The 72,089-nt window shown below is 40.1% G+C and overlaps 2 protein-coding genes across 5 annotated transcripts; one reads left to right on the top strand and one right to left on the bottom strand.

Moving 5' to 3' along the window:
- The first annotated feature begins 16,031 nt into the window (after window positions 1-16,031).
- Window positions 16,032-17,729, top strand: LOC135707809 (uncharacterized). The gene is made up of 2 exons (XM_065229705.1): window positions 16,032-16,174; window positions 16,878-17,729. Exons 1-2 carry the CDS (start codon window positions 16,157-16,159, stop codon window positions 17,709-17,711), a joined length of 852 nt encoding a protein of 283 aa, XP_065085777.1. The 5' UTR covers window positions 16,032-16,156; the 3' UTR covers window positions 17,712-17,729.
- A 14,309-nt stretch (window positions 17,730-32,038) lies between these two features.
- Window positions 32,039-71,750, bottom strand: LOC135707792 (folliculin-interacting protein 2). Of its 4 annotated transcripts, none has more exons than XM_065229679.1 (6): window positions 71,621-71,750; window positions 61,325-62,247; window positions 36,108-36,315; window positions 34,999-36,039; window positions 34,727-34,941; window positions 32,039-34,654 (listed from the first exon to the last, which is right to left on the bottom strand). In XM_065229679.1, the coding sequence occupies exons 2-6, from the start codon at window positions 61,399-61,401 to the stop codon at window positions 32,473-32,475; spliced, it is 3,723 nt and encodes a 1,240-aa protein (XP_065085751.1). In that variant the 5' UTR covers window positions 61,402-62,247; window positions 71,621-71,750; the 3' UTR covers window positions 32,039-32,472. The 4 variants fall into 4 exon arrangements, with proteins under 4 accessions (XP_065085751.1, XP_065085753.1, XP_065085752.1 ...); XM_065229681.1 differs by having other exon boundaries at window positions 61,325-61,748; XM_065229680.1 differs by lacking the exon at window positions 71,621-71,750 and adding an exon at window positions 71,457-71,575 and having other exon boundaries at window positions 61,325-61,748.
- Window positions 71,751-72,089: the final 339 nt, after the last annotated feature.

Genomic DNA, 72,089 nt, shown 5'->3' with positions numbered 1-72,089 from the left:
AAGGAAAAATATCTTCGCCAGTTAATGTTACCTCGGGAGTTCCACAGGGATCTCATTTAGGTCCTTTATTATTTATTTTATTTGTGGATGACGTGAAGTTTGTGTTAAATCGTTTAAATGTGCTCATATATGCTGACGATATGAAACTGTACATGGAAATCTTTGACAATTCTGATTTGCTACATTTTAAAAATGAAATTGATGTTTTCTACAACTGGTGCGTTAAAAGTCTGCTGGATATTAATGTTAAAAAATGCAATATTATATCATATTCCAGAAAAAACACTACTCTAGATTTTACATGTACTCTAGGAAACCAGCTGGTTGTAAGGTGCGATAAAATTAGGGACTTAGGAGTAATTCTTGACTCGAAGTTGACATTTGTAGATCATGTGAATACCACAATTCACAAAGCAAATAATATGTTGGGATTCATAAAAAGATTTAGTTATCATTTTAAAGACCCATATACCATCAAAACACTTTATATAGCTTACGTGAGATCAATTCTCGAATACTGCAGTGTGCTTTGGGCTCCATACCATGAAACTTATATAAATCGTATGGAATCAGTTCAAAAACAGTTTTTGTTATTTGCTCTTAGGAAACTAGGCTGGACCTCTTTTCCCCTTCCTTCTTATGAGTCCCGTTGCATGTTGATAAACATTGAAACACTTAAGAAACGAAGAGAAATTTCCATGATTTCCTTTGTTAATGATATTATCTCACAACGCGTAAATTCAGAAAAAATATTAGCAAGTTTAAATTTTTACGTACCATCACGCATGTTAAGAACTCGAAATGTATTTCAACTGTCACCTCACAGAACGAATTATGGTAAAAATGGACCAATTAATAGAATGATGAGAGTGTATAATAATTATTGTGAGCATATAGATCTAACGATGTCTAAAGATACAGTAAGGAGAACACTAACTGCTAGGATTTCATCTCGTTAAGTTTAAAACAATTTTTATTTTTTAGATATTTGTATATGCAGTCTACACTTGCTGACAATTTCAAATAAAACGTATGTTTTAAAATAGCATGTAAGGCAACAGCACTATTGTAAAACGGTCTACACTGATTGACGACAAATAAATAAATAAATAAAATAAACATACATAGGAGTGTGTGATCCCCTAAATAGAAAGCATTAAGTTAATGTTTTGAGTCGTATTTATCGACTAAAACACATGAATAAAATCAGTGCCAACATTTCAAAGGGGCGTAATTGCTTTTGTAAACAATGACTTTAGCCGTCAATTTCTCGCGAATGAAATCTTACCTCTCCAAAATTACAACTCGAGCTGGTAGAGGAAACATTCCTCTACCTGCTGGTGTCATTATTTTTCATGAGTGAACTTTTATTCGCGGGAAATCGACGGCTAAAGCCATTGTTTACAAATGCAATTACGCCCCTTTGAAATGTTGGCACTGAAATAATTAATTATCATTGCGTGTGTAGACAAACTTCAGCAAAAGCCATGTTCCGATGTAGTAGTAGCTAGGCGATAAAATCGCTCATTCACCAATAATCAAAATGTCTTTTATGTATTTTAATAATTGTTGTTGTCATTTTGAAGATTGTGAATTAATGCTTATTTTTTAATTGTTTTTGAGTGTTCGATAATTGCGGAGGACTGTAAATCCTAAAATTGTACACACGGTTAGAAAAAAGTACCCAAAATTAAGTTCTTTTCACTCATCTCGGCACTATAGTGCAGGAACCCAAAAGTAGGTATAGTGGGTCAAAGTAGTTTTCATTTACTTATGTGCAGTTCGTATGGAATTTACCACTGGCTTTTTAACCAAAAGTAAGTTAATTGTACCCAACAGTAGGTAAATATGATTACACTCAACGTTGGGTTCCCACACTTTAGTACCCCTGTTGGGTGGTTTTGCTCCTCCGTTTTTGACAACATTAAAAGGAGAAAAGGAGACAAACTAGTCAAAAGTAGGTAAAAGTGAACTTTCCGTTGGGTACTTTTTTCTTACCGTGCAGGAACCCACAGTGCACGGACGTTAATTGTAACTCAGAGGCGAGCCAAGATTACTCACTTTCTATTTTCTCCATACAAAATTCACTCACTTTCGTCAAAAGAGGATTTACTCACAGTCTGAGTACTGTAGAGTATTTTTTCGGTGTGTCACGTGCGATCATTCCCTGCCCGCGTAATTGCGATCGTTAAGCGTGCTTACCCTAAGGCCATTGGAGTCAGGGAGTCTCGGAAGTGCTCCTGACTGAGGTGGCTGAGTCTTACATACTCTCACAAAAAACTTTGTCCAAGGGTTCAGATTCATATCTTGTTTACTTTTGAAGATATTTAACGTTTTTGGCTGACAACAGTAGGCATAGCATCCCAGACACAAGCTCGATGATCTCATACACGTCTGTAGGTATACGCAGGCTGCTTGGGTGAAAATATACATTATACGATTTTCTCATACTAACGTTGAGGGTGATAGGCTCCAACTCGGATTAACCGGATTAAGGGCCGTTATACTGGAAGATCTGCCAAATTTTTGTTAAGAATCGTATTGATTAAAATCGCGGGCCGCGCAGGGGTGGGCAGAATATTCATCGCCATAACCACGCAGTGCTTCCCTAATAAAAATTGTATGGTTAATTTGCTTAACGATGTGTTCTGGGTATCATCCAAACCATTTGTGGAATATTTCAATGATTTGGGTTATCGTTCGTTTATGGTTATTTTTTATTAGGGTTGCCATGTCGCTTGTGTTCTTCAATTGTATATGTCACCTGATGAGTGTTGGCTCTAATTTGAAACTGACCAGTCTTTCGGAGGTAGATTTGGATGTATTCAATGTAGTTTTGGGCGCTCTATATGTCCCATTTCGATCAGGATCTTATTTTCGAAATCTGTTGTGATTTTATGTGTTTTGATTCTTGTCACAAACTGGCCACTTCCTCGGGGGTACTCAGAACATGATCGTATGTAACCAATGTGGTCCTGGTCACTTGGTATGTTTTTTTTTTGTTTATTATTAATTTACTTGATTAGGCTCAATCGAATTAACTTAACAGAGCCGAGGATTCTTGTTCACTATACTATAGTAAAAATATACAACCAACAATCAATACGAATCTAACGATTTTAAATTGGCTCACTTCTTGACTAGCCTATTGGTCCCAAGCAAACGATTAACGTACCCCATTAGGTCGAAATTCTAGTACTACGAAATGTTTGTTTTGATTCGCTATGAAAGTTTGACAGGTAAAATGAGGGGTTATTGGTTTTTCCTATGTTTCGAGGGGTGAATCGATTAGCTTGGGACCGAAGAGAGTACCAGAGCTGAGCTAAAAAGTTGAGCACGTTATTTCAGAACCTTCTAGTCTTAAACTCTGTACAGACTGGAGAGTTATAACATGTTATAACGGTTGTCAAATAATTGCAACACAGAAACCACCATCAAGATAGCGCTGTAACATGTAGTCTGAACGTACTATTAGAGTTACCTCTATGGTACAACACAATAAACACTTTATCTTCCGCTATCCAATAAGCCTCCTCCATCAGAACGGGAGCAGCTTCCAGTAGTTTCATTGTATGGCAGTATCGCCAACGGGGGACAGGGAGCTTCTATTGCAGCAATGGACGCAAAACGTGGTCAGCACTCACACACTCATCACTAAACGGTTGCTTTCCAAAGTCGACGACGCATCGACCGAAAAAACTGCTGATAAAAACAATTAGGAGGACCACACAATGGTTGCTGCCGAGTAAACAGATGATCGCGTGACACACATCGAGAGTGGCCTGCTTCTGTTGACAGCCGAGTGAACACTGGCTTGGTATGGCTGTAATTGGTCTACTTTCTGAATTCTGAAGTAATTTGATGTGTCGCATGTTGGGTTTTGGTCCTATTTATGAACTTGGAACTTCCTCGGGGGTGCCCGGAACATAGCCGGATGTGTTCAATGTGACGATAGGCACTGTATTTGTCTTTGAACTTGTTTAGAACATGGTTCTTAGTTCTGATGTAATTTGATATGTCGTAAGATGGGTTTTGGTCCTAGCCATAAACTGGCTACTTCCCTTCGCTTTGGTCAGAGAGCGTATAGGGCGACGTTGTACCAATTTGTTCGTGGCACATTTGAGTATGAGAGAGTGATTGCAGTCAGATCAAAAGTGCCTGAGAAAAATGCCAGTACTTTCGCGGAATACCCGAAGTTGCAATAGTGAAGATAAGATAACAGACAAGCAAATATAACACTCTCAAAATGTTAATCGAAATCACTTTTAACGGTAAATTTAAATGTGTCTTAGTTGGTACAGGCACAGACAAACAGACGTAACACTTTATTGTGTATCTTCGTTCACGCATTTAACTGTTGATTTGAATATTATCAGTTCCGCGAACTACTCGCCACAGCGCTGGCATCGGATCACTTTGACGTTTCTATACATTCTATAGAACTTTTATCCAATATTGTTTGCGAGTTAGCAAGCAATCTTGTTTTCCGCGAGAAGCCAGAGAGATGTCGTTACTGAGTTCCTATGTTTTGAGTTACTATGTTTTCAAGAAAACTTTTTCAAATTGTTACGTCTGTTTGTCTGTGGTACAGGTATACCTCGATATAACGTAACCGTCACTTTTCACTTGCATCACAGACAAACACACATAACACATTGAATATTTTCAATATAAAAAATCGTCGCTTAAACACTACCGCCATCTGTTGCGTATACTGTGATGGGTAGTACGCTGAACAGATACCGGTAGTGTGAAAACGTCAAACGCAAGGGAATTGACTATGCGCGCCACAGGTGTTGGTACAACCAACTAAAAAAACATTTAAATTGACCGTTAAATACGTGTTCGATGAACAATTTGCGAGTGTTATGTCTGTTTGTCTGTGCTTCCATCATTGATTTCTCGCAAACGATCATTCAATCACGTAAACTGACAACACCATCGGAAACATTTTCTAATTCCCCATCCACTGGTGTTGTCGATTTGTGTGATTGAGTTGTTCTTTGCGAGAAATCAGCGATGGAAGTGAAATGTGACAGTTACGTTATATCGAGGTATACCTGTAGTACCGCGCATAATCAGTTCCCTTGTGTTTGATCTTTACACACTACAGACATCTGTTGAGTGCATACGACAGATGGCGGTAGTGTTTACATACCATTGTAATAAATCTTCAACTAATTAGTCTTTTAGCTTTATTTATGGAACGTTATTACAGATCACACTATTCGTTGGGCTCTTCTTCACTCGACTGACGCAGTAACTATTTAGCTGTACACTGGTGTCCCTACGATAATGCATGTATGTGTGTGTTAAAAGAAGCAAGGGAATAAATGAGAGAATGGATTACACACTGGACAAATAATGCATATTTATTACACGCATTCTTTTTTTATTATTATTATTATTATTATTAGGGGACGGGGACGGTAGGGAGAAAAATGCAATTTAGTATTGCCATTGGCCATAACGATTCGGGGGAACAACTACTCTTCCACTGCGGGTAACTTGAGGGGGATCAGAGAGTGGGTTTGATGATTGACTAGAGAATGAGCGGAATGAATCAGTATCAGATTCAGAGGCACTGAACTCTAGAAAGTCTGGTTCGTTTGTATCACTGCCGTAGCCAGTAGTATCATAACTTTGGATAGGACGATGGTTGCTTTCAGGCACAAGGCTAACGTTTTCTATTGGAGGACTTACAACCCGCTTAGACTGGGAACCATCTGCATTTGGAGCAATGTTATCATCGAGTAGCAACTCTCCCGGATTAACTTCGCTATTAAGAGTAGGCGACAAGAACCGACGATTTCGGCGAAAGTGATTTCCAAAGCCATCTTTGACAATATAAGATCGACTATTTACTTTTCGGATTACGGTACCATAGCGCCAATCTTTGGAGTTCTTCCTAAACATAACTTTCTGTCCCTCAGCCAGTGGTGGTAAAGACTTTGCGTTTCTGTCATAGTATCTCTTCTGTGTTTCACGTTTTTGCTCAAGTCTCACACGGATTGAAGGATTGTCAACATCTAGTCTAATCAACAGAGATTCATCAATTGGCATACGCGTTTTGACTTGTCTTCCAAAGAACAGTTGACTGGGTGACATCTGCATACTGGCTATTGGAGTCGTATTGTACTCCAGAATACGATACTGGTATTGTTCAAGGTCATCGGCTTCGTAACATCTTTTCAAGATATTCTTTGCAATGGCCACAGCCTTTTCAGCAAGACCATTACTCTGTGGATAACGTGGGCTCGAAAATTCAAGAGTTATATTATTTCTGTTAGCGTATCTATCACATTCCAAAGAGTTGAACGGTACGTTATCACTGCGTATTTCTGTGGGATAACCGTAGCAGTTGAAGAATTTATCAAATAACTTACATACGCTTGTCATTGTTTTATCTTGTAGTTGATCACAGCAAATGAATCCTGAAAATGCGTCAACTATTACCAGCCAGTCATGTCCACCATACTCGAATATATCTGTGGAAACTTTTTGGAATGCATAGTCAGGAAGTGAGTCCTGAAGAAGAGGTTCCTTTTGATTGCTTCGTTTGAATTTCTCACAGACAATGCAGCTTTCCACTACTTCTTTCAAATCGTTTGTCATACACGGCCAGAATCACGGATGCATCCTAGCCCTAGCAAGCGTTTTCTCGATTCCAAGATGTGGTGCATGTAGCCATTTACAAATAAGGTTCTGCAACTCAGTTGGGATGACTAGCCTATGATTCTTGAATAATAGACCATTTTCATAGTGCAATTCATTGCGATATTTATAAAAGAGCTGACTGAGATCATCTAAAGCGTGATACGAAGGCCACCCACATTGAATATACCTTACGATACGCATGTATCGTTCATCCTTATTGAGAGTTTCTACATAGCGATCATAGTTCTCTTCGGACATACATGCACGTTTAGTCAGACTGTGTACCATACCTGCAAGTTGTGAGTCACTCTCATCCGTTGTTTTTAAAGCAGCACGTGACAAGCAGTCTGCTACCAGCATACTTTTACCCGGCAAATACACCAGTGACAATCCCGGGTACTTAAGCAAGGCCATAAACATTCGTTGCAATCGTGGTGTGACATCATCTATGTCACGCTTTATGAGACTTTCAAGCGGTTTATGATCTGACTCGACCACAAATTCTCTTCCGTACAAGAAATTATGGAACCGTGAACAAGCAAAAACCACAGCAAGTAGTTCCTTCTCTATTTGGGCCCATTTCTGTTCGCTTTGGGTCAAGGTGCGAGATGCGAACGCAACGGGACCATTTTCTTGCAATAGCACACACCCTAGTCCATCCTTTGAACTGTCCGTTTGTACTTTACAGGGCTTTTCGGGATCGAAAATTGCAAGAACCGGAGCTTTTCCTAATGACTCACAGAGATCTCTGAATTCTTCATCATGATCGTTCGTCCATTTCCATTCTACACCATTGTGAGTAAGATTACGTAGATGCGATGTACGCTTGGACAAATTGGGAATAAATTTTGCCAAATACTTCAGCAAACCAAGCAGTCGGGAAACATCAGACACGTTATTTGGCTTGGGCATTTGCGTTACGGCACGAATATCCTTGTCTAATGGATAGATTTCACCTTCTCCGATTGTATGTCCCATGAATTTTACTCGATTTTGACGATACTGCAACTTATCTGAATTGAACTTAACATTGTTCTCCAGGGCTCTTTCAACTACTTTAGATAAAATAAAGTCATGATCTTTCTCATCAACTCCCGCAATCGCTATATCGTCAAAATAGATCTCAACACCCGGTATATCCCCAAATATTTGTACCATCCTTCGTTGAAACATCTCGGGTGCACTATTCAAGCCAAATGGTACCCTGTTCCAACGGAAACGACCAAACGGCGTCATGAAGGTTGTTAATTTTGAACTTTGTTCATCCAATTTCATTTGCCAAAACCCACTACTTAAGTTCAATACCGTGAACACATGTTTTCCCGACAAACGGCTAAAAAGGTCTTCTTGCGTAGGAATCAGATAATGTTCTCGTTTGATACACATATTCAGCGGCTTGGGATCCAAACAAATTCGCAATCTGCCATTGGGTTTCTCAACTACCTGCATATTGCTTACCCAATCAGTGGGATAATCAACCGAAGAGATCACATTTTGCTCTACCATACCATTCAGCTCATCCCTAACCCGATCATACAGCGCAAGAGGAATTCGTTTCTTATAATGCAACGTTGGAATCGAATTGGGTTTGAGAATTATTGAATTCATTCCAGGAAACTCACCCAGACCCTTGAACAGATCACGAAAACGGTTCACAAACTCATTCTTATTATTCGGAATATCAACAAATTTCTTCACATTGCACAAACGTTTGATCAAGCCAAATTCACTACATGTTTGCAATCCAAGAAGGGGTTCAAATCCATCATCAACGACTAAGAACTGGGCAGACTGGGGAATATTTGTTGAGGGGTCGAGACATGTCAATTGTGCTTTCCCATGTATGTTTATTCTGTTACAACTGTAATCGAACACAGGGCCATCCTCAAATGTTCGAATGAGACCACCAACTTTCTTAAAGATATTGAGAGGAACGCAATTCACATCTGAACCAGTGTCCAGTTTAAATGCAACGGGCAAACTATTGATATGGTAAACCTTCTTCCATCTTTGTATCTGACCGCTGTCTTGTAGGTTAGAGCTTACTCTGTAAGAACCGGTAAGGAAGTCATATTTCACACTACATGCATTATCGACCTTGCGTATCTTACCTGCGTCAGTCCAATTAATTGATTGTACAGATTTCTTCCATCCTCCTGATGGGGTCGCCTGGTTGACCCTGCTTTCAATTCCTCCGGATGGGTTCGCCTGGTTGACCCGATTTCCTCTTCCTCCGGATGGGGTCGCCTGGTTAACCCTGTTTCGGTTACCGTTCTCCTTCTTATGGCAACACATTTTAAAATGTCCAACTTCTCCGCAAGTGTGACACACGGCCTTCGATGCTGCACACACTTGACGATGATTGCGATGATACAGCTTTCCACAATTGTAGCAGGTTTTCCGAGTGATTGAATCTATCACCTCTTGCGTTACTGCTTCCGCTTGCTTCTGCTCCACCACCTTCACTTCAAGCGGTCCGGCTTTTCGATCGAGCAGCTGCCTGTTCTCTGATGCCGCCTCAAAAATTTTGCAGATTTCAATAACTTTCGCCAGTGGGTCATCCTTCCCATCCAGCAGTTTCAACTGCAGCTTCTTGTTTTGCACGCCAATAATTATCCTGTCCCGAATCATGCGGTCTGAGTATGACGTTTGGCAACCGGAACACTTGAAATCACAATACTGTACCTGCGTACGTAGCTCCGTCTCAAAGTCACCAAAAGATTGCTTCTCCTTTTGCGTCATTAAGTTGAATTTGAACGCCTCCATTGCCACATTCCTACGCGGCAAACAGTAATTATCAAATGCCAATACCACCTCTGCTAGTGTACGTGCAGCATTCCGATTACGGTCATTCATCTGCTCACCAACACCAACACCACCTCCAGCAACAGCACCCCAAGCAGCAGCACCCTCAGCAGCAGCACCTCCAGCAGCAGCACCTCCTGCAGCAGCACCTCCAGCAGCCGGTTCATCCTGTCCGAACATATCCTCAACGCTTCCATCATTTGGGTAAAGAGTATTATAAATTTCTACTCCCCGCGGTCCAACCAGCCACAAAAACGTTGCAATTTTGTTTGCTTCACTTTCTCCTATTTTATTGTTCGCTCTCAAGTAGATGGCGAACGCTTGCTTCCAGCGGGGCCATTCCTTCGCGAGGTTTGCTGTGTCAAGTGGCTGAGGCAAACGCATGTCGAATCCAGACGCCATCTTACACACCAACGCGTGTGACTATTCCTCCGCTTCCACGTTTCTTCCGGGAGATTTCAGGATCCACTCAGTACACTAGTTAGACATCCGCATCCCACTTCTGACACCATGTAATAAATCTTCAACTAATTAGTCTTTTAGCTTTATTTATGGAACGTTATTACAGATCACACTATTCGTTGGGCTCTTCTTCACTCGACTGACGCAGTAACTATTTAGCTGTACACTGGTGTCCCTACGATAATGCATGTATGTGTGTGTTAAAAGAAGCAAGGGAATAAATGAGAGAATGGATTACACACTGGACAAATAATGCATATTTATTACAACCATAACCATATAGTCGCAATATAGCTTGAGTTTGAGTATGGTTAGTTGGGGGATCCGATGAAACTGTCACTTCTTGAAACTAATCCCTTTCGTATTTCTTTCTTTCAATATGTTTTCACACCTTACATATAACACAATTGCATACTAATCTGTACTTACCGCTCATTGCAAGTGCTCGGTGGACCAGCTACTTTAGACCAGATGACCATGAAATGCAAGAAAATTAGTTTTCGTTGAAGGAAGTATCACAACACAGAAAATTCCTATTAGATATTTTTGCAAACAGTGACAAATGGTGGACATGAAGATCAAGAGGAAGTGCCAAGCAAAGGTGTTATTTCCTAGACAAATAGTAAGTTCCAGCCGTTGACAGCAATTATCCAGCATTTTACGAGCGCTTATGGCCGCCACAATCTGGCTGAGTTTTTGGTAGGGAACATATGATTTGACGTTTGGGTTGTGCCGTTTGACGTGTAAACGTTCAAATTTGATCGTTTGCATGTCAAACGACACAAACCAAACTTAAAATCTTATGTTCCCTACACGGTAAGAAAAAAGTACCCAACGGCCAGTTCACTTTTACTTACTTTTGACTAGTTTGTCTCCTTTTCTCCTGCTAATGTTGTCAAAAACGGAGGAGCAAAACCACCCAATAGGGGTAGTAAAGTGTGGGAACCCAACGTTGAGTATAATCATATTTACCTACTGTTGGGTACAACTAACTTACTTTTGGTTAAAAAGCCGGTGGAAAATTCCATACAAACTGCACATAAGTAAATGAAAATTACTTTGACCCGCTTTACCTACTTTTGGGTTCCTGCACTATAGTGCCGAGATGAGTGAAAAGAACTTAATTTTGGGTACTTTTTTCTAACCGTGTACCACAAACTCAGCCAGATTGTGGCGGCCATAAACGATCGTAAAATACTGGATATTATATTCTTATAGGGTAGAGCGCTATTTCGTCGTAATCGTCCATTTCCGTTCTATCAAGCAGAAAACATCAGTAATATCAATTAAAGAGACTGAATTGGGTAAAGAGGCGTCACTTTATCTATTTGACAGGTCTCCTGCTCGATTGGAATAACTTTTCCTATGACTTTGACAGATAATCGATTGTTCCAATTTATAAATTCAGGCTCTTTAATATCAATGATTTCACCGTTCACAAATCATTAATACGTTTGTATGGATGCGTAAGTTCATAAGCTACAACACAAAGCCTATTAGAACGCATTGTATGAATATTTATACTCATGGTTCTTAAAACAAGAGAAGACGCACTTAGCGGACCCACTTTTTCTACCTTCATCCGTAGGACGAAGAAAATCTAATGGTATTTCAATGCGTTTGGACTATAGATACTATAGATACCATAGATTAGCGGAGACAAAGTAGAATGTAGCCAAACGAACTGTCAGCTAGTGTAGAAAAACGAACATGACGTCATTATGGTGTTGTTTGAGGGAGAAGTATTGTAATATAATGAGCACAAAACGCATTCCACACTTCACATTCCGATTTATTTCGCGGACAACGGAAGAAGGAAAGATAAAGCAAACCATTCCTCGATACATTGTTGCAAAGATCTGCTTTGCACTTCATTTTGAACTTTTACGCACGAAACAAACCAAAACTGCACAACGAAGATCTCTATGATGTCATGAACTTTTTTCACGGATGCCAGTAAGATCATTTATTTTTCATGGTTGCCAAAACAACTTTTTGTGCCTCCGCTTATCTATGGAATCTATAGTATCTATAGTTTGGACGGAATTGAAACTCGTAGGACGAATTAGGGATCAACATATATAAACATTTAATTTATTAATATAACTCGTTCAAAAAAAAAGAGGTAAAGCGTGGGTTGTGCTTAGTAGGACGGAAGTCATCATATCCACATATTTTCATATAAACATATAAATTCATTGGGTAGGGATGGGATCATCAGGGCACTTGATTGAAGCGATTTGGAAGAGTGGAATTGCCAACTCCCTGTTATTAATATTTCTCAATTACTTTTTCGGAGGGACGTATCAGCTTTTGTAAACAATGCATTTGATCGTCGATTTGGCATAACTGGTAGCTCGCCCATGCATACATGCTTACTACAAGTAAATTTTTTTTATCGATTTTTTATACTTTACTTTAATTTTTTTTTTAAATGCTACGAGCACGAGGAAGGAGTGATCTATGGCCCCGGTATTACCGATTAACCGTAAGGTCCAGAAATCATGTTTTTACACAACCCAAAACTTTAAACGCGTTTTTTCGACACGGTGTTGTCCAAATTGGCGGGAAAGATAACTCAAAAAGTTCTCATCCAAATGAAATGGCGCATCTTAAAGGAAATAGATTCTTACTCTATGTGAACCATATCAATAAAATTAAAAATAAATAATTTTCAGGTCTGCCTAAAGTGGAAAAAAAAACAGTGAAAATCAACTTTTTTTTCAGATATTTTTTTTCGAAATTTTTAAACCGTTTTTTTTTTTGGTTTTAGACGTTCACGTAGAACAAAAATCTTTTCTGAATAAGGTTCAATTGATAAAAGTAAGTTTTGTCCAATCCCCACCGGAGGCGAGCTCCTTCCGATGTGACCCCAAGGAGCCACAGAGGTCACACACCAATGATAAAATGGAAGATTTATGCAATTTAATGCAAAAAACCCCAAACGTTTGCGTTGTTTCATTTGCTTACAAAAAAAAATCCGAAAATCGTCGAGTTTTTGACGTGTTACTTGTATTTCTTCCCTTAATAAGACCCTTCTTTTGGTACTGGTCAACATTAGGGTGGCCCTAAAAATAATTGATATTCAAAAACTAACTTTTTTATTTTCTAAAATTAAGGGATATAATCTTTCGCAAACTTGATGCTGGATTAATGTCAAGCAACTTTGCTCAAGAAGCATTTATTTTTCTCTTATCGTTCTCAATTTATAGTAATTTTTATTAATTAAATTAGGGTGTTTCTGAATAATTTAGTTTTTCAGCACTAACTTTTTTAATTAAACGCATGTAGAAACATCATCTGCATTTTATTTTATATAGAAGTTATACCCAACTAGGGTTAACTACCCCATTTCCGGCCTATTAAGCACAACCCGCACTTAGTCTTTCTTAATCTAGTGCAGTTTAGCACCAAACGGAATGTTATTATTACTGATGGCTTCCAAATGTATTAACCTTTCCGTACGTACCGTAAGATTTGATAAAGAGAAACCAATCGTTGAGATATTGTCAAAAGTTTAAAACTGCTTATTGACGCCAAACTCGGCCTACAAATTATAAACTCGGCCTAACGCATTGGAACGCCATTGAAACGCCAATGAATTCACTTCGGCCTATCGAATGAAGATAAAAATTGATTCGGTCGGAGCGCTTCTTTTGTTTTTGGGAATAATTGGTGCAAACCTTCATATCACGCGTTCTCATTGACTTCGTATCGTACCAAACGCATAATTGACTTGTTAACTCTGAAATCATGGATTTATTTGAAGTTTTCTGCTCGATAGGCTCAAAATGGGCGATTAGACCGAAGTAGTTTTCTACCCTATATTTAAACAAAAATGATCATTGTCAAATTCATTTTAATGCAATTTAAAAAATAATATTTTAAGATGCGTTCTTTCAAATGCTGTGATATGTTTTATGTTTGCCCCAACAAGAGATATTAACATTTAAAAAAGGCATATTTCTCGCGTAACTTGAGAAAAGGGCCTATCCTCGATGATCGATTCTCTTCGTCGACTTTCTCTTTGCTTTACCACGGCAACATAAACTAATTTCTCGCTATTGTCGATGGAAAATGCAGTTCAAGTCGCGTTATTCGCTAAAGAGAAAACCGATGAAGAGAATCGATCAACAACGATAGGCCCTTTTTCGTGTTACGCGAGATTTACAAAAGAAAAATGTGAATAACGGCCCACGCACATTAGATCCTGATCGGACGCGTTGCGGCAAATTGAACGCTAAATCTATTGTCTAACTGTCAAATTTACGTCAAAACAACGCAAACGGGTCTAATGTGGGTGGCCCCTCGGGTGGCCCTTAACTCTTTATCAACAAAATATATCGACGAGTTCTGCATGGCAAAAGTTATGTCTTCAGATGTTCTAAAAGTTTTCTCAGGACAACTTTGCTAAGGCATTTCAAATAAAAAAATGAGTAAAAACACTTTTTTTAGAGATACCCTAAGTGAAGCACTAAGTCGGTCATTTCAAGAGATACAAAAAAAGTTTTTTTAAGCTGCTTGAAATTAGCTGGGGGTACCCGGAACATGACCAAATGCGACCAATGTGGTCGTGGTACATACTTCTGAGTTTTGATGTACTTTGATATGTCGCAGGATGGGTTTTAGTCCAAGCCAGAAACTGGCCACGTCTTCGGGAATACGCGGATCGTGGCCGACTGTGATCAATGTGGCCATAGGCTATCATTGATCTTGTTTTTGAATACTGATTTAATTTGATGTGTCGTATGATGGGATTGACACCATTAAGATCCTGCGAGCTGTGGACCCTCCGCAGACTACAAGGCTGGCAACGTGTGTATCGGACAACAGGGGACATCAAGGCTTTAGCAGGATTGAAAAAAAATACAATTCAGATCCCTTCTAGTCTTAAGACCCATACTCACCACAACTTATTCCGGGCATATCTCCGGAACCAGTAAACTGATTTGAAAAATATTCAATAGCGCTCAATGGGACTACAAGACCTTTCATTTGGTGGTTGTTGCGTCCAATTCGGTACAATGGTGGCTGAGAAACACGCCTCGGATGAAAAGTCAGTTTTTCAAGCGATATGTATTAGGGTGGTTCATATTTTGCTCCACCAAGCTCAATTGATTTCAAATCAGGTCCTGATAATTCTCGCAAGATTTGAGCTCATTTGGATGCGAACTCATACTGCACTGGCCCTTCGAAATTTATATGAGAATTACTATGGGAAAAGTAAACCGTCCTTGCACTTCGCTATAATAATTTACGAAAAAAGCTTGCTATCTGTTCTTATGTAAAATTTAATCAGCTACAACTTTGCTTATGACCACGTTTCGATTAGACTTCAAGGTTATTAGTTAATAATTGATTTCGAAGCCGATATCTTTCTGATATGATTACCGACTGCTTTCAGGGCAGCACTGCATCTTGCACTTATGACATAGTAGCCATGATTGTTTGCCCTATTTATCGGCGCAATCACGACAATGTTGGCTGCTGAGAAGTTGATGGAGCATCTCGGAAAAGCATCACATAAGAACATATGGCAAACTTTTCCAGAGATCATTACAGCGAGGGGCTAGAACGAACAGCACAAAAAGTTCACTTTCCCATAGTAATTCCCATATCAACTTCAAAGGGCCAATGCAGTTTAAGATCGCATCCAAATGAGCTCAAATTTTGAAAGAATTATCAGGACCTGTTTTGAAATCGATTGACCTTGGTGGAGCAAAACCGATATTTTGAACCACCCTAATATGTATACCCTTCTCTGTAAGAAGGGTAAAACGAGAAATATATAGAAAATTTCATTCAGAATCACCAATATAAGATGCTACCGAACGCCATTTTATTCTGAGACTATACCAATGTCCTAAGCACAAGCATAAACAAGTTATTATTTTTTTTATATATATCTTTATTAAGGAGACTTTCAGCCGTTGGCTGGCTCGTCTCCGGAATCAAGTTATTGAAATTCGCAACTCTATTCGCATAATTTCGATAACAAGCCTCCGGTGTTTGAGTGCTACATATATCGATTTGTGTGATGAAATCCTGCTCGACCCTCGGCTGCAAATGTGTTTAAAATTTATTACCGATTCTTGGATGATGTTCAGTCTGCTGCCATCCGTCGTACCCGAAAGTTCATACGAAACGTGTCGATGTGTTATGGAGCAGAAGTGTTAAAAAGCTCCGGTATTTGCACTGAGTGACTGTTGAACGGAAAATTCACATCTCCACGATGGATTTATTTGTGAAAGTAAGTAACTGGTTTCCGCAAATACTCATGATTAGGTGTCAATTGAACATTGACACGGTTTATTGGATATTTGATTAGGTTGTAGAAATAATGCTGAAAGTGAAACCAATGTGGGAAACATGTCGTATTTTGTCGCTGATATATTTGCATGATTATCACTTCGATCGAGTTTTGCCAATACCAATTTCAAGAATATTATAGCGCCCCAACTTCTGAGTGAAGCTTGATATATACAGTGCCTTCCTGTTTTTTGGCAACACGGCATCGCATCGTTGATCCCTAAAGAATGGTATAATCACAAATTTATTTTTGCAGTTTAGATGAATTTTATAGAAAGCAGAGAAAACAAAAATCACGTGTTGCCCAAAATGGGAAGGTACTATTGCATTAAACCGAAGTTGTTTTGATAATCTCGTATGCAAATTGGATGCTTGATAGAATCCGAATAACTTGTTATGATGCTGCATCAAAAAAATCAGAGCAATTATGGTTAGCTCAGGAGACTAATACATTTCGAAATGCGCATTGTTCCCCTCATATTTCAAAATATTTATAAACTTAGAGTGACTCATTGTAAACGGCTCTATCTTATACATTCTAATAGAAATATTCGGCGGTTACTGAGCACAATGCAAAACAAATCTCTTATCATTAGAATGGCTATGCTTAATTACGCAATATTAACGTGTTTTATTCGCTACAGTTAATTCTCTTCATTTGCATGATATCTCCGCTATGTGTTCTTGGACAAGGACAAATATATAACAATTCACCGATGTTACAATACCTAGCGCAACAGTACCCTAACGGAGCATTTGATGACAAAAAGCCGGAAGTGGACCCAAACAACCAGCAATTTAAGGAATATGTCAAAGTATTGACACGATTTGATGATTGGGCGACGGGCCACACCCACGTTAGGGGCCCGGAAGAGGTACTTCCTGATGATGAATTTAAAGATCCAACACCGAAAACTGTTGCCAACAATAAAGCTTACAAAGATTACGTTAACAAATTAACTAGGTTTGATTCTTGGGTAACGGGACATAAAGTCCCAATACCATCGGATCCAACAACCGATGCTTTGCATCAAGATCTCGGACAATATGGCATCCAAGCGTTACCTTCGTCGCGAATAGAAGTCAGGCAGTTGCCGGGAGAATTAACTGGATTCAATGATAGAGCTCCAATTGCTCCCCCAAATAAAGCTTTCAATGATTACAAGAACGAACTAACGCGATTTGATTCATGGGTCACAGGTAAAAAAGTGCCAATCCCTGCAGATCCAGCCACGGATGCCCTACATCAAATCTTCCGCCGGTCTGTAATAAGTTCTGAACATAGCTTTGCCGACAAGTTCCATGACCGTACTCCTGTTAATCCAGTCGAGAGTCCATCATACAATGATTTCGTTGGTAAGCTGAAGCGGTTCGATCCATGGATTACCGGGCAAAAGGTGCCGATTCCGCGAGATTCAACATCGGATACGTTGCATCAAATCAGCAAACGGTCAGTGCTACGTGGTAATTATAGTTGAAATGTTTGCAATGATTGCAAAACTAATATACGATTTTTTTTTGTATTCTATTGATTTATAGATAATTGAAAAAAGTACACACGACACACGATGATGTTTGGAAACCAAATAGAAACTAAGGTGATAATCGATATGGCATTGAGATTTGGAGAGTGACAGACATATGACCAGTGGATACTCGTATCGTTCGATTGTTAGCAAATCTTACTCATAGGTAATGTGTGAAATGATGTTTCATAATGGGAACATGATGCCAGTGTATAAAAATGGAAAATATATGCTAATTTTTGAAAGGGGTAGCTAAACTGGGTATTATAGTTTAATGTGAATTTGATGTAATGCGATGACAAACTGTTATGTAAACTCTCATCGACCTACTTAAGGCCAACGCAAATTGCATCTATTAAGGCCCACGCACATTAGATCCGGATCGGACGCATTGCGTGATAGCTAAATCTATTGTCTAACTGTCAAATTTACGTCAACGCTACGCAAACGGATCTAATGTGGATGGTCCTTTATAGTACAGTAACTAATATTTCATCCTATCTCAAGTGACAGAGCCAGTTTTATCCACCCTAACTTTTTGCCTTTCTCGAACACCCATGGGTACCGAAAAACTATGATAAAGTGATCCAAGATACGTTTCTCAGTGGAACTGACAGGTAGAAATCTAGAATGTGTGAGTGATCTGGTGTTAATGGTGCCGACTGTAAACATAAACAAAGCAGAAATACATATGAGAATAAACTGCCAGTTCTACTGTGATTTTTCCGAGGGGGGCGACTCTATCTACGATGCAGAAAAGATTGTGTTTTGCTGTGGCTAGCGTAGGCACGCTGAGTAGATAGAAGGTAGATTTATGTCCATTTTGAAGATTCCCTGCAAAAAGATCAAGCACGATGCAAATAGATGCAAGAAATGAGAGATGATTTTTCGAAGATTGATACGCTACTGTGAGATTTTTTGAGCATCTAGAATTGAGATTTAGATGTGTCGCCCCCCTCGGATTTTTCAAAAGTTCTTGGTAAACAAAAAAGTCAGCTGATCGCAACTGTCTCGTAGACAGCCTTATATCAAATGAAAACACAATTTTGTTCTATGGTCCGGAGAGTCAAGGGTCTTTATACCAATTTACTCAGCTCAACAAGATCGGCCTACGCATGGCGCGGATCCAGTGACGGGAGGAGAGACTCAGGCGGCGGTTCAACACACGCCGAATTGAAGATCCAGCGGTAAAAAAGTCTTTTGTTGAAGAACATGAGACTCGAGCTGCGGACGTTCCAGAAGGTAGTAGCGTAGAAGAACAATGGACGGCCATCAATAATGCCTTTATAAAAACAAGCGAGAACAACTTGGGTGAGCTGCGCACCCAGAGGAAAGAGTGGATCACAGATGAAACCTGGCGGAAGATTGAGGAGCGTAGAGAAGCAAAAGCCGTGATAGAGCGGGCGAGAACCAGAGGAGCCAAGAACGAAGCCCGTCAACGGTACTCGGCTCAAGAGAAGGAAGTCAAGCGCTCTTGCAGACGGGACAAGCACACACCACAGGTGAACTTTCTGGCCGACGAAGGGGAGAAAGCCGCAAACACTGGCGATATCCGCCTCCTCTACGATATCTCACGACGCCTGAGTGGAGCAAAGATGAATCCGAGGATGCCAGTGAAGGACACGACTGGACAATTGCTTACTGACCCCACTGACCAGCTGAAACGCTGTTTTGAGCACTTCGAACAACTTCTTCAAGTTTCGACGGCCAACCAGCCATCAACATCTCGGCATGATCCGCCTAGGGTGCGGCTGCATCAGATTGAAGCAGCTATCCGAAGTATGAAATCCAACAAGGCTCCAGGGGTCGATCGCATATCAGCAGAGATGCTCAAAGCTGACCCCATGCTATCCGCATAAATGTTGCATCAACTATTCTGTAAGATCTGGGACACCGCGACTTTTCCGGCCGACTGGATGCAGGGCATCTTAGTGAAGGTCCCAAAGAAGGGGGATCTGACTGTGTGCAACAATTGGCGAGGCATCATGTTACTGTGTATTGTTGTCAAAGTTCTGTGCAAAGTTATCCTGAATCGGATACAGGAGAAGATCGACGTGACTCTCCGACGGCAGCAGGCAGGATTCCGTGCCGGAAGATCTTGTGTGGACCATATTGTCACGCTCAACATCATCTTGGAGCAAGTCAATGAATTCCAAGAGTCCCTTTATTTGGTATTCATTGACTACGTACAAGCTTTACGAGAATCTGTGGGCGCCCTGAGACGCAAGGGAGTCCCGGATAAAATCGTCAACCTCTTCGAAGCGCAGTATGAGGCTTTCACGTGCAGAGTTCTGCATAACGGAGCCTTGTCCGACCCTATCCGGGTAGTCGCTGGTGTGATACAAAGATGTATACTATCACCGCTACTGTTTCTCATCGTAATCGACGTGCAATTGACCGTGTACCGAACCGTGGGCTGCTTTGGCAGCCTATCACCATGGAGCATCTGAACGACTTCGATTTGGCTGATAATGTTGCTCTACTAGCACAACGCCGCTCTGATATGCAGAGTAAGGGTCTCACCATCAACGTCAACAAGACCAAATCGTTGAATAGGGCCCATGCATTAATTATGTCACGCTAAATCAAGCAAAAATTTACCCCCTCCCCCCTACCGTGACGTTTTTCCTATACCTAATGCATTGCTTGTCACAAAATTTTATACCCCCCTCCCCCCTTAGAGCGTGTCATAATATATGCATCAACCCATATCAACACGGGAAACCCTTCCAACTTTACGGTAGCGGGGCAAACAGTGGAAAAGGTCGAAAGTTTCCCATATCTTGACAGCCAAATAGCGTCGGACGGCGGGACCAAGAGCGACAAAGGTGCACGAATCAAGAAGGCTAGGGCTGCCTTTGCGAGTTTACGAAACGTATGGAGATCCAACCAGATAAGTCAACGCACCAAAATCCAAATTTTCAACTCGAACGTGAAATCTGTGTCGTTATATGCCAGCGAGACGTGGTGTGTATCAGCGGAGAACACTGAAAAGCTGCAGGTCTTCATCAACCGATGCCTGCGGTATATAATTCGTGCTTGGTGGCCTCACAACTGGATCTCGAATGCCGAGCTCCATCGTCGATGTCATCAGAAGCCGATAGCAACAGAAATTCGAGAGCGAAAGTGGAGGTGGGTCGGCCACACACTTCGACAGGGTGGAAACGAAATCTCCAAGCAAGCGCTGGATTGGTATCCTCCAGGACATCGCAGCAGAGGCAGACTAAGAGGCTCATGGCGGCGGAGCCTCAATAAGGAAATTAAGCAAGTCGATAGGAATCTGACCTGGGCCCAGGTCAAGGCAAAAGCGAGCAGCCGCCCAGAATGGAAGTCTTTCACGTTGGCCCTTTGCGCCGCTGGTGGTGCACAGGACCCTTAAGTAAGTAAGTAAGTATGGAGTTGTTTTGCTCCGATGATTGGAATTTACCCAGATTCTGGGTAAATGGTTCTGATATCAATTTAATAATGGCGCATTTTGAAGTTGTGAGCAGGCGATTTTTGCGCATTGAGTCTAAAATTTGTTTTAAGTTCTAAAACAGTGAAAATAAATAGCTACTTAATAGCCTGGATGGTGAAAGCTATCACCAGCTAGGGACTGTTCATAAATTACAAGGGGGGGATCAATACTTCCAAAAAACTGTCTACGTAGTTAATGAACAGCCCCCTAGTTGATGAGGAACAAATGTCATCATCTGAGTAACCAATATCCTGTTTCCCCCATAAGCACGTTTACTCAATTTTGAGTAAAAGCATGTTTACTCATTTTCGGGTAACTTCCCTTTTGGCGGGACTGAGTGATTTTCGACTCAAAATAGCGTGTATAACTCGAGAACACATTGGTGTTGACGGCACCGCCGAAAAGTCATCTCTTTTAGCAAAGAGAGTTTCTTATGAGAATTTTCCGTAGAGTGAAAGGGTATACGAAGTCCGCCATGTTTCACGCACAGTCCGACGTTTGGTTATGGATTTTAACATTGGAGTAAAGAGCTACAGAGTCGCCGTCAACGCCAATTGACGGATTTGCAATATTCTTTTTTTTTTTGTTCTACTTGGGCCCCGACGGGTTTATATCAGGACTGCTTGCTTTTTTTTTTTTTTTTTATTTCTTTATTATCGAGATTTTCAGCCGCAGGCTGGTTCATCTCCCGTTTAATGGTAACATGGAGAGGGCGTTTGAAGGATCCAGTGAGGTCCCCCTTGGCAATTGAATAATAAATAGTTACAGTGGTTCATGCCATATTATACATATTATAAAGATGTAAAACAAAATCGTAATCCGTTAAACGTTGGCAAATGTGGGTTGCTGAGATGATAACAATATTGATGTTAGGAGAATAATCCGTTAGGTGTTTGCAGGATGATCAGTTGTGAAATGGCAAATCTCATGGCGTTAACAGAAGATCAGTTTTTCAAATTTGTGTGTATAGTTCGGTTTCTTTCAGGAAGCACAGTAAGGCAGATTCGTATGAAGGATCGTTACTTAGAACGTCTCGCACTCCAGCGTGGATACCATACAGACGTCGATGATCCTCATACTTGGGACAGTTCACAAGTATGTGTTCTACTGATTGTTCTGTCTGGCATATATCGCACCGTTTGTGCCTGTCTGGTACTATGGAATAATCGTGTGTGACTCGAGTGTGACCCGTTCTTAGACGCGATAGGGTTCGTTGGTCTTTCCAGCGGGGCTGATCAGTCCATTTCTTGATGTCACCTTTCACCTTTCGCAAAAATAGCCATCTTTCTTGTTGCCAGCTTTGGGCCCAAGCATCTTGGATGATCGCTTTAACCCATGTTTTGACGTCATCAGCTGGCGTTTCATTGGTATACAAATTTGACTCCCGACCGACAGACGCCAGATGGTCAGCGGTTTCGTTTCCAGCTATTTCGACGTGTCCGGGTATCCAGGCAAATCGAAGGTTGCTATTAGCCGCATTGTGTATAGCTTGGATCCACGGGTGGCGATTCTTGTAAGACTCGAGCGCCGAAAGTACACTTGCTGAGTCAGTGAGGATTGCCATAGGACACGATGAAGCTCCAGAGGTAGCTAAAAATATGGCGACAGCTTCGGCTGTGAACACGGAACATGTATCAGGTAGGCGATGAAAGTATGTTATATTGGAACCGGTTACCCCAATTCCCACGTGGCCCAGTGCTTTAGAGCCGTCGGTGAATATGAGTTGGTGATTGGCAAGTTTGGTAGAAATTAATTGTAGGTATGCTTTGTGAAGGTGAATAGAGTTTTCTCCAGCTCTGAAGTTCCTTTTTATTGTCCAGTCGATGTTCAATTGAGGAGAGTTCCAATCTCTGTCTCCTACCCAGTGAGCCTCAGAAACTGGAGGGAGCTCTTGATTGGTCAAATATTGAAGGAGTTTGTTCGCCTCCGTGAGGAGGAACACTCCCTCATTCTCACCGGTTTCGATGCAAGCAGCTTTTTCTGGAGTGGATGGGAGTAGCCCTGATACGGTCCTGATACAGCGGTTGTAGATCGGTCCCAGCATTGCGACCATCAAGTCGGCCGCACGGCATGTGATTTCGATCCCGTAGAGAAGCCTGCTTGTTACTACGGCGTTGGAGATTCGAAGTGCAATGTCTCGGTTATTACATTGATGGCGACTGGTGATAACCCGCAGGAGCCGAATCCGGGACTGGCAGTTCTCTCTAACTGCTGTGAAATGTGGCTTAAAACTGAGCCGGCGATCGAGGAGAACACCGAGGACTCGACATTGCTTTTTATAGGGTATTTCCTCCCCGTCAATCGAAATGGGCCACTTCCAGGGATGGTGGTTACTCATGCAGAGGTGGGTTATTGCACTCTTATTGACGGAGAGTTGGAACCCAGCATTTTCGGCCCATTTGGCAACAGCACTTGTTGCCGTCTGAAGTTTTCTTCGGATTTTTTTTGGGTATTTCCCAACAACAACCAGTAGGATGTCGTCCGCATATACAAAAATAAAGACACCGCTTGGAAGGCAGTCAAATACTCCATTCATAGCCACTAAGAATAGTGTGACGGCCAGAACGGAGCCTTGTGGCACACCCGTTTCCTCAGGAACTTTTTTACTTTTCGTGTTTCCTATCGTCACCTGGAACGTTCTATTGATGAGAAAGTTTTGGATGGAGCCAAGAATGTGGCCAGACAGGCCCCATTCTTGCAGCATCTTTAGTACTCCGGGAGTCCAAGCACGATTATATGCTTTGGAGAGATCTAGAATGGCAACGTCGACATGTAGGTTGTCTCTTAGAGCTTCATCGAGAACCTGGCCTAAAGAAGCAAAGTATGTTCCTGTACCAAAGCCTTGTCGGAAAGCATGTTGTCTATGATCCAGGAAATTGTTTTCTCGAAGGTACGCTGTCAGTCTTCTGTTGATGATTCGTTCGTAAATCTTACAGGCACAGCTGGTTAATGCGATTGGACGGAAGTCCTTGGGATCAATTGATGATGATCCGTTTTTCGGTATGGGGATCACCAGGCTGTAACGCCACTGTTCTGGGAAGAAGTCATTTTGCCAGCATTCATTTAATTTTTTAAGAAGCATTTTTTTGCCCCGAATCGAAAGGTGCTTTAGCATAGGGTATCCAATGTCGTCAGGGCCTTCAGATTTTCCACTGCTACAAGCGAGAGCAAATGATAATTCCGCCATTGTAAAAGGTTGGTTGATTGAGGAGTCTTGCTGATCGGATGGTATTACAAATGTTGATACGGAGTTCGTGCATGCTTTGTTGCGGCGAAGGAAAGCTTCACTGTAGTTATTAACAGCTGATAGATTGGCGAAATAATCAGCAAGGGTGTCGGCAACTATCGCAGGGTCCCGGGAGATTCCAGTGTGACAGCGGATTGCCATTCCCCTTGATTTTCTTTTTCCACTCACGGCATTAACTTTACTCCAGAGTTCTGTTGCTGACTGGTTGCTATTGATTGTTTCCAGAAATTTCTCCCAGCTGTGACGTTTAGCGTCTCGTACGGTTTGGCGACATCGGTTCCTCTGAGTGCTGTATTCCTTTAATGCTTCACTTTTTCCTGGATGCCCATCCGGCATTTTTTTAACTGCTCGCATTGCTTTTCTCCTTGCTTTAATTGCTGTTCGTGTTTCAGCAGTCCACCAGTGGAGGGCTCGCCGTCCAGAATTTGGGCTTGTCCTTGGGATAGAGGTTTCTGCGGCCAAGTGGATTGACTCGAGAAAATCCTCGATACTGGAAGGTGAGTTTTCGTCTAAGTATGTATCCATCCAAGTTTCAAAGGTAGCCCAGTCCGCCATATCGTAACGCCAGCGTGGTCGACGTGTAGTTTTTGGAGGGTGATCGTTCGTAGAGATTTCGATTGGTCGGTGGTCGCTGCCCATGGGGTCATCATAGCATGACCAGAGTAGGCGGTTTGCTATACTGCTGGTTGCTAGGGAGATATCAATAGCAGTCTCAGTCCGCCCACGGAGGAAAGTAGGAGATCTATCATTTAGGATGATCATGTCATGCATTTCAGTTGAATTTACAATAGAAGTACCCCGCGTATCTGATGCAGGGGATCCCCAGATCTGATGGTGACCATTGCAATCTCCCATAATGAGCCTAGGTGTAGCAATTTATTCCATGGCTTTATCCAGCAGTAGTTCAAGGTTCGGTATTCCTTGGTTGGGAAAGTAGAGACTGACTACAGAAACAGGAAAAGGAGTTGAAATTCTGGCAGCTACGATCAGAAGCTCAGTAGACACATTTATCGGAGTAAAGGGTACCGAAGAGTGAATACCTAGAGCCACTGATTGATACGTATTTTTCCCTTTTTTAAGCAACCAATTATATTGACCGCTGAGAGTCTTTTCCATGGCATCTATGTTGGCTCTATGGACCTCCTGTATCGCCAGTTTGGGAGGGTTTTCCCGTACCATCATCTCCAAGTCAGGAAGATTATGAAAATATCCGTTCATGTTCCATTGAATGGCGATTCGCGTGCGATGGTGAGCTGGATTTGAGCTTGACACAGATTCTTGAGTAGAATCCGGGAATGTTGGTTGAGATGGATAGGTGATTGTTTCGTGCATGCTGTAGGTGGGGATGATCCTGTTATTAGAGCTAGTAGTACTCGGTTGATTGCCCCTCATAGGTCCGAAGAGATTGCGTTGTAATCGGTCGTATTCGGTTGCGTCCACCAAGGCGTGTAGAGGCAACGCAGATGGGAAATTATTTGCTAACGGTTGAGTTTCACTGGTGGAAGGAACCACACAGGGGTTCATAACTTGTGAACGTGTATCGGCAATACTGTATCTTGTTGCGAAATCCGTGATGTGGTCAGCTCTGGCGGTCGTTTTCGGTCTTGGTAAAGTCCTTCTTTGATCCTCCAATCCAGGGGAATGAGCAAGAGTGCCCTTGTCCGTCCCTCTACTGCCGTCCTCAGGAGGTCGGGGGTTGTCCATAAGTTCCGGTATAGATATGGTGTCCGCACTGATGGGGCCTCGACTGTCCTGGGGAGAAGGCAGGGAAAAATCCGGGGAACGTGCTGTTACACACTTGTGCGTCCCGGAGACGAGCGGAATGTCCAAGTGCTGAGGGTTGTCCATCGGTTCCGGTGGTGGTATGACTTCCGCACCAATGGGGCCCCAGCTACTCAATTCATCCCTCGTCTGCTTCATCCAGTGTCTGCTTTCGGTCCATTTAGAAAAATAGGTACTGATACCCTTGTGCGTTCCTAAAGCTTTCAAGTTGGGTTTTGTTGGGTGTGTTTGTTGGGTTGTTTGTTGGTTTTCTTCGCTTATCTCCTCGTTGCCGACATTGTTCGTTTCGTAGGTTGGTTTTGGGTTAACCATTGTGAGATATTATGGAAAAAACTGGTGTGTAGTGATAGGAGCGAGGAGACGAATCAAGCTGGTGGTTTCTACATATTGAGATCATCGTCCGTCGGGCTAGAATGATAGTCAGGCGGAATGAGTCGATTACTGGTGTCATCTGAAGGTCGTATTTTGTGAGGTTTGTTGGTTTTTGGGTCGACGGGTGAAAGCAGTCGCTTAGACGATCTGCTTCTCGGTTTTTCATTTTTCCTGTTGGTGCGGCTTCGGCTTCTGCTGCGGCTACGGCTACGACTCTTACGAGCCTTGTTTTGTTTTTGTTGTTGTTGTTGTGTTTGTTGTTGTTGTCGTTGGGAGTCTTTGTTGGGTTGGCTGGACTCTCTCGTACCCTGGGAGGCTGGGAGCTTAACTGAGTTAGAATCCCTTCCAGTTTCCTTCAGTAGAGCGATGTATTGTTGGGTAACCTCGTTAAGCTGGTTCTTCGTCGTTCGGTAAAGATTTTTGTACATGTTGAGGTCATGTTGGAGCCGGTCCGTGACCACTTGTTGATCCTGTAATTTTGTGTTCCATTCGTCGTTCTGTTGTTTCATTTGTATATCCTTCTTGTTAAGACGTTCTTCCATTTCTGCTAACCTCTTGAAAATTTCCTGATTTGCTTTGCTGGTATTTTCAACTTGGCCGGGCTGCGAATTATTTTTGGTTCTCTGTAGGTAGTTCTTAGCAGCACCGTATGTTAAACCCAGGTCCACACGTAGTTTAGCTATTTCATTTTCAGCGACGTAAACTGGACATTTTTTACTTGCTACAGGATGCTTATCGGTGTCACACTTTGGGCATTGTGGTGGAAGGTGGCAGTGGATTCCTCGAACCACCTCGTGGTCACCAGCACACGTGCCACAAATTTCGGTTTTCACACAGCGCACTTTGGTATGTCCAAAATCCCAGCATTTATAACACTGCATGGGAGCCGGGTAGTAGGGCCTGGTTTGGACGCGGAGAAAACCGAGATATACGTATTGTGGGATCACAGTACCATATACGGATAGGATTAACATAGGTGTGTTGATCCTATTGTCCTCGTTGCCTTTCCTGGTTATTCTCCGAACGGATGATATGCCTTGCGATGCCACGATGTCTTTCACTACAGTTTCAGTGAGGTCTACAACCTCAGGGCTATTAATCACACACTTCGCATAATTATGAATCGGGTGCTCATCGATGCAGATCGGAGTGTGATCATATAATTCCTTCAATGCTTTCAGTTGTTCTACCTGCTCTGGTTTCCGGACCTTCAACGCATATTGAGTTCCTCGATATTCAGGGAAGGCACCCTCAATGCGTCCGCAACACTCTGTCACGGATATACTAACTACAACCGGATTGGTTGGTAGTTTAGCTGGTGCGACTGGTTTCAAGCGTAGAATCGTCAGTGGGCCATAAACGTTTTCCGGGTCCATCCATTCAGGAACTGTACAGGACAGCTTTTGCTCCACCACCAGGGTCCCCATCGGGGGGTCGGTCCCATCCTGACTTCATGGTCGGGAAAGGATGGTGAGACGGTTTTCACCCGATGAAATCCAGAATGGTACTTTATAACACCCGCAGTGGAGATGCTCTAATGCACAAATGAGCAGCGATACCGTGACAATATAGGTACGAACAGCAGTATCCCAGAAAGATGCGAACGAACAGTAGAATAGTCTTTTTCGTAACTACACAAGCACACACTAATTCGTCGGCAAACAGGGCACTGATAATAGCCGATTGTCTTTTCCGTTGTATCACAACGAAATAACTCTTGCGGATGGTTCTTTTTGGGGTTCAATCACTAGAAACTTCTTTTGATTGCACTCCACGTAATCGAATAGAACGCGTTGGAACGCCTTCCGGCCTGCTCCGAAACAATCCCGGTTAGATGGGAATAACTGTTTACTACTCAAAAAGCGATTTGAAAAACGGTATATAAGTACCTCGCGAAGTAAAATGAGAAACGAATGCGACCGTACGAAACGAGAGCTTTCGATCAACTGAGGACTGCTTGCTGTCAACAATGTCAGTTGACGTAAGAAATTGTTCTAGCATTGAATTTAACTTTCGACACTGATATTCGCAGTAAAGGGCCACTCACATTAGATCCGTTTGCGTTGCGTTGACGTAAATTTGACAGTTAGACAATAGATTTAGCTGTCACTTTGCCGCAACGCGTCCGATCCGGATCTAATGTGCGTGGGCCTTAAGAATTACAGGCGTTATCTCAATCAACTTTTCTGAGAGAGAGAGAAGGATTAGTAATTTCCTCCACAAACCGGGGAATGAAATGCGAGAGATCGTTTCTGCAGTTGGTTCCCCCACCTACAAACTAGCGAAGTGGTTAGTCACAGAGTTCCAGAGTATGCCGAATCAGTTCCAGAGGGAATCAGTTAGTAACACCCAGGAGTTCGCTCAGCAACTACAATCTTCAGGAGACATCAACGAGGACGAGATTATGGTATCTTTCGACGTCACAGCTCTTTTTCCAGCGTACCGGTCAAGGAAGCAATCAACCATTTGGAGGACTGGCTATTAACCCCACCTTTGTATGGAAGAGAACTACTTCTCTTTCCGAAATAACTTCTACCAGCAGACGAAAGGAGCCCCAATGGGAAACCCCCTATCCCCCTTCCTGTGTGAACTTTTCATGAGCAACTTGGAGACAATCCTAAAGGAGAAAGGTCTATTACCAAACCGTTGGTGGAGGTTTGTTGACGATATCTTCAGCGTAGTTAAACGGGAAGCCCTTCCACACATTTTATATGAGATCAACAAAATTCCCAAGGATATCAAATTCACTCACGAGGTAGACAAAGACGGGAAACTCGCATTTATCGATCTTCTAGTCATCAGGGAATCGTCAACATCTTCTTCGCTTGAATACGAACTTTACAGGAAACCAACAAGCTCCAAAAGAGTTATCCCCTATGCTTCCAATCATTCGTTCCAGCAGAAAATGGCCGCATTCAACCACATGATTCATCGGATGCAGACTCTTCCACTCAACGATACAGGAAAGGTTAAGGAATTACAGTACTTCTTCGAAACAGCGAGACTCAACGGATACAAAGAGACCGCAATCCAGGCAATCATCGATAATAAAAAAAAAAAACAAGAATTCTACAAAGGAGATTATTTACAACCCTCATCGCAGCACCTGAACCCTTGAAACGAGTGTCAGTTCCATTTTATCAAGATATTACTTGTAAGCTAAGACCACAGTGAAAACAATTCGGATTAGATTTAGTTTTCACCAGTAGACATAACCAGTTGAAATTATTGTTAGGATCCACTAAAGATCCAATTATTGTTTTAGGTAAAGCAGGTGTATATAAAATAAGCTGTAATCATTGGAACAAACTGTACGTAGGACAAACCAAGAAAACTTTAGCAACTACATCTTCACAGAGGACCACCAACTATCGACTGAGGACATCACGATTTTACGAACCGTATCTACACCATGGAAATTGGATGTTGCAGAGAGCCTCGAGATCAACAAACAATGGAATTCAACTTTACTCAATCAAGGAAACGGACACACATGGCTTTTCAAGTTACTACCTAGGACACATCAACAAGTAAACAGCGGAGTACCTGTTTCTACAGGAATTTAAATTTATGTTTACCTAGCTTCTAAGGCTGTGAACCGTTTGCCGAGTTAAATTTAAGTGACATTTCGAAAGTTATTTTCTATGTTCGAAAATCCCTATGCTGTTGATCGACCGGTTTTCGAGAAGAACTTAGCCAAGGTTGTCAAAATTTTACTTCTTGTCTGTCCGAAGTAACCACGCTCGGATAGCAGGGTTAATCGATAACTTTTCATCTGTCAAATTTTAACCAAAAGTTAAAAAATCCTCGAAATAATCCACCAAATGGTTCAGAGCCTAAGTGAAAATGTACCTCGGTTAATATATATTCGGTAAAATGCGATGTTTTTCTTCAGTCGAGTATTAGTACAAGACACTGAAGAAGTATGCACGTTGTATCTGTCAAGAATAAGCAATTAAGCTATTGGAATTAAATGGAAATTACTAATCCTTCTCTCTCTCTCTCTTTATACAGGTATTCCACAAGGCTGTGAACCATTTGCCGAGTTAAATTTAGGCTCTGAACCATTTGGTGGATTATTTTAACTTTTGGTTAAAATTTGACAGATGGAAAGTTATCGATTAACCCTGCTATCCGAGCGTGGTTATTTCTGACAGACAAGAAGTTAAATTTTGACGACCGTGGCTCGAAAACCGGTCGATCGACAGCACGGGGATTTTCGAACATAAGAAATAACTTTCGAAATGTCACTTTTAACTACGAGTTAAATTTAACTCGGCAAATGGTTCACAGCCTTAACTCGTGGTTAAAAGTGACATTTCGAAAGTAATTATCTATGTTCGAAAATCCCTGTGCTGTCGATCGACCGGTTTTCGATAAGAACTCAGTCACGGTTGTCAAAATTTAGCTTCTTGTCTGTCAGAAATAACCACGCTAGCAGGGTCAATCGATAACTTTCCATATGTCAAATTTCAACCAAAAGTTAAAAAAAAATCCACCAAATGGTTCAGAGCCAGGATTCAACTTTTCTGTATAACTGTTGCATTGTTTAAAAATAAGTAATGAGTTCTGGATTAGCTGGCGCATATAAGAAGCAAATGCGGTCCCTTTACGATGTCAATGTCATTTTGGCACTGACATTGAGGCGAATGACATTGATATACTAACTGCCCGCACGCAGAAAAATGGATTTTTGTTTCAGGGCTTAATGTATTTTGTTATTGATTCAAACATATTGTATCACTATTTCAACAAAACATATTTTTGAATCAACAAAATGGTTTTTAAAATCAACAAACAGATTATTGACTCTACAACCGGTTTGTTGATTCAAAAATATTTTTCTTTATTAGGCCCTGAGCCAAAAATATATCCATTTGAATTTAAAAATCATTTCTCTGCGTGCGCACATGAACAAGCAATTTTTGTGCAGTGAGATTTTTAGAAGTGAAGCAGTGAAAACTAAGCAACTACGTTATAGTCTGGATGACGAAAGCTCAGCTAGTTGGTGAGGCATGCAACTCTAATATAAATGGTTCGTTGGTATCAATAAATACAGAATTATAATTTTCATAGTGTTTTTTTAATATTCTTCCTAACCGAATCTCTGAGTTGTTCTCATTGGCCGTGTAAATTTTGAAACATCGGCATATTGATAGTGTAGCGATAGTATACTACTAGGCGTTTTAGAACAATGATTTGTTAAGGAGTGCGTATGTTTGACTCAAATGAACATGATTTATCTTAATCAGTGCATAAGTTGATAAATTTGGTTTTAAAATAAAATTTCCGCATTAACAACTGACAACTTTCCGGGACCCACTTCCCCAAGTGTAACTTGATTCTACAAGGTTTTTTTTCGCTTAACCCTTGAGATGTGTGGATTTAGGAAATTGTCATCCATGTTAAAAAATATGTCAGTTCAAAACGTCATAGCAACAAACTGCATAATATAGATTTTTATTTTCTTTGCATGGTAATATTCCTACCTACCTATCTAGTTAACTTTCACTGGCTCTCCAATATACGATAAAATACTATTCAATATGTCCTTAGTTACACTTAGCCGCCTACAAAATACTTTCACTTTAAATATTATATGGTCTATCCTGGTAATTTGGATAACTAAATTTTCAGCTATTTTGGAATCACATCTCACAGATAAAGAGAAAGAGAGCTTCATACGCGCCCACTAACTCTAAGATTGGTCATCTCCAGCAAAAAAAAATCATTCCTCGTAACAACTAACTGACTAACTAACAGATCTTCCTGAAGCGTTGATTGCTTTTTGTAGCCTAAATCTAATATCACAAAAGTGCTACTGTCTCTTTCATCAAGACTCCAGAACAGCCATGTTACCGAAACTGCAGGACGTATCGCTTGGTCACTTCCGGGGTATGTATTGATGCCACGGATAAAAGTAAGGGCATATCGTTGGCAGTGATGTTCAGGGCCTTGGTGATTGATTCAATGGAACAAAAATCAGTAGCTAGTAGAAAGCTGGCGATCGATTCTGACTGTAAATACAACTCACGCAGTTTGGACTCTATAAAGGCCATACACTGGAACGCAGATAATCCTGAGCTCCACATGGCGTGTACTGTTTCTAGCATAGAGGAGACAAGTTGGGACATGCCTACCAGTTCGCCGTTGGGATTGCTCGGAGCCAGCGATGATTGGTTGGATGTTATCAGTCGGACATCGTGGGTCTCCAAGTTGCCTACAACTGCCAGATTTTCAGTGGGATACTGCTCCATCAAGGCGAATCTAGATGCGAGGCTGAGGTCCTTCTTCAGGGCCCTTTCCCACTTGTTAGGCGGTGCAGTAGTACCCTGTAGAACCATGTCCGGAATATAATGATCCGCCACTCGAGAGAACAACGAAGGCATAAAACCAGCTTTGCTTGGTAATTTTCTAAATTTATCAGTCTTATCATTGTTGTTCTCGTCGTTTAGATTTGCCACGTTCAGTGCCTTTGATATGGGAATATCCACCAGCTTGAGTATGCTATCCGGATGCTTGGCTTTTAGCTCGGCATTTTCTTCGACCGTAGCCAAGGAGAAAGTGTTTGATATGTCATCGTGACAATGCATTTTATATTCGTCCCTGATGGACGGTTCGTGCATAGAGCTATATATGCTTCCATCGGTCAGATCACTGGAGAACTCCAGCTCCGAGGCATTCGTCGGGGTTTGTAGGTATAGCAGTGAGGTATTGCGACAAACGTCGCATTCCTCCTCATCGGCATCCGTAGATGAGGACAAATCAGCTTCCGGGTGAAACTTTAGCGATAATTTCATACTTTTCTCAAGCAAATCATGCTCGGTCAGTTCTAGGTTTTGACTTTTTAGATAGTTTTCAACCACTTTGGGATACTGATCAAAGTTAAATATGACGGAATGTTTTCTGAGTTTACTGTGCGAACAAGGCCTTTTGCCACCAACCGCTCCCAGTTCGTTGGCTCTGTCTGCTGTGCTGGAATTTTGCGTGTGCTTGATATTGACCAGCTGTTCATTGTCACCAAGAACGAATACAACTTCATCCTTTGGTCGGCTTTGCATCAACATTTCATAATTGCCACGGAGACCGTCGATGTATTTCAGCTGTTCAAATGTAATGCCTTCTTTTATCCGTTCCAAACCCCACAGGAATCTTTTGCCATTTTCCTTGTCACCGATACTGTTTTCAGTGATGAGTCTAGATAATCGGATCGAATCAGTATCACCCGTATCGCTTACGTCCAGCTCAATCGCTTCTTGTCCAGTCTCATCCGGTTGGGTGAGCGTCATCCTTATCTGAGGATTTCCGTTTCCCTCCTTTTTGATATGATAGATCATTTCTAAGAACTGCTTCTGCCTGGCGTTCATCAGCAGCTCCGTGTCCATGCTTTTGTTTCCTATCCGCAGCTCCTGTTGCACGAAACGGGAATCCCGATACACTAGGACGTTGGGTATGTCGTTCATCACTGTTTTCTTTAGTAATGTCGATAGCTCTCCTTCCACAGCGTTTCCTGTATCTTTTCCCATTGCCGTTAGGTCTTTGATCCTCGTAGACGATCGAACCATTCCGGAGCTAGATCTTGCTAATTTCGAAGATTTACAGATACTGTTTAGATCCTCGGTATTAGTGAAACTGTGGCTACTAGCATTATTGATGAGCTTCTGTGCGGCAAAGGCTTCCTTGACTTTACCTTCTTCGAAAACTTCCATATGAACTGTCCTCTTGATTTCGCTGCATCGTATAAAGTATGACAAAACGTTCAAAACCTTGCCGATAGTATTGTCCAACTGAGGGCTGCCGCAGATAATCGTTTTCGTCAACTTGACCGGATGTCCTACCGCTCCGTACAGGTCTCCCAGCTGAGCCCACAGAACATTGTACGGATGGTTTGCTGTTATTTTGGTTATTTTTTCTTTTTCCTGATGGGAATCGCCCGTTCCAGCGGTGGTTGACTCTGGAGGGCTACCAATTGAAGCAATGGTGCTAACCCAGCCTAGATGATGTGTCAGCACAGCCGTCAGCAGAGTGCTGATAAATCTGGGGAAAGAGATAAGGACCATTCATTGAGTGTCAAATAAATTGACAACTGTTTTGTATGTTGGTACTTACAATTTAGTATCCTTGGTATCGGCCAGCGATAACAACGAGGAGAGATCGTGCATGAATCTATTGGCTATGGTAAGAGCCGCTTGATTGTTTTGTGCATTACCCTGTGCTGGATGTGTGCTGCAGCTCAAAGTTGTCCATACTGGATTCGAAAGACGAGGAGCGGTGAAGAAATCCAACAACCATTGCTGAGTCGAATGCCACGCTGTCAACATAATCTGGAAGGATATTCTCTGATTATAGATCATTCAACGCACCGCAACGGAGATACTGACCTGTAGGAACAGTGGCCATCGATGGCACGCATTTTCGGCTGCTACTCGCAGTCGGCATAGCATTGATTCGAATATGCTCATGTGTTCCGAGCAGAATGCTTCCATTTCCTGCAGTACTCCATCGTCCAATTCAATGCAGAACGCAATGCCCAGGCGTGCTTTCTTATTCGGAGCTTTTCCTTGGTAGTTTGTAGATGTTGAAAGCACCTCACCACTGAAGGCTTTTCGTTTATTTAATTCCATGGTTTCACTATTCCTACGATTCCGTCCTCCTACACAACCATCACTCGCAGTCACCTGACTGGTCGTGGAAGTTGATCCTGTTTGGCTCAGTTCATCGACATGGCCGACGTGGTCAGCCAATGAGAGACGATTTTCAAACGATGTAGACACATTTTTCGACACGCGCCGATTAAAGCTTCCATACTGACTGCAATCACTTAAACTAGCTGCCTGAGGTATATCAATGTTGGTATCTGTGCTTAGTCTGCGAATACACTCGAAATCACTGCAGATCGATGCAAGACTGCTTCTATGAGACGATAGCGGATGACGTGAGCTACTCGTCGAGAAAGCCCATGGATCAGTTCCGCCGTACCCTGAATCCATTCCACTGTTGGTGGAAAGCCTAGGATCCGTCAACCGCTCTAAATGACCGAACTCTGGTGGCAAAGGTGGTCTGTGTCGGTGATTGTGAGACGTATCGTGCTGTGTCGAAGTTGAAGACGTAACCGTAAATGAACGCAGTGACGTCGTGTCTATCGAACTAAGATCGCTGCCCGAAGGATATCGATCACGATAGAATCCATTCTGGCCTCCGACTGCAAGATCCGATCCCAGAAAGGATGAGACAGACATTTTCTTACTGCTAGCTCCACTGGCATTTTTCAACACTGGAGCCGGGAATACGTGAGAGCACATCATGGCGGTCGGTGTTTTAAGCCAGTGAACCTTCAGACTACTTCCCTGAAAGGCGATCGGTGCAGAGCCGAAGATCATCTCTGCCAATGATTTGATGTCACTCTTTGGATTAGAACTATGCTGTTGATCAGATGAAAACAAAATCAATAACAATGATCTTTACCCATAAAACTATGTGGATTACAAACCTGGTACAATATTTTGCAGTGATCACATTTCTGGGTTTGAGGTAAAGTTTTGTAGGTTGCAGTCCCACAGAAGGCGGTTGCTGTCGTCGACGCTGGTCCATCGGTGATTTTTTCCACCGCACTCGAGTCAAACAGCAATTTGCGTCCTCTGATGTCGCATTCACGAAAAAGAACCACTCGAACCTTGTCGGCGGCAAATGGAAACTGTCTGCAAACACAAAGAATCATATTTATTTTAGCGCTGTCGGGATCTTGCCGGGCCAGTTCATGAACCGTGCTGATGCCAGTGTGATAAGTGAACTTATGGACTCCCTGTATGCAATGCAGTCACGAAGTCATTTATGTGCAGCAATCTCGAGAATATCCCTACATAAGGCAATAAGATTATCGCCCTCTTAATCAGTTTGTTTGAAAAATTAATGCTAAAAATATATGACCACCCCGATCGATCAATTAGCGTATTTTGCGTAGCTAAAGTCTCGTGAGCGAACGATGACATCGATACCGAGGCGAGGAATTGGCCCACTAATCCCCCTGCAGCTTATCGTTGACGGAAAAACAGGTAAGGAAAACAACATAAAGAAATTGATTTCCATTGTTCGTCGCCTGATGGCGTGGCACATGTAGGGAAGAATGCGGCAAACATTTTGTTTGTAACGTAGGTAGGAACCAACCATTCACCTATCTTATCGGACGGTGACGTCATCGAGCGAAATCAAAATATAATCCTACTCGAACAATTCATAAGCTTTCGGGTATAATTAGCTGTTGTATCAAAACTCAATCACATATTGTGATAAGAGTCCACCCCCAAAAGCACCAGACCCAGTTTAGAATGGCAGACCGAACTATGCACCTTTAGAATTGATAAAATTATCTATAAAAAAAATAAAATTAAAAACGCACCTTTAAAAAACACCCAAATGACCCATGAAAGCCCGGTGAAAATCCTTAAAAAAAATGTTAATGATCCATATTTTGGGTAAAATTTTGCAACACAATTGTAAAAATGCACCGCAAACAACGTTCAACAATGAACCTTAAACTAACGAAATTGATCCATATAAAATCAAGTTTGCGCACTAAAAAATATGGGTAGGATCCATAAATTAAACATATGTTTTTCAGGATTTGGACTATTCTTTTTTTCATTTTAAACCTTTGGAAATTGCTCCTTTACTGCGTAGCTACTGCAGGGCTGGTAGCGATCACTGGTGTCAAAAATAGTGATTTTAGTGACCATGTTGAAGAAATAAGTGACCAAATAGTGACTAAAAAGTGACCTAAGAGAAAATAAATGTTTGATGTTTTAGACTTATTCACCAAGTATCTCATAAACACTTATGTACGATATGAACCTTTAAAATGAAAGATTCAATAGAAAGTGTATGGCCAAACCCACGGTATTAGTAGTCCGGGTGTCTACTAACTGCAAAAACCTGGAAAACCGGGAATCCTCAGGACATTTTAGTTTTCCTTAAAATACCTGGAAGAGAATTTGATAAATTTCTTACTAAAGATATTTAAAGAAAAGAATGAATTTTAAAATACAAGCATTTAATGTTTCTCGTTATTTACATTCACGCTTTTAACTTTATAGATTCACATTGGACTAATATTCAGTAACATATATATTTAAAAAACAGAGGCTTGAACTGTGTACTGCTTTTTTTGAAACATGCATATTTTAAAGAAATTTTAAATTTGAACTAGTTCTGGACTTAAAAGCTATAAAACTTCAAGAAATTTTCAAGAATCTGGAGTAAAAATCCATGCACAGTTTTAAAAGCTCGTGCAATTTTACTTCAATTTCTAAGGACCTTATTTCAAGGAAGTTCTGGGAAAGAATTTTTCAGAAAAACATCAAATGCAATCTGCTTTTAAGGTAGTTCTGAAGAATTTTAGATTTCTTGTGTTGCCTGAAAGTTTTGACAAAAAATTGAAGAAACCCTGAATTGACTTAAAATTAAATTTTAATGAAAACTCTGAAAATTTCTGAGGAGCACAACTCCTTCAGAGAAAAATTCCAAGGGCCTTCTGAGGATAATTTTATAAAGTTGTGGAAGAAAACTAATCCGGAGCATAAGTCCTTGGAATCTTTTTGAAAATACTGAAAGGAGGATTACAATTAAATCTGAGAATAACTCCAAAACATCTTCAAAGGAATTCGGAAAATAAATTCAGGAGGGTTTGCCAAACAAATTATGCGAAGAAATCTAAGGAATTTGTGAGGAGAAATGTCACTGAATTCTTATGAGACTTTCAATGTGAGTAGAATTCTAAGGGAAGGATATCTGAAATGAATTCAATTAATATTCAGGGAGTTTTCCCAGATGGTTTCTTATTGTGGAGAATTTCAAGGTCTTTCCAAGGAAAACTTAAAGAAAATTGAATTAGGAGGATAGCTTTATTGAAATGTTGATAAATATTTCAATGAAAATCAGAATAGACTATTCTGAGGTCTTCCGAACTACTTGAAAGTTCCCAAATTTTAACAAAGTTTATGAAACTTTGTTAAATTCTTTTGTAGTTTGAGAAACTATGCTCACTGATACTCACAATACTTCACATAAAATTCTTAAACTTCGCTTAACTTTATAGGCCTTCCTAAAATTTCCTCAATGTTTCTAACGTTGCCTTGAAGTTTCGACAATTTTGGTTAAGTATCATAACCATTATAAACGCTCACTAATTTTCCCTGAATTAATCTATGGTTACCTGAAGTTCTCTAAATTTGTTTAATAATCCGGCAAATTTTCTGATATTTATTTAACGGAACTCCTTGTAAGTCTCTGCAAATTCGCTTAAATTAGTGGTATAATTCTGAAGCTATCAGATTGGAACTTCGCTGAATATCATGAAACTATCTAAAAGTATCTAAATTTATAACAAGTTCTCTGGAATTTCTTGAAGATATCACTGATTCTAAATGATGCTAAAAGTTCTCGCAAAGCTGTTTCTTTAAAACTGATTGCCATGTCTTTAAAATAGTTTGGGTTAATTGCTGTTGTTTTTGATCTACAAAAAAGAAGCATATTTTAACGCATTTAAAAAATAGATTTTTATTATAAACCTGGAATTTATCCGTTAAAGTACTGGAAAAATTTGGAAAACTCATGTAATTCTATTTAGAAAAATGAGTAGACAACCTGTATATAGAGAAAGACGATTAAACGTCACAAAGCAAAGAATGATCAATCTTGAAATAAATTCACGCTAAAATAGTTGAAAATAGTGATTGATTACAAGAAAAGTGACTTTAGTGACTTGGCCTTAAAAAAGAGACTTTTTAGTGACTGGCTTGAAAAAAGCGACCAAGTCACTAAAAAGTGACTCGCTGCCTGCCCTGCTACTAAGATTTACTGTCTTGCCCGTGTTTTTTTTTTTAGTATGCTTCTTTAAAAGATTCTAAAATAAGCTTTCTTTGGAAGCGTCTCGCTCCCCTCCTGACTAAAAAAAAAAACAAGTGCCGGACGATAAATCTGAGTAGTTACACAGTAAAGACGCAATTTTCCAGAAGTGTCCAAACATTAAAATATATACAGTGTATCGCAAAATTGAGCGTACACCCTAGTGGTTAAGCAGATATTTATTGATTTTTCGCTATACTTCTGAACTTTATTGGATTTATTTCAGTAAAACGTAAAATTCGACGATTTTTAGAAAAAAATAGTGATTTATTATTTATTTTTATTTAACCACCATCTTTGAAATTTAAGCCATACATACTGTTTAAAGTGACTTAATCCTATTCTTGAAGACTGGTCTACTTATATTAAAATCAAAAACATCACACATATCATTAAACAGTCTGCAACATCTATCGAGAGGATTGTTATAACCGTAAGCAGTACGATGTCCGGGAGTCCACAGAAAGTAATAGTTGCGGAGACGGCGAGCTGGAGTGTGGAAATTGATGTAAACAACTGCAGTCAATATGATTACTAATCATGTCAAATATGAACATCCTCTGGAGAAAGACTCGGCGATTTGTTAGTGTGTGCAGTCCAATAAGCGCACATCTATGCTCGTACGGAGGTAACCTATCTGGATTTGAATAAGGCAGACGTCGTAATGCAAACTTTATAAACTGTTTCTGGATTCTCTCGATGCGCAGTACATGGACAGCATGATATGGAGCCCAAATTTGTACTCCATATTCAAGAACACTGCGGACCATAGAGCAGTACAGCGCTTTCAGGGCGTACACGTCGTCGAATTGTGCAGTATTGCGGCGCAAAAATCCTAGCATGGATTAGGCCTTTGCAACTATCATGGATATGTGCTCGTTAAACCGTAGTTTGCTGTCCAAGATGAGCCCAAGATTTATTAACCCTTTCCAGCGGCGATTGATTCATATAGTAATCAAAACTAATCGGAGAGTGAGAGTGGGTAAGGGTAATCACTTTACATTTGGCAGCATTGGCTTGCATTCCATTCATCTGACACCAGGATGACAATCGCTCTATATCAGCTTGTAGTGCGCAACAATCCACGATCGATTTGATCACACGGTACAACTTAAGATCATCCGCATATAGCAACTTACAGGAACTTAGCATATCACACACGTCGTGAAATATTAATGATCTTTATTATGACTAAAAATGAGCTAAATTTCAAGAATTTTAGTTCATTGTATTTTACGATATTAAGGTATTTCAAGAAAAAAGCGTTTTTCTCAAATAGCTCTTATTTTTAACAACCGTAACCAAAAATTGTACCAATAATTGATAAATGTATGATGATTCAGCAATCAAAAATTCAGAAACGTATCTCTTTAAATTGGGCTTTTAATGTATTTTGTCTCTCTTTAATAGTTTTTGTTTGTCTTGTCCCCCGTCTCGATGAGTCTCATCGTCGCCCACTGGTCACCATATCCGGTCGAACCCCAGACGAAACTATAACCGCACTACCGTTAATACTGGCGACAACGCTCTGATGAGACAACGAAACCTTACCCCCAAGCTCCTCCCCTGATTCTATCCTTCGACAATGTACCTCTCTAACCTCGAGTAAGCCGCGAGTATTCGGCCCAACTCCTACTAGACATAGAATTAAGAGAATTTTGTTACAAACAAAGAACAATGAACTATCGGCTCCGTAAAGCTAACGCGATTGAGCCTTCCATATAAACGAACTAGATAAAAAAAATTGGGCTTTTACAGCTATTTTTCTAAAATTTAATCGCTCAATGTTGAGATACACTGTACGTCTAATTTATGGATCATACCTTTGTTTTTAATGCGTGAACTTGATTTTCTATGGATTAATTTCGTTGGTTTAAGGTACAATTTCAATCAGTATCTGTTTTTATCATTTACCGTCACACACAAGAAGTAGCGCATCAACCCAGTGTTGATGAATTGCGTTCGTTTCGAATATCTTCTCTGTGACGTACGAGCGAAACGAACAAATGACTTCATTATACATCAAAATAATCAAATTATGTTAGGGCAAAACGATTATTTTGAATATTGTCGACACCAAAGCCTAAAACCTCGATATTATCATCAATTCAGCATGAGGTAATAACTTTCCATTTCCATTTCCATTTCCAACACAACACGTTCCACAGCGCTAGATTTGTGTAATATGAAAATAATCATTTTGCGTTTGATCCTCAAAATAATCTCCACCAAGATAAAAACGAATATTAAGGCTCTGAACCATTTGGTGGATTTTTTTTGAACTTTTGGTTAAAATTTGACAGATGGAAAGTTATTGATTAACCCTGCTATCCGAGCGTGGTTATTTCTGACAGACAAGAAGTTAAATTTTGACAACCTTGGCTCGAAAACCGGTAGATCGACAACACGGGGATTTTCGAACATAGAAAGTAACTTTCGAAATGTCACTTTTAACCACGAGTTAAATTTAACTCAGAAAATGGTTCACAGCCTAAAACAACACAGGAGATAATGAACATCCAGCCACGAATGAACAAAAACAAATTTTGACTTCGAAACTCAGAGGTTGCCTTGATCAAGAGAATGTTGTTATATCAAAATTCAAATTCATACAGGAAGTTGTTCTATCTGTTTAGGTTGTATCCATGTTCAGCTAAGTTGAGTGTAGAAGGAATGATTTGTATCAGCACTGATTTCAATACTCATTCTTTAGGAATTGTGTGGTACATTTTTGTAATTCTTGATAGAGCTGGAATTAGGGCGTATTAGCTTTTGTAAACAATGACTTCTTTCGATGATTTCTAGAAAGTCAAGTCTCGCCAACGCAAATTAATATTACCACCGGGTAGGGAAGAGTTCCCCTACCTAAATGTCATGTTGGTTTGCGTGAGCGTGCCTTGGATTCCTGGAAATCATCGAGAAAAGTCATTGTTTACAAAAGCTGTTACGCCCTAATTCCAGCTCTATCTAGAATTGTGTTGCTATATTTTACATAAAATATGATGATATCATTGATATTAGTTGCATCTGCTTGTTGATGTGATTGTGTATCGCCGGTAGGGTAGGTGCACATATATACGACCAATTGCACAAACATGTTGATATTTTCCATGGATCATTCACACAGCCACTGAGAATAACTCAATGAGAGAGAGAGAGTAACATCTAGTCAGTTATATGAGGGTTTTCTAAAAACTGCAGGTTCTCAGGATTTTACGAATCATTTAGGCGTGTTTTGAGGCACGTTTTTCATATTTTTTATGAATCTATATGCACAAGAATGTATGCCGTTTACAATGAGAAATTTGCGTAAAATCGTGACCTCACGTAGACCTGTTTTTAACTCACGCGTTTGGATGTCTCCGGCAACGATGATAAATGGCGCGCGACGTATCGCCCAGTCACATGCTTTTCGTACGTCGTCGTCGTCGGTGTTGGTTGGTGTTGTTGTTATTACCGCGATGAATGAGTCCACATCAAACGGCGGTGGCATGTTTACGTTTTTTTTTATTATTATTATTTCTTAGCTAGGCTATGCTCATATGGTACACACGCATTCGGAATGGGAGTCGAAAATATTCCTATATCAATTCAAATCGTTATCGCGCACTGCTGAAATTTGACCCAAGACAGATAGACGACAGTCGAACTGATTGGTGCTGTATTATACAACCCGTTCTGGACTATGTATGAGGAGATGTAGATGAGTCGCCGTAATCTTATAATAGGCGATCGCTTCTTGGGTTATCAAAGCGCTGACAAACTTAACTCATACAATGCACTGTGGTCCTAAATCATTTAGGGTGGGTTGCTACAGCTGCCGCGCAGTTTGTGTTTGGCGCGGATTTTGTGGAATGCTTATTAAAGAATATGATACTATCAAAACGAAGCAATGAATTAATGAGCTTGAGCAGTTCCACGCCAAAATGACGAATTGATCTGACGCGACCTTCTCCGATTTGCATGACACTTTGCATAATTATTTGTAATGGTCAATCATCCACATTTGAACTGAAATTCAGCCATTTCGAATCTTTCTTTCGAAACAAAAATTCAGAATGGCGTATGTGATTTTTTTCAGCAAATTTCAACTCGAAAACTTCACTTCCAATCTAAATGACGTCTGAGATAAAAAAAATGAAAAAACACTGGGGGTAGGTCACTCAGCACAGTGTGTCGAAAGTATATTCGGCACAACTTGGGCACATCCATCGGCACACCTTCGGCACAATCTCGTATGCATTGGATTGTCCATTAATAAATAAAATGGGAGCACTGCTGGATCGCTGTCATTGAAGATGGTCACAACATTACGTGCTGTCTGACTGTATATTTCAGGAACATTCTTTAATTGAATTTACCAGAGGAAGTCAGACTAGCAATTCACTTCTCGGTTCACATTTAAATCCGAAATGTAGGCTCTATAGTGGGCTCTACAGTAAGCGGCAGTTAATCAATATAACCCGTAATTCAAATAATGATGCAACTTACACAAACCAAGCTAGAGAAGTCATATCTCGAAAGACTGGGTATCTGGTCTGCTTTTGAGAGAATTACAAAACCCTAATACACACGACTTTTATTATTTTACAATTCAAATTTAGCACATCGTCCACTTCCCGCGTCATCCTCAAGGGGCTGGCAAACGAATATTACGAATTGATGCATCATTTATAATCGATAAGATAGAAGCAGAATCAGGTCCGATCAGTTTCCACATTTATGGGAGCATTTTTTCTTGTCATACGTCCGACGGAAGTTGCTCTTTCCTGGTATTTTTCGATATTATTTCCTTTTTTTCGATATTGCATACCTTCTTTTATAGTTGTTTATTGAATTTCAAGCGTTTCCTTGAGAGAACTCTCCACAGAATTTCGAGACTGTTATGGAAAAAATTTCAAGAGAATGCTGGAAAGAATCATAAGATTATTGAGGGAAATCCTAAAAGTTATTCTAAGTAAATTTTAGAATGATCCTAAGGAAATCTTTAAGAAAATTCCAAACATATCTTGGGGCAAATTCCAAAGAAATAATTCATTTAATTCAAACATTGAGAATTTTTAAAGATCTCGTGCATAGAAATTCAAGATCCAGAATTAAGTAAATGTTTCAAGATTTTGAGACTTCGATTAAGAATAAATTCCAATATCCTGGTCTAAGATAACTCTTCGAGATTATGGAGCTAAAAATGTTTGAAAAGTGTAGCAGCATATTATGAGATCTAATATTTCAATGGGAAAATCCCATCATAAAGACTGGAACACGCAAAAATTGATCGACAAAAAATCGTTTCTTTCAGTCAAAATTCATATCACAAAAATCTGCTTAGTTTTATTTTGGTAGGTAGTTCAATTCATATATTTAAAGGAAAAAAATGTTCGTTTATTCTTTTGGTTTGCCAAATCCGAACTACCGTGCCTTCCGCTTAAACCCTTCCATTAAATTTTGCACAGTGGTCTCATCGACCTTATTCGCCGTCAGTTAGATTTAAACTGCTGCTCTTTTTCCATGGATTTATTAGTTTTTTTCGAGATTCCGTTTGACCAAGGCCCAATACCGTTCAATAGGGCGGAGTTCTGGGCTGTTGGGAGGGTTGTGGTCTTTGGGTACCACAACCACGTTGTTCGCATCGTACCACTCGATTGCCTTTTTCCCACAGTTGCAGCTCGCCAAGTCCGGCCAGAACTGCACAGGTCTATTATGTTGCTTTAGGAATGGTAGCAGCCGCTTTTCCAGGCACTCCTGGACGTAGATCTCTTGATTGATGGTTCCCGTAGTAATGAAAATTCCGCTTTTCAGACCACACGTGCATATGGCCTGCCAGACGAGATATTTTTTCGGGAACTTCGATAGTTTGATGGTTTTGAAAATTTCAGCCACCTTCCCTTTTCCTGATGCGCTATAAAACTCCTGTCCCGGAAGCTGCTTGAAATCCGCCTTCACATAAGTTTCGTCGTCCATGACGACATAGTCGAACTTTGTGAGCAGATTCGTATACAGCTTTCGGGACCGCTGCTTTGCCGATGTGTTTTGTTTTTGTTTGTAATCTCGGTTCGCCACCTTCACCTTCTTAAACGTCGACAACCCGGCTCGTTTCTTGGCCCGCTGCACAGTAGTACCATAGAGGTAACTCTAAGACTAGAAGGTCCCGAAATAACGTGCTCAACTTTTTAGCTCAGATCTGGTACTCTCTTCGGTCCCAAGCTAATCGATTCACCCCTCGAAACATAGGAAAAACCAATAACCCAAAAACTCCTTAGCCTCTCAAAGAAAGACCTATGTACTTACATAGGACTAATTACAGGGCACTGTCCAGCCAAATATCATCTAAGACTAATTAAAAAAGTTGATGATGATATTTGTCGGTTTTGTAACGAGGAAACAGAAACCTCCGAACATTTATTGTACAACTGTGCAGCACTTCTTAACAGAAGGGAAAAGTTCTTTGATAAGGGACTACTACAGCCCTTTGAAATATGGTGTTCATCTCCTAGTAAGGTAGTGCGTTTCATACGACACATAATTCCTTGCTGGGAATATACCTAAAGTTAGGCGTTGATGGTTACTTCTAATAGTAGTTTTTCACCCTAATAAGGTTAACAAAAAACCGGGGAATATACTACAATAGATCAAATAAATGGTCGCAGTGGTAATGTACCCAACAGAAAAAAAAACCCTCATTTTATCTGTCAAACTTTCATAGCGAATCAAAACAAACATTGCGTAGTACTAGAATTTCGACTAGAATGGGATACGTTAATCGTTTGCTTTGGACCAATAGGCTAGTCAAGTAGTGAGCCAATTTTAAATCGTTAGTTTCGTATTGATTGTTGGTAGTACGGGAGACATCCCCGAACACTTTAAAAACGTTGGTCACGGTCAATTTTACACATCCAGCATTTTTGCCAATTTGGCGTGTGAGAACGTCGGATTCTCTTGCTGCGCGAGCAAAATTTTGACACGCTGCTCCTATTGCTTGGACGTCATTTTGAAATCTGGAGAGCAAACGGTGAAAACTCATTATAGCAATCATTGTATATACACTCAACTTCCAAATGCAGCACTTCAGGTTTATTTTTATGCATTTTAACATAACTACACCAAGTTGAAGTTGACCAATTTTTGCGCGTTCCAGACTTTAATAAGCTAATTGAGGGAAATCCTGAAAGTTATTCTAAGTAAATTTTAGAATGATTCAAAGGAAATCTTCAAGAAAATTGCAAAGATATCCTGGGCAAATTCCAAAGAAATAATTTATTTAATTCAGGCATTGAGAATTTTTAAAGATCTCGTGCATATAAATTCAAGGTCTAGAATTAAGTAAATCTTTCAAGACTTTGAGACTTCGATTAGGAATAAATTTCAATATCCTGGTTTAAGAAAATTGTTCGAGATTATGGAGCTAAAATGTTTTAAAAGTGTTGCAATCATATGTATGAGATCTAATATTTCAATGTGAAAATCCCATCATAAATCAAAATCCCAGACATAAAACAATTTTCTAGATACTGTACAATAAAAAGTTTTAAGGTTCTAAAACTAGCAAAGTTATTCAAACTGCCGGACATCGCACATCGAAAAAGTTTTGAGATAACGGAGTGTCTATGGCAAATATCGCCAAAAACCATGATCACGCTGGATTTTCGTAGACAAAAATCAAAAAGCAAGCAACTGCGGATGATATTACAAGCTGCGATGTCGTATCTCCGAATTTAATATTAACTGATCCCACCAGATACAATTCTTACCAAACTGCGGTGAGTTTGAGTTTCAAGATGTTTGCTTTACACCCGAACGTGGCCCGAAACTTTCATCACTGCTGGCTTCAGTAGTTTCGTGTCTGCCATCGGTGAAGAGTAAAAAGAGATAGAAAACTATACTTTCTCTTTATACGAAAACGATGTACAACGGAATCATTTTAGTGTCGAGCCAACTCTCAGCTACAATTTTACAATATCAAAGAAGCTTATAAAATCAATATCAACCATGATTTGTTCCGTGCTATTGGCTATTGCCGTGATATTGAGAGCGTATGAGAGCGAAAAAATATCACTTTACTAATGATCATGCCATCACTGCATCGAACTGAGAATTCTTATAAATAGCATAAAAACAAATTAATTAATATTCAACAAAACCCCTCCTCTTCCTTTTTTAAGATCTTACAAAGATCTTACATAGATTATTTTAATGATCTGCAAATGCATTTTTAATGCTTACGTAAGTTATATCTGCGACCCCTTCCCTTCCATGTATGAAAACGTAAGAAAAATAACTAACACCCGCTCCCCCTTCGGTTGCTTTCGATTCCCCATTCTGGCCACTCTGATATAGTGCCTGCGGAAGATTTGTTCTTTATGATTATCCCTCCTCATAACAAGAAGCTTGCCGCCCGAAAAAAAATACGCTTTGGTTTTTCTAAAAATATTCGATAAAGATCTCGAAAATCTAAAAAAAAATCTCCGATTCCTAAGCAAATTTACGTGTAAAAAAACACCGTCTCATGGTTTGTTAAAACTGGAAGCCCTATATTAACCTTATATTGCACAAGGGCCCTTGCCGAACTATTAGTGGGCTTCGTGATTCTTTGGGTATAGCTGTATTTTACTAGCAATAGTTGATTCGTTTTTCAATAGAGAAATAATCCACACTTCTTGGCAATTTTCTTGATAACCTTGTCAATGTGAGAGTTGAACTTAAGATTTTCATCAACAATCACGCCACAAGATATATAATCTCCCGAACGCGAACAATAGTCTCATCATTAATTACAACCGAGATGTTCTCATTTGCTCAATTCCGCGAAATTACCATAAATTCCCAAGTAGCACACTTCTGTTCCACAAAGTTGCAGCAACTTGAGTGTGACTCAAATGAGCCCGGTTTGTGACAAATGTGCCGTTAGGGCTTAGTTTTAATTGTGTTCAATTTCAAGGGCTTATACTTTAATCATCTACTTAGAGAACATACATCTTCATTCAAGTGTAAAACGGCATCATTTAAATCCTTAGCTGCAATGAATCGTAAAACATCGTCGCATGTCATTAATATACATATTAAATAAAAGAGGCCCTGATACTTTTCCCTGGGGCACTCCAAGGTTATTTCCCACAGAACTGGAATCATTAAAAATAGTCCGGTGAGCTCTGTCAGACAAATAGCTTTCAACCCATTTATATGCAGTGCTACAAATTTCAAAGCGCTTGATTGTTCTTAACAATAAAGGCCTAGCGGTTCCGGTGATGTAGTGGTAAGCGTGATTGCCTCTCACCCCAGCAGGCCTGGGTTTAATCCCAGTCGGCGCCGCCGGGATATTCTTAAGGGAAGTAAAGCCGTTGGTCCCCGGTTCATGAGTTGATGGGTCGATAGGTATGGTCCAGGTGTGGGAGCTGCCTTCCTGGCGTCGGTAGCATAAGTGCTCAGCACGGAAAACAAGATCGACGGAAAACAAATCAAGGGAAAAAAAACAATAAAGGCCTACAAATGGTTTCAACACCGCGTTTTAGATCCAAAAACAGGAACAATCGTAACTCTACTTTCAAGTTATCTTTCCACTTTCTCAACACCAAATTCAACTCAGTTTCACAAGAATGACCTACCCGATATCCCGATTATACTGGTATCAACAAAGAGTTACTGTTCAAATACTCCAACAGGTGGCCTTTCACAACAAGTTCTCCTTGGGTAACCACCTTCTGGAAATCCCGGAAACGAACCAGCCTTGGATTGCAAGTCTCTTTAATAAAGAAACACTACTACTTTCTAAATAAAAACAACTAAGGATTCCTTTAACACCTGTGGCACGTGCCGACGAACAATCATTCGGTTAGCAAAATGTGATCAATAACATGGAAGCATGAATAACTCCAATGCCGCGGATAGACTTGCATGACACACTATGAGCGTGAGCATTATTTGTATAATAAACTATAAGCACATCCATGGTCACACTTGTATAGTTTGTGTATAGTTGTTGTATATTGCTCATAATTATTATACAAATAATGCTCATGCTCATAGTTTGTCATACAAGTGTATCCGCGGCATAACACTAACAATATCTACTCCAGCTGTTTTTTTTTCCTAGTGAAAAGCAAATATTTATAACTACGTCTACATGATTTTGTGAGAACCTTCAAATGTACAATTTATATTAATCTACGAATTTCATATCGAATATTTCGTTGAAGTCAAGGGGAAATTTAAACTATTTGTGCGATGAATGTATCCCTGTGTACAATAAGTTTGGCAGCTGCAGTCTTTTTCTTTAATCCGCAAAATTAGAATTTATCTCTATTTCGTATCTTTATTAAAGAGACTTTCAACCGGTTCAGCTGGGTGATTCTCATTCGCATCCGAGGAGGACCACCATTCGTCTCCATCAGACCACACCTCTATTAGGCCACGCCTTCATCAGACCCAACCCGGGTTTCAAATCGAACATTTGGTTTTACACTACGTAAATACATACTACTAGCAGTACACATAAGTGTTATGAGAAAGGGGCTGTCCAAATACCATGTGGACATTTTAGGGGGTGGAGGCTGTTAGCAAATGTTCGTACATACAAATTAAAAAAATTGTTATTGATTCTCTACGCTGGTGGAGGGGGGGTGTCTAGAACAACTCAAAAACTTCCACGTGGAATGTGAATAGCTTCAAAGTCAAAATGCTATTTTGATGGTTTAATTTTATTAAAGTCTTAAACATTCCAACCACAACGACGTCAACCAATAGGCATCTGTGCCCTGTCGCACCCTGCACACCATTCGCAATGTCATCTCTTCACAATCCATTAGGTTCGTACGCAGGCCGTCACAACATAACGTACGAAATACACACTTTGACTTGTCAAATCTGCCGTAATTAAAACGGACATCAGTTGCCATTTTCTTCTCACATGACTAATTTTTTTTCCTCAAAAGTTGATTGCACTGCAAAGCAAAGAAATAAACATTAGGCATGCCTCAGTGAAAATATTGTAAATTTTCTCCCACCCACCACTCGTCTCTGAACATTCGTACATCTGTGGTAGATTTCGATCGTCAGCCAAAAAGTCACAAGACTTTTTACCATCATCATACGAGATTTGCGTAATGCCGCGCGCGCCGCCTCGTAGATAGGAAACGAGAACATCCTCACACTCGGCCTCGACCCGATGATCCCGAGCCGAAGAGAGCTCCCAGACGCCCCCGGTAAATGTAATCGAGCGGTAGTTTAATCACTATTTAGCACGTTTTTTTTTCTTCTCTTTCTTTTGTTTGTTTGAGGAAAATATCTTATGGATTTCCCCATAAATGTGACGATCGGAATATCACATGCTTTCTTTGTATACATAATGGGCATTCAAATAGGAATGCAACAATGATTAGCACCAACTGCAACGTGTCGTGAGATATCGCAGTTGCCAGGATTTGAACTATTGAACAATGTTTTCATTAACTGAATCAGATTCGACACGTAATCGACTCGTAGATCGCTAATTATAAAGCGACTACTCTATTTTCAGCGATCTGTGAAATACTGCTAACCGTAGACGGTGATGACGTGAATCTAGTTGGCTACGAGAAACAAGATAAACCAATTCATTCATTCAATTATGGCTACTCCGATTTTACTACTGAAATAGTTGCATGTGCAAGGATACTGTGCTAATGAACGGAACTAATGAATGAGTTTCTGACGGGTGTGTGGTGGGTTGGCGTAAATCTACCGTGGTGACCATTCCCTCTGCGACAACTATTACAATACGTAAATAAATATCAGCAACAACTAGACCGTTGACACCGACCCAAAATATCATGTGCAAAAACTGATCACCAGAGGATAACGTGATGTGAAATTCAACGCATCTACATTTATCCAATTAGCACATATGTTTCACCTTCTGTCAGCTTTTGACGGTCTCAGCGGCAGCTATGTTTACGTCTTTTTTATTTGAGTGAAAAAAACACGGTTCCGCTTTCCGAAATCTCGCCCATGACGATTTTCCGTGTCACGAGCTTCAAGTTGTTGCGATAATGTTTTTGTTTTCTTTCTCAATCGCTTTGCACAAACCGGCGCGCGTTGATGTGATGGGGTGGTGGGGGTGTAGTGGGGGGACACGGAACATACACAAACAGGTTGCCTCTTATGCTCTACACTATTTTGCGCTCACTGCTGTGTAGGAATGTATTGGCGCAGCAGATTAATTTCGTGTGGATGGAAAGCTCCTAGGATGAAGGACGAATTTCACTCTGTGTTACCCGTGCTCCTTTACGGCTACTAGTGCCAGTGGTGCTTGAAGTTTAAGAAAAAAAATGTGGTCGATTAAATCTGTTTGACGTAGGTACGAACAAATTAATCAGGTTGTAATAAAAATAACCGTTTCTGCGTGGAAGTTTCGCAGCTAGTGGAACTGCTTATCTCAATTTTTATGATTTCCCCGATAAACCTGTTTAATCTGCAACAAATTAATCAGATTAATAGCACTATACTATATATTTTAAGAGGAGTTAACTGAAAATTCAATTTGATTTAACGTTATCATTCTTTATTCGAAAGTAATGAAAAAGTCTCAAAAGAGCGATCCACCCCTGCCGTAAAGGCTCAAAATCCAGACACTTAGTCCATAAATTCGGACACTTTTAAAAGTTGATTATCACTGCCTACTATGCTCAAAATAGCACGTAAATTGTATCTTAGTCTGTTCGTATCGTTCAGAATCATTTCACATAGTTATTATGTTTATTTATTTATTTATTTATATATTCATCTGACTGTTGTCTACATGAGATATCTTAAAAAGTATACCATTCAAGCATTTCTAATTCGAGTCAAAAAGCGAGCAGAAGGTTCCGAAAATTCAAACAATGCTTCAACAGCCGTGAACGTATGTGTCATAGTTCTTAATGGTTCGTTATAACCGAATGCTGTTCGATGGTATCGTGGTTGGAGTAGGGTACCACTTCGTAATGTTCTCGGCGGCACTCGGATATCTTACATCGAAAGAAGACTCACGCAGTCAACATCTCCATTCAATAACTTGACAACAAATGCTGCCTATTGATTCTTCCGCCGACGTTTCAGGATTTCCAAACTCAGCAAATTTCAGCAATCAGAATACGGCGGGAGAGGTTGTGGATCACGCCACGGTTGGTTACGCAATGCCGTTCTGATAAAATTTCCCTGAACACTTTCGATCCTCAAGTTTCAAGTCAACTGATGAGGAAACCAGACCAAGGAGGCGTTTTCCAGGATAGGTCGAACAAGCAGTGTGGGTCAGAGAAGTTTTTCGATATTTTCGACACGAATCCTAACTGACGGTTAGCCTTGGTGACCGCAGCAGTACGGTGGAAGTCAAACGGTAATTTATGATCTAGTAGAACGCCTAGATCGCTGAGCTGGTCAGTTCTTTGCAGTATTGCACCGTTGATGGCATAATCATAAATAATCGGCTGCTTGATGCTGTAAAACGACATTACCATGCATTTCGGTATAATCACGTCGTTGAAAAATAAAGGAAACGACAACGGGCCAAGATTGCTACCCTGTGGTACGGCCGACTAGTTCGTAAAATACGAGGAAGTACTGGAATCAAAGACCTGCAAGTCAGGTACGAGCAAAACCACGATGTTAACCGATCTGATGTGCCGAGTTTGGATTGCTTAGCCAACAGAATATCCTGGTTGATCGTATCAAACGCTGCTTTTAAGTCTGTATAGATGACGTCTACTTGCACCCCATTCTCCAGTTGTTCGAAACAGGTCGTGGTAACATCCAAAAGATTTGTTGTAACCGAACGTCCAGGCATGAAGCCATGGTGGTTGCAGGAGATGTAACATTTGTTACGTTCAAGAATTACCCTACCCACAATTATCTCAAGTTGACTATCTACAAGGCGCTGATTAGACCGGTGGTCCTCTACGACCACGAGACCTGGACTAAGCTCGAACATACAATTTGTAAAGCGAAGAGTTAAGCTTACGGTACTCGTTACATGTCATAGCTACGTTTATTAGCCAGAGAACGATATCGCCGTAATCTACGTTGCGAAGCATTTCGTTTGCGTTTTAATTTTCGTAGCGATGCAGTTCTCCGGGCAGGATAAACAGCAGGTCGACTAACTAATCAATTAGCATAACGTTACTAAGTAGACGAAATATAAAAAAATCCGGGATTCGGTGCATTGCGGTACCTACCTTCAGTACCGGCCAATACAATACCGTATTATTATTTTTCCACTAAAAAAGTTTATGAAATCTCGGTTGATGGATGATCAAAACAAATACCTATAATAAGATTTAGGGACGGTGAGCCAGTAGTGGAGATACATACCATTTTTATACGTCAATCTATAGCTTTCAATCATGAGATGAAATGGTTGTATCGACTGCTAGTTAACGCTTATCGCTTTACATGCCTTATGCAGATCAATCGGGATCGCTCGCTTGCTACACGAAGAAAAAATACTATCCAAAATTTGAGTTCTTTTGACGTAGGACTACGTCTTTCTTTACTATACTGGGGGTCACATTGGGAAATCGAAAATTAGGCATGTAACGAAAACAGGGGGTGTTTTTAAACGCATATTTCTCCAAAGCATTAATATGAAATATGTCATGCAATATGCCATTCGACGGAGACTTTATCCAGAATTTTGTTGACATATAATACAAATAGTAAAAAAAGTTAAACAGCTAAGAAATTTAACGAAAATTGGAAGCATCTTTATTTCCAATTCATTTTCTTAGACCACAAGGTGATTTTCCTAACAGAGACATCACATGGTTGGTACCAACGGAAATAAGCCGAATCCGCATTCCCTTTCGAACTTCATTTATTTCAATTAACTATGCTTTTTAACATTGATCTTACATTGCAATTGATTTGCCTAATAGGCTAGCCGTTCCAAAGCATAATTATTCTTCATGTAGGAGGGATTTACAATGCTAATCTAAAATCATAAATAGAGGTACCGTCTGATAATTTCAGTGCTTGGCACTGAAATCGTCGGTTTCATCGTGTTACAAGTCGAAACTTTCCATTTTTGATGGAAAATGACGGAAAATAGTGGGAAGTTTCATCCCACAAAAACCCATTTTGAAATTACTGAACAAATCGAAAGCTATAGGTAGATATGCCTTAGCTACTTTTTAACCAAGCATCAAAGGCACACGTTGAATTGTACCTACATATATACAAATATGCCATTTAGTTGACCTTTAGCATGTTTTTGTTTTGTTTTAGGGCCACCATTTAAAAAATTATAGAGCTAAAATTACAGATTTTTGAACAATTAAAAGAATTAAATCCAAAAAAATCACCGACCAATCGTGGTCCTACGTCATGTTTCTTTTAACTTAATTTTGAGTTAAACCTCTCACTTGCACTCGTTATTGTTGTCAAAAAAGAAACGAGAGCTATTTTTGAGTAAATTACGCATTCCCAAACTTTACGTGAATTAAACTTAATTTTGGGTAGGATATACTTAAGAGTAAGTATTTTTTTTTTTGCTGGTTTTAAATGGATACTACTATATGCGATTTACTCAAATTTGGGTTATGGGGCTGAACCCGGGAATTGAGGGAAAAGTACTTCATTTTGAGTAGTTTTTCATCTCTGTGTAGATCATCCCATGTAACCATCAAGCCTACTGAAGCAAAAAAAGCAAAAAAAATGTTGATATAGGGCTAATATAAACATTTAAAGCCGTATATCAGCCTTATTTGCAAAAAGGACCTTATCGGGCTATTAACGAGCTTGGTGGCTACTTGGGTTATTCTGTCTAACAAAGTAGCAACCGTTTCGAAAGCCATAGAAACTTTCACCTTTATTGACGTATACCAGCCTGCTTTAGACGTCCTGATGAATTTCCCAGCACCGATCGTTTTTGAAGATCGTTCCGAAGATAATCGTACCTACAGCTGAGTATGCTGAGATTAGTGCTACCAGTGGCGTCGCCCTAACCTCAATCCACCTGTTCAGCAACTCTCAAAACGTAAACAAATAAAAATATATTGCTTTAAATTGGTACAAATCAGTGCAACTAGAATACCTTTAGCATTTTGAGAGTGTTACAATCAAAATTTGGTCGACTTAAACTTGACGCATTTCTTTTAATCGAATATTTTAAAATCCTGAACGCTTCTTCTTTCGTAGGTGTGTGCGTGCAGAATGATGCCTCTATTTTGATTTTGACATTTTTGCTCTTCAGTTATCAAAATGGCGTCCAAGCAAGAGGAGCAACGCATCAAAATGATGCACGCGCATCCCAAAAATCCGAACTACTCGCACGCCGAGTTAGCGAAATCGTTGAAAGTGGTCAATTCTTGGGCAGGAGTTTTATACGGCAACCGGAAGTGGAAAGATGGCAGACATTTTCATTGCAACCGGTACCGTCAACCAGGAAATTTACGTGACCGAGTGCCTGGAAAAACTCTGCTGCCTTTCCTGAAGCAACACGATTGTTCCGTGTTGTTTTGGCCGGATTTGACATTCTGCCATTACGGAAAAAGGTCATGGAGTGGTATGCCGCCAACAACGTGCAGGTGGTGCCAAAGGCACCTCCCAGCGAAGAAAAAGAGGTTACCGACAATAGTCGAAGTTTGAAGCATTGTAACAACGTTTTCAAACAGTTTTGGCAATTCTGTGGATTGGAATTCATGGAGCAAACAAACACGTCATATGTGTGCGTGGCGCTGAGAAAGTGCTAATAGAAACGCGGACGTTGCTTAGATTGATGAGAATACGTAAATTCCCCACGTATGTACGTACATGTCCCTAGCACGGTCTAATAAGCAGCCATCAATTATGATTTTAATCATATCTCAACAAATAATTGACCTACAGATAAAATTCCATTGTCAACATAGGCTCTTATCATCAGCCTATCATTTCGTTAACAATTGACACTATCAGTGTTCGGAAAACCATTCTTAAATATCATTCATTGAGCCTTCTTGCGTGAATAAACTCGCGTGCGAATCCGGCAATCAAAATTTACGCTCACATGAAAACATTTCAGGAAAATGGATTGAATATCGGCCTACTGTCCCATCATGAGATTACTGGTTGTATTTTACAACTATCTCTGGGTCACTGTTATACACAACAGAATTCTTTTCATTTTACTGTTATTGGTACAGTTGAAATCCGGAATATCCCACTAGGGATTAGCGATTTTACTATCGGTCTGTACGTTAAACATAGTGTCGGAAGTACTGCGCTGTATAGCGCACCATTGTGTGATTACATCGTACTACTTCCGACACTATGTTTATTGTACAGAACGCGAGTAAACTTATTTGTCGCTTGTGGCACAGACAAACAGACGTAACACTTCATTGTGTATATTCGTTCATGCATTTAACGGTTGATTTGAATATTATCAGTTCCGCGAACTACTCGCCACAGCGCTGGCATCGGATCACTTTGACGTTTCTATACATTCTATAGAACTTTTATGCAATATTGTTTGCGAGCTAGCGAGCAAGCTTGTTTTCCGCGAGAAGCCCGAGAGATGTCGTTACTGAGGTCTATGTTTTCAGATACTAAGTTTTCAAGAAAAACTTTTTCAAAGAGTTACGTCTGTTTGTCTGTGCTTGTGGGTTAGTCCAGTTTTCAACTGTACCGATATCGGCGATAATATTTGTTTCACTTAGCAAATTGAAATTTTCTCGACTTCCCTGGACATAGAGTATCATTAAGCTTGCCACACATTGGTTGGCATAGAAAGCTCTAAATTAATAACTGTGGAAGTGCATCTAGAACACTAAGTTGAGAACAATAGGATACAAAAAATATCTACGCAATAGTATACAAATATATTACAATTCATATCAAATTCCCGGTTGTTTTAACGTAACACTACGTCTTTAAATTCTATACTGGGGGGTCACATTAAAAAAAATTAGACATGTAACGAAAAATCCCAAACACGGATGCAACGATAGAGCGCAAATCGAACAAACGACACATTGTGCATGCATGAGCGAGCTCAATGCTCGGTTGATCGCTCATCATTTCACCAATGAAAGGAAGGGAGAAAAACAGCGATAATAAACTGTTTGCCAAATCGTTTTCTTTGTCAACAAACCAATCCCACCAAGGTGGTCATACTTAAAACAGGCCTGATAGGACTAGGAACTGTAATTAATAATAATTGAAATTTCAAAGGAACTAAAGTTGAAAAGACGCATCTGTGTCACTTGATAAGTTATACATGTAAACCACGCAAATTCAAGAAATATAGATCAATTAAAGTCAAGTTTTCTTCGTCATTTGCTTTCGAGCAACGGATGGATAAGCGTCAGACACGACGTATGAGTGGAACAGCACGCATCGCACCAATACGAAGACGCATCGCGACCAGTGGCGTCCCGTAACCTCACTTTTTACCTGTGCACCAACTTTCAAAACCAGATTTAATGTCGTATTCATACTCGAATCGGTTGAAAAATACACTAAATCTTCTAGTTTACTCGATATCTATCCATTGCAAGCAATATTTTGATAATTGTTTATGTTTTGAGAGTTGTTGCACAGGTAGATTGAGGTTAAGGAAACGCCACTGATCGCGACGAAAGCACCCACATCGACCGGTCCTACGTCAAGCTTCCGTTCGTGCCTCTAGGCACAGACCCTTCTACTTTTTGATTCCCATACAATTCTCGGCTCTCCTGGTTTCCCCGGTTCGATGGCCATCTTGGAGTTTGTACCTATTGCTTACTCCACGCCGAAGCTACTGTGGTCCAATGGTCACCTATGTCAACTAAAACGGTATAGAGTCACAGCGCTACGAAGAGGCTGCACAAAACGTTCTTAGATTACGAAAAAGGAGTTCATCCGTACTAGTAATGACTATAGGAAATACAACAGATTTCTATGACGATATGTATTCCATACGCAGTCATCTCTTCACAGAAATTTGAAGCGTTCCAGATGATTTGTCAACTCAAAAAACAACCAAAAAAATCCACCTCTTCGCTCAACATTTCATTAGTTCGTCCAACGAAACCTCGGTTTCACCAAGTTACGATTATTACAAGTGATTCTCCAAGAGATGCATTCGAGCTCTATTCATTTCACATCAGTGAACATACCGTCAATCTAGCTCTTCAAAGGTTAAAACTATCGTTCATTGCCGGCCCGGATGACATTCCTGCGTTTGGTTTGAAGTTGTGTTCCGAAGCATGGCACACTCCCTTGGCGAAGCTAGTTAACAACAACAACAACAACTCAAGGGTTAGTTGGAAATGCAATCTAACATGAAGCTTCATGCGGCGGATACACTTGTATGACAAACTATGAGCATGAGCATTATTTGTATAGTAAATTATGAGCACATCCATGGTCACACTTGTATAGTTTGTGTATAGTAGTTGTATAGTGTTCATAATTATTATACAAATAATGCTCATGCTCATAGGAGGTCATACAAGTGTATCCGCGGCATTAGTGTGTTAATTTAATAGCTAGAGAAAGTTCTGAAGAGTGTAGGTAGATAGTTCTAGAGTACGGCAGTATGAAAATTGAATAGAAGTTGAAAATGAGCGAAGGACCATTAATGTGACAGTACTAGTCAAACGCACACTTCTCTACCTAACTCATACGTATGGAAGAGGAGACTTGAAGTATTTCTTCAAGTCTACAGTCAAAAAGTGCGCGTTTGACTTGCTCATATACTGTCTGCCTGTAGATTTGAAGAAATACTTCAAGTCTCCTCATCCATGGTTTGACTAGTACTGTCGCATTAATGGCCCTTCGCTGATTTTCAACTTCTATTGCTTGTTAACAGCATCACAACGCACTTTCGCACTTGGTGTTCTGACAGGTAATCTGTCATTGCAGGTGAGCAAATTTGCTGTGGCGTGGAAATTTTTACAAGAATTTCCAGAATTGCAGAAGCATCACATCATTATGTTACTGCTCCGAAGCATCTGAGATCATCATTAATGAGGCACTCTTCAGCTCTTGTAAAAACTACATTTCCTCAGTTCATCATAGATTCTACCCAAAACGGTCAGTTACCAACCAAAGTTCTGGCGGACAAGTCGATGGTGTTTACGCTGATGTCAAAGCTGCATTTGATCGAACGGACCACTGCATTCTTTTAAGAAAACTTGAGAAACTCGGAGTCTTTGGATCCATGAACGTTTCCGCAATTCCCCAAGGGAGTAATCTATTTTTAGTCAGAGAAGCGGAGCTTCATTAGGAAGCTTCTTTTAGAATCTTCTTAAGAAGTACCTGTAGAAGCTTATTTGGAAGTTTCTTTTAGAAACTTCTTTTAGAAGCTTCTTTTAGAATCTTATTTAGATGCGGCTAACTTGCCTTCTTACGTGGATCGCATACGTCGTCTACGTAGAAAGAAGCAACCCGTAAGCTGTTTTTGTTGCTAGAATCATTACCAGCGCAAGGTTAGGTTTTCTTTATTAAGGAGGTTTTCAGCCTTCGGCTGGTTCGCCTCCAGCCATTAGCAGCGCAATTGGTTCCCCTGAATTACATCGTCCGCTCTTCTTCTACGCACCTGAGAGAGTGATAAGGCAACGAAACTAAACAATCGAAATGGTTGAATGAGCCTATCCGTGCCGTCACTAATGTTCAGAGGATAGTTCAAAAAAAATTGTCGAATTTCAAGGTAGTTTTTTCAAGGCGATTCCTAAAAACATTATCTTCCATTCATTCTATTCTTCAATTCTTAGGGAATTTCAAGTATGTTGAGGATATTTGTAAGGGATATTCCAAGTGAATTTCAAAGAGAATCATGAAGAGTCATTTACGCACATTTTGGCGAGATTTTTTGAGAACATGAAGTTAATTGTGGTTTGAATTCCAAGACCTTCCTGGAGGTAATTCCTAAAGTTTTATGGCGAGAATTTCGAGAATGTTAAAGAAAAACTAACTTTACCTACCTGATGGTAGTGTTTTTGTATGTGGGCAAGCTAATAGTTTCGAAAACCTGACGTTTGAATCATTGTTTATAAAATCAGATACGTCCTTTAAAAAAATCAGCCTTGATATGGTCTGCATTTGATGCTTACATGCTTACGAAAGCAATTTCTAAGACCCCCTCCCTTATCAGTTATGTGCACGAGAAAATGCGAAATATAGTGAAACAAACTGTATGAGCAAAGGAATTTGAGATAGTTCTGACCATCTCATTTATGCTTCTTGCAGATTAACGTCACAGCCAGTTCAAATTAGATATTAAATGATCATAAGCCATATACTATGAAAATTCACCCTTCCCGACGAGCAACGTTCGGAACCAACCAAATACAAACTCACGGCAACAGCATCATTCGGTCTCTCTGTTTTCGTTTTCGAATGCTCTCGCCTGGGTGGCTAAAAATACTAGAATAAAAAGAACACAGAAAGATACGGGAGATCACACCGGGACAGGGCTAACTAGGCGAAGGTAGTAGGAAGGACGCGGAGAAAACAACCCAAGCACGTGATTTTTGCGCGCTCTTCGAAGAAAACAGTCACCACCAGCTTGGATGAATATATAGGTATAGCCCCGAGAGGTAATCCTATAATTCGCACATCTCGCGGACAGGGTTACCAGATCATTCTTGTTGAGGAACTGTTTTTAACGATTCGATTATTTCAGAAGCGGAATGGAACGCGATTTGTTTCTTCAGTTGGTCACCCTAAGCTCGGATACACTGAAAGGCGGATGTTTAGCTTTTCAGTTTGAACACCGAAAAAACTTTGGAGAAAGCCCCATCCATGGTTTATATAGAGATGTATACTGTTGATCACACTAGCTAATCGACACGATCATTGAACTAACCTAGGAAAAGTAATAGAGGGCAATCAACTTACCCCAAGTTAGATTTCTGCGTTGATTGACTAGTGCTGCGCTTTTTGTTGGTTGAGAACAGCTTATTAAATAATGCCATTATATTTATAATCAACTGATCGTCTTCTGCACCGTTTTCTCAATGTAATTTTTTCACACTGTGGACATACTGAGCTGCTGTTTTTTCCTTTAGATATGTGCCTTCGGGTTAACCATATACTGCATCCAAAACAAACTCACTCAAAATCATTGATTTGAACAAATTCACATTATTTGATGTCTGTACGATGTCGTAGATGGTACGCGTTACAACACACACTTCTGCTCACATTGTATAATATAGTAACACTTTACTCTTAATAATAATTCACTTGTCTGACTCTTGTTTACACCATTTCTTTGTTTTCTTCTTCCAGTTAAACACGGTCGTCTTAAACAATCTGTGAACTGAAATTGTTTTATAACAACACCTTTAAGAACTTTGCTAACTCCCCAACACCTATAGCCGTAAGAAAGCTTCTTGGGATTCGATCTAACATTCACACGAAATATGCCACGCGAACGCCGCCACTAGATAAGTACGTACACACCCAATGCTTCTTCTATCCCGAATACAAATGACTCGCAGATTGATCTGCTCGTCCGTGTTACTGCTACTACCTACTGCTGCTACCATACGTTACGATTACTCCATTACTCTACACTACAATCCCGAGCGAAGAGGATTGTTCTGGTGAATTAAAGTGACTTACGCGCGCGAAACACGAAGACGATACTAATATGGGTTCGCGATTCTTTCGCGAAACAGCAGCAGGTTCAATGAGAAATGAGAGAATTCTCTGAAACATCCCCAGCTAGCGCAAGCGCCTAAGCAGCTCGTGGCGGTTTTATTTGTACCGTGGTAGAGTACGATATCGTCTGGCTTGTCGACAGGCTTGAAAGCAATCTGTAATTGGGAAACTGATTACACATGATGGGAAAACAATGCACTAATAGGCTTCCCGCCTGAGCCTAAGTGAGAACCAAACATTCAGGCCTATTCTGCGAGTCGTGTGACTCTCTGTCACTAGTGAGATGATAAAAGTCACGTCGTCTGAAGTGGCTCTCTATAGTATGATGTGTTCGGAGAGTCACCTCACACGACGTGACTTTTGACTCGCAGAATAGGCTTGAATGTTTTATCAGTTCGGATTCCTGGGTCACGTGCTTAGTGGGCGAAGGTGCATTTACAATAGGCGGACATACAATCACTACAAACGGTTTATTGCCTTCAAGTAGGGGCAGTTGTTTCGGAGCGAAACACTTAAATTAAGAGGTACTCATATACGCTATCGTCAATGGGGACATCCACAAATTATGTAAGGGTTTTTGAGAGATTATTATACCCTCCCTAGCAGCGCCGATGGTGTAGTGGTAAGCGTGATTACCTCCCACCCCAGCAGGCCTGGGTTCAATCCCAGTCGGCGCCGACGGGATGTTCTGAACAATAACATCTCTGATCACACTTTCCTACGAAAGGGAAGTAAAGCCGTTAGTCCCCGGTTCATGAGTTGATGGGTCGATAGATAGTCTCCAGGTGTGGGAGCTGCCTCCCTGGCGTCGGTTGCATTGGTGCTCAGCACGGAAAACAAGATCGATGGAAACCAAATCAAGGAAAAAATACTCTCCCTACCCCCTTGCAAGACACTGTAAGATATTGAGTGTCAGTAGTGCACACTATGGGCTAGAAATTAAAATTTCGCGACACAATCAGAAAAGTTTGTTTCAACCAAATGGCATTTTTATACTACTCAATCAATCTTGATAGGATACCGAAATCAATTCTGGGGTCATTTTAAATTTAACGATGCTAGAGAACTGCATTTTTTAATATTTTTGAAGGTCACAAACTGATCCAATAGTTTTCCGATGGAAAACTTTTGTTTACCAGTTTTGTAAATAGTGAATATTCTTTGTTTTGCAAAATTTGTAATTATTATTCTCTTGTAAAAATTACTATTATTTTACATATTTGGCAATTATCCACGGCCCATAAACATTTTTAAAATTTTGTATGGACAATTGTCAACGTAGGTTGGTGGGGAGGGGCTCAAGAATCCCAAAAATCTGTCTACGTAGTTAATGTACAGTTAATGTGGGTGAAATGCTACTCATCAGTGGGTATTTTAAAGTTAGCGTGTGCTGTGCATTTGTGAGTTTGATCCGTTCCGTTCGGTTCGAGTGGTAAACATAAACACTGAAATGACAGAATACACTTATAACTGATTTTCAATACTTTAATGCATAAAAATACACTTTTATTTTACTAATACACAGAAAATTAGATATATTCAAAAAGTGCAAAATAATACATTATTACGCAAAATACACGTTTATTCGATAAAAATACTTCAATTAGTTCATCAATACGTTGACCTGAATCGAAAATACACAAGTGAATCGCCCCTCGCACGTGATGGCGATAACACAAATAAATGCACACAATTAGTTTGAATCATCTTAGTGTAAAATAAACGTACAATGATTTTTATTTTAAACATTGATGTCACATGATTTTTAACATAAAATACGTTTGAATTTTGTTTTTATTTAACGTCGGTCTCTTTTCCGCAATTTAGTGCCAATCACCGACGGACATTGATTGGCATCCATTGATGGCACTCGAATGTGCAGGAAGGCAGCTTCCACACCTGCGTAGGATATCGCACCCATTCAACACATATAGGCCGGGACCAACGGCTTTAGCGATATGTATACTAGGATGGTTCAAAATATCGAATTTGCTCCAACAAACTCAATCTACTTCAAATCAGATCCTGATAATTTTCTCAAAATTTCTGAAAATTTGAGCTACTGCACTTTGAAGTTTCCGGAGTGATTTGAGATTTGGGCGTAATTGCTTTTGTAAACAAAGACGTCAATTGCCGATTTCTCTTGAATTAAAGTTCAATTTCATAAACAAACTATACCAAATGATAGAGGAATCATTCCTCTACCTCATAGCGTTATTAGTTTTCGAGATTAAGCTATTATTCGCGAGACATCGGTGATTGACGTATTTGTTTACAAATGCAATTACGCCCAAATCCTCCAAGGGCAAACCAGATGAATCATCGTTGAATAAACTCTACTCTTTGTACACTGTTTTGGTAATTGGGATTCCATACAGGGCAGCAGTATTCTAACACCGACCGGACAAGGGAGCAGTAAAGCGACTTCAAACAGTAGATGTCCGTGAAACTTTTAGCTATCCTGAAAACGAAGCCGAGCGTTCTGGATGCCTTGTCGATCACGTACGAGATAGGGAAGAGCGCTACTTCGTCGTAATCACCCATTTCCGTTCTATCGAGCAGAAATCATCAATAATATCAATGATTTCACCAACCCTATTAGAGCGCATTGCATGCATATTTACGCTCATTGTTCTCAAAACACCCTTTTTCTCCGTTTATCCGTAGGACGAAGAAAATCTAATGGCGTTTCAATGTGTTTGGACGGAATTGAAACGCGTAGGACGAATTTAGAAGCAAGAAGCAGTGTTATATTTTTAATAATATCTCAAAATTGTTTGACTCTTTATCAAATCCAACGGTACGTATGTGAAGGTGGATAAATTTAGAAGTTATCTTTGGTGAAAACATTCCATGTTTTGTTCAAACGCTTTCCAAAAAGCGTGGTAAAGTGCGGGATGTCCTTAGTAGGACGGAAATTAGATCAAAAACCCTATGCTGGCTGTATGTGAGTTGACAATCTAAGATGACTCCCAGATCCTTAATGTAATTCACACGATGTAGTCAACGGCTTCTAGGATATAACTGAATGTAATTGGATGTTTTTTTCCGTGAGAACGTAATTACTGAACATTTTGTTGGATTTATAACCATGCGGTTCAGTTGGCACCAAATTGACGTCGTTGAAATACACAAGAAATATCAACGGGCCAAGGTGGCTACCTTGCGGAATACCCGAAGTGGCAGGAAACTAAGGAGATCGGCAGTCGATTGCAACTTCCAACTGACGATCAGATAGATAGGATGCGAACCATCGTAGAAGACTGCCGTTTATACCGAGCCTATCCTCCAGTTTGGCGATCGCTATAGGATGGTTCAACTTGTCGAAGGCGGCTGATAAGTCAGTGTAGATGACATCTGTTTGCATATGGTCTGTCATACTCTCCGTAATATACGAGGTGAGACATAGACGGTTGGAAGTAGTCGATCGCCCTGCCATGAAACCATGCTGGTCTTCGCTCAAGTGCTGCTTGAAGTGCGAGACTAATGGTTCCATAACGACCAACTCGAACAGTTTAGATATGGCACACAACGATGTGCTGCCGCGATAGTTGTCGATGTTTCTTTTGCATCCCTTCTTATGCACTGGAAGCATCTCAGCTGATTTTCAGCAGGAAAGAAACACCCCACTGGAGAGGGACATTTCGAACAGAAGGCAGAGATGAGCCACCAGGCTATCGATGTGTTGTTTGAGAAAGACGGAAGGAACTTCGTCAGGTCCAGGCTTAAATGAAGGCTTTAGTTGCGAAGCCACCCTAGTTATCATAACGAGGTCGATGTTGATAGCTGCCAAAGATTGACCAGATATTGGAACATTAATGGCTGCTAGTGAAACGTGCTCGACAGGTAGGTTCTCATCCGAGAATACACTCGCAAACTTGGTTGAGAACAGACGGCAAATGTCCTGAGGGGATGAAGCTTTTCGCCGTTCAGTACCATAGTCGATGGAAGGCCAGACTTTAGCTAAGTTGTAGCTGAAAAACATTTCCCATAAGAGCAAGTAGAAAACTTTTTCGTAGATCTCTACAGCGAAGGGCTAGAACGCTGAGAACAAAAAGTTCACTCTTCCCACAATAATTCTCATATAAACATCAAGGGACCAGTGCAGTATCAGAACCTGATTTATAATCAGGAATTTTGGATTGGATAATTGGAAAACAAATCCTAATGTATACCCTTCTTAGTAGGAAGGATAGAAATAATATATTTTAAACTGACTTAGCATAGGGATCACCCTAATTTCATTTACATCAATAGATTGGCAAAAACTTTCAATTTTTGTCTTCCTACATATGACTACATAGTAAAAATAGGTATGATTTTTTTTTGTGTTTTTTTTAACAGCCACTTTAATACATTTTAGGTCGTTCGTGACTTGTTGGGGATGAGAAGTACTGCCTGCCTGAATGAAATCTTGACTCCTATTCCCCATATTTTCAAACATAATTTGTGGATGACCCCAATGTTTCTGATGACATTGATGTTTGATGGCATTGATCATTGTTATCAAATGTTACCGCCAATTACAAGCCAGGTGTGGCGAAGACGTAATAGTTTTCGAGCCAATCAATCAAACCAGTCATTTATTGCTAGGACATCATATACCAATGCGCCCAGACTACTACGATGAATTAGTAGTCTGGGGTGACTTCACCAGACATAGATTAAAAGCAGTCTAAAATTGTACGAAGGGTAAGGTGGGGCAAGATGAGTCACGGGGCAAGATGGGTTAGTTGAAACATTTATTAACTTACTTGACTGTCTAAAGCATCACGTTAAATGCTACCCCAATTATGGTTTACTTTTCCAGGCAAGCATTGGGGATATTCAGCCTGTTGATGTTGACAATCAAAAAATAAATAAATCAAGTAGCCGTGACCCATATTGCCCCACCTTACTGTATATAAAAAATTGAACTCACTGACATCTCGAGAGAGGATCATCTAAACCATTCTCATCGTACGCACCTAGTTTTGTATATGTTAGCTCGGCAATTTTTTGCCGAGATTTGCACAGCCGAGTACTCGATTATTTAGGGTCAACCATAAACTTGCCATCTACAGAAAAGCAGCTTAATTGATTGGAAGACACCCGGAAATTAAGGTGGGTGGACGGCACTACCCACCGCGTTATTCGGAGATTCCTGTATTTTTGGTGTGCATGCTCGACAGCAAAAAAATTGGTCGTGCAAGCAGTGCCGTATACCACCACAGGGTGTAAGCTGGGGGTAATACGGACCAACAGCCTTTCCTCATAGATATTTGTGCTGCAAAGTGCTCTTGCGTAAATTTGATAGATAATCTATGGGTTAACACGCAAATACACGCAAACGCGAACGCATCATATCCATTGTGAGTGGTCGTTAAGCTCTAAAGAATGGATCAGTAACGAGGGAGGCAACACTTCTAAATCTCAATTGATGCTCAACAAATCTCACACTAGCGAATCAATCTTCGAAAAATCTTCTTTCATTTCTCGTATCTACTTGCATCGCGCATCATCTTTTTGCAGGAAATCTTCAGAATCGCCATCAATCTTCTTTCTATCTGCTCACCGTGCTCGTAGCTAACCACAGCAAAACACGATTTTTCCTGCATCGTAGATAGAGTGTGCCCCCCTCGATCAGTAATACCACAAATCTCGCGTCACTTTTCAAAAGGTCCTAAGTAACAAATGTAAACAAATCGAGTTAAGCGATACAAACTATTGCTCTTCTATCATTGTATATTATGCAAAAACACTCATCCAAATTTACTTTCATTTATTTAAGATAATCATAGGTCAAAAATTGTCCAACGTACAGTTTGAAATGATGGGTACATGATTGTTACTTCGGTCATTCGAACTGCCTAACATGATTAGTGCTCATTTTCCAAAGCCGGGGCCAATCTAAAGTTGAGTACTCTACTATGAAATCTGTGGACGGGAATCTAATATCATGTAGAACAAATCGTCCCATGTAACACTCATTGATTATGTCATTGAGAAAAATCGTCCAATGTAATATGTCCGATGTACAACTTGACTAGGAAAAACGTCCTATGTGGTTTTTTTTTATATATTGTAGCAGGAAATTCAAAGTAAAATTGTGATTTTACCGTTTCTACTGAATTTTCAACGTTACTATTCACTGACTCTTTAAAATAATATTGCAAAATGTATTGTTTCTAAACAGTTAAAAAAAATGGTGGATATGTTACATTGGTCTATTAGAAAAATAACGCGAGAAATGCATTTTTAGAATGCACTTCGTATTTATTCTTTAATATTAAAGAGGTTTTTAGGAGCAGTGAAAAAGCGCCAATAACGAAGCATGAGATTTGACCAAATTATTCGCAGTTCTACTTGTCCAACGCCCCCAGCAGGGTGAGGGGCAAAGGATGACCACAAACAGTAGTGACAAAGGGCCAACATTATTGAAACAATAAAACTCGAATTAAGCGTCATGTTTGAAAGAAGCGAAAATCTCTATTTATCAAATGTTGTACCTACAAGAAAAATGTCATATTGTTTGTTCTTTTTGCCTCTGGAAGAAATTTTAAAGCAGTAATATGCCAAACAACCGTTATGTGACGTTATTTTATGCCAAACGAAGTGATGCCAATCGGCGGTCCCGTCGTGGGGCCATTTACACTAAATTCTGTTTTTACGTGATTTTTTGTCCGTATTTGTGATCCTCCCAAGGAACCACCAAGCCCGTAACAGCCCGATAAGGGCCCTTTGTGCAATGTAAGGCTGATAAACGGCTTTGAATTTTTAAATTAGCCTCAAATCAGCGTTATATTGCGCGTTTTATATTAACGGACTTGATGGTTACTTGGGTGTGATCTCTAAAAAAATTAGTGTCCCTAGGCAAGATGAACCAACCATGACACAGGACTACAACGCCTGTCATCTGCAAACAACTCGAGTGAAGCCAAATTTCTCTGGTGCTAAGTTGAAAGCTTCTCCTTTTCCTCTATGCATAAGCTTGAACATGTCGCGCCTAAAGTCGCTATATTCATAGTCTGGCGGATGGAATTTCGATCTATCAAAAAGCGGAACCAATTCAATATATTGTAGGCCAACAATTGAAAAGGTACTATCAACTTCTATAAACAAAACTTTGATTATTCTTTCCTCGCCAATAGAACGCAAATTACCAGCATCATCGGATAGGGGAAACTTTCCTCAACCCAAAGATGGTGTTAGTTTGCGTAGGCGAGCCTTGAGTCACGAGAAAAGGTTTTCCGAAGTTTTGTTCGCAATAGCTGATGTGCTCTTTTCTGTTGTTGGTTGTGATTTGCTCGATGCGTTCTGCTATTTGACAGCTCAATTGGTTTCCGAGATTCTATCCGCCAGACTGTGAATATAGCGACTATAGTCGCGCCGCGTTACGACAAATGATGGAGTTTTCTAGATAACGTTATAGGAAAGCATCGCAAATTGTGCTCGTAAATTCGAAAACAACTAAATCATTTTTTATTTGTCTATTGCGGGAATGTAAGAATGGTGTTTGAAGGCAATACATTTGATTCCACCTTGCCGCATTTAATGTTACATGGTTGGAGCTTAAAGATGTTATGGATCACCAGCTGATGTTTTCGGCAGTTTCAAGATCTGGATCGCATTGTAGGGGGTTGAACCAAACAGCAAACAATCAAACAAAAATTTAGTGTCACTTGTTTGAAAAAAATAGAAAAAAAAATAAGAAAATTGTGGTTGGATTGAAACTGGTTTGCTCATCCTAATGTCTTGTATACTAATAACATATTACAAGGGTTTTATAACCATGATCGACAAGAAAAACGTCATATAGCCTTGTAACATTTTATAACTCAGTAGTCTGAACATAGGATGAGGACAAAATTTAAAAATGAAAAACGAGTAAACCCAGAATATATTGTCTATATCTGGAGCAATAAACTCGCTCCAGATATCGAGAAAGGTGGACAAAGGGTTAGTCAAATGTACGAAAATTGATTTCTTTCAATCACAATGTTAATGCACTTTCAGTTTGATATCATATTTATCAGTCTCACCTAACCCTCTACACAGACAACTTTTTGCTAATAGCGGTGATGGACGGTGGTGATCAAACGGCAGGCGACTCGTCAGCTGTGTTACGTATTGTGAGCTGATATACGCAAAGTCATATCACAGACAAACAGACATAACACATTGACTTTTTTTTTTTCAATATATGTAAAACATCGTTGCTAAAACACTACCGCCATCTGTTGAGTATACTGTGATGGGCAGTACGCTGAACAGATGGAGCTAGTGTGTAAACGTCAAACGCAAGGGAAATGACTCTGCGCGCCACAGGTGGCGATACTACCAACTAAAAACTATTTAAATTTACCGATAAATGCGTTTTCGGTGAACAGCTTGCGAGTGTTATGTCTGTTTGTCTGTGGTCATATGATTCAGATTTAAGTTGGCATGAAAGCAGACGTAACAATTTTATATAGATGAGGTAAGAGACGACGACGGTAGGGTGGGGATTTTTTTTTTTTCATTGCTCATTATTAACTGTTTCACGAAACAGACAATCATGGCAAAACATTCGCCAGACTTTTTTCTTGGTTTTATAAAATAATGTTTACATTAAACGTTAAGCTTAATTTATCAAATTTTATGTAAATTATATGAATGTTGACTTCAAATTATTATCTTTTATTTGATAGTTTTTATTGTAATGTGTTACATAGTCAGCACATCAAATCAGTGAGATCATTCGCCGAGCAAAACTACGAATATATTCTGTTTTGTATAACTCACGTATTTATATGTAAGCTAGTCTGATTGGCTAAGTACTTGATACTTTTGGTCGCTCGTAGAGAAACGATGAGAAGGTCAAAGTTGTTCGAGATTATTTGAAGAGTTTGATTATCGGTTTGAATGTACTTGTTCAAAGCACTATGCTGCAATATGTGATAGGGTCGATACGTACACACAAACAAGCTTTTCAGCTAGGTACCTACCAGACAAATAAAGATAGAACAATCAAAACATAAGTAAATATCTATCATAAGCAATTCCTCGGTGCCAACATGACATTAGGGCGAAACTGTTTTTGTTAACAGTGACTTTATCTGCCTATTTCTCACAAATAAAAGCTCACTGCTGCAAATTAACGAAGCCAGCTTGTAGAGGAAACATTCATCTACCTGATGGTGTCCTTACTTTGCAGGTGTAAGCTTTTATTTGCGAGAAATCGACGGATAAAGCCACTTTTTACTAATGTAATTTTGCCCTTTTGAAATGTTGGCACCATACAACTTTATTGCCATTAACAACCAAAGCGCTTCGTATTTAAAATCGTTTCACATGTTGTTCACCCAAGAAGCTTTCAGGAAGATTGATACGGTTTAGCGCAAACAAAATACGTTTAATTTTGTGAATAAGTGTCCATCAAGCGCCTCCTTATACGAGAAAACTTTTGGTGAATCTTCTGTTTTTAAATAATCCATGATAGTGTCCTATCAGTCTAAATTTGATCCACGTTCGCATTCGATCAAAATTATGGAATTTGAATGTATTCACCACTCGTGTCATTTTATGATTTCAACCGCACCAATTTTACACAACATCACCGTTCAAATAATACAATGAAAACTTCAATTTAAACTAGAAAATTTATAAATTATTCCCGAAACAAAACATACGCACCCGCGACGAACCGAACGCGGAAAACAAACGAAAAGAACAAATTAAATGACGTTTCGCAAATAATAAAACAACCCCTTCAGAATCCTCCAATGTTGCAAACGGGCGAGAGTGGAATGGCTGCGTTCTGATGTAAACATCAAATACGCTCAAATTAAAACACTCAATTTAGGGTTATGTGATCGGTTGTTCTCATACACGGAAACCGCAAAATACGCAAAAATGACTATAAAAGACTCAATTTTGACTATAAAGCAGTGCGCAAGACAGTCAGGTTCATTGAGTCATTTTGATATGAATATGAACTGCCATCTGCCTCATCATTCACTGCCTCGTGAGAGTCTGA

The sequence above is a fragment of the Ochlerotatus camptorhynchus genome, unplaced genomic scaffold (genome assembly GCF_037179485.1).
Source record: "Ochlerotatus camptorhynchus isolate MF236.1 unplaced genomic scaffold, CSIRO-AGI_Acam_v1.1 ptg000319l, whole genome shotgun sequence".
Lineage (NCBI taxonomy): Eukaryota > Metazoa > Arthropoda > Insecta > Diptera > Culicidae > Ochlerotatus > Ochlerotatus camptorhynchus.
This window is presented reverse-complemented; position numbering and strand designations above follow the sequence as displayed.

Excerpts from the sequence above, each read along its gene's own strand:
- LOC135707792 (XM_065229679.1), bottom strand. The coding sequence starts at position 61,401 with ATGGCATTATTTAATAAGCTGTTCTCAACCAACAAAAAGCGCAGCACT. Across the intron at positions 36,040-36,107 it reads ACTGCAAAATATTGTACCAG|CATAGTTCTAATCCAAAGAG; the intron begins GTTTGTAATCCA and ends TCTGATCAACAG. Across the intron at positions 34,942-34,998 it reads GATGGCCACTGTTCCTACAG|ATTATGTTGACAGCGTGGCA; the intron begins GTCAGTATCTCC and ends ATATCCTTCCAG.